The sequence below is a fragment of the Bufo gargarizans genome, chromosome 4 (genome assembly GCF_014858855.1).
Source record: "Bufo gargarizans isolate SCDJY-AF-19 chromosome 4, ASM1485885v1, whole genome shotgun sequence".
NCBI classification, from domain to species: Eukaryota; Metazoa; Chordata; class Amphibia; order Anura; family Bufonidae; genus Bufo; species Bufo gargarizans.
This window is the reverse complement of record NC_058083.1, coordinates 13765782-13837870: the sequence shown is the minus strand read 5'-3', so window position 1 is coordinate 13837870 and position 72089 is coordinate 13765782. Positions and strand designations below refer to the sequence as shown.

At 41.8% G+C, this 72089-nt stretch overlaps 1 protein-coding gene across 1 annotated transcript; it reads right to left on the bottom strand.

The window, feature by feature from the left end:
• Nucleotides 1-16196: 16196 nt before the first annotated feature.
• APOB (apolipoprotein B) lies at nt 16197-52198 on the bottom strand. The gene is made up of 29 exons (XM_044289336.1): nt 52062-52198; nt 49855-49893; nt 47655-47770; nt 47411-47556; nt 45748-45892; nt 45167-45313; nt 44938-45062; nt 43874-43956; nt 43281-43500; nt 42382-42609; nt 41411-41528; nt 40879-41025; nt 40499-40710; nt 39468-39708; nt 38006-38182; nt 37708-37899; nt 35476-35643; nt 34927-35138; nt 34316-34498; nt 33626-33747; nt 33162-33372; nt 30998-31173; nt 30659-30858; nt 29753-29892; nt 29182-29552; nt 20662-28086; nt 20431-20545; nt 19853-20036; nt 16197-18240 (listed from the first exon to the last, which is right to left on the bottom strand). The coding sequence occupies exons 1-29, from the start codon at nt 52117-52119 to the stop codon at nt 16435-16437; spliced, it is 13707 nt and encodes a 4568-aa protein (XP_044145271.1). The 5' UTR covers nt 52120-52198; the 3' UTR covers nt 16197-16434.
• Between the last annotated feature and the right edge of the window lie 19891 nt (nt 52199-72089).

Sequence of the window (72089 nt, the reverse complement as noted above, 5' to 3'; positions counted from 1 at the left end):
ATAAGCGATATCTTTTTCTTATACACTATTACCCGGATATCCATATGGGATAGTGTATAAAGGGCATTATAAGGATAGACAGCATAGGTACGTGGACGGAGTGTGCCTACCATCAAGACACATCTCCGGGCTGAGGAGGAGTTATAAAGGGATATTGTAGGGATTGAGATTGTCATGGCACGGGTTGCCCTGATGCGTTCCCCCCCTTTTTTCCTCTCATACTAATCTACCTGTCTGATTTTGCTCGTTCGTGTGTTTATTGTACTGTATGTGTTTTGTGCTTTGTGGTACTAGTTGTTCCTCTTTCAGGGAATTTTAATTGACCTAAATAAATGTTAAATTTTAGGTAGTCGTACTTCAGTGATATTGATTTAATAATTCTACGACTACCCTCTTTATCTACAATTAGAGCTTTACCATATAGTTGGTCCAACATATGGAGGGTGTAGTTCCAATTGGTGGAAACGTAACATATCAGCCTTTGCAGCTCAAGGAGGATGCGCTTTGCAGTGTAAGAGTGGCTGAAGTGCATGCACAGTTTCCTGGCAATTTTCAGGATGTCTTGCACATGAGTAGAAGACTTCAGGACCCTCTTTACAATCAGATTGAACAAGTGCGCCATGCAGGGCACATGGCTTAGACCTCCTTAATGCCATGCCGACACCATGTTCTTCCAATTGTCGGTGACCATGGTTGCATTTTTGAGTTGTCGAGGAGAAAGCCAGGATTCGATTTCTTGATGAAGAAAGTGGAGCAGTTCCTCCCCTGTGTGACTCAGTTCGCCCAGGCAAACTAGATGCAGAACAGCGTGAAACCGCCATGCCCTGCACATATTGTATGCTGGAGGAGCACTGTGAATTGTCCCTGCAGTGGAGGCTGAGGACACAATGGAGGATGATAAGGCAGAGGAGGACATTGTCGCAGGACTAACAGCATGAGAACGTGGAGGCGGCAGCACTTTTGCAGACACCGACAGGCTCAAGGACTGGCCCACTTTCTGTTCAACATAGGTGTGCAGGGCTGGTACTGCCTTTTTCACAAAGAAATTATGGCTTGGGACTCTCCACCTCGGCTCGGCACAAGCCATCAGTTCTCTTATAGTCCACCACTTGCAAAGGGAGGGACTGCAGCACCAGCAACTTGTCCAGGAGCAAGTTCAGCTTCTGTGCCATTGGATAAGTGCATGCGTACTGTTGTCTCTTGGCAATCGCTTTAGTGATCGATTGCTGATGAAATGAGTGACGAGCAGTAGGAGGACGAGGAGCAGGAGCATCAGGACCAGCAGATGATGGGAAGGATAGACAGCTCCCTTCGGCCGAGGTGGTGGAGCCTTGACTGCATGAAATTGGGTGCATGCCACTGGGTGATGCAGCGATTGCTGCGGCAGGCTGGTTCACCACATCGGAGCTACGGTTCCCTCAGGTCACTTTATGGTAACACTGCGTGTGTTGATGCAGGGCCGTGGTGCCAAAATTGGCACCCTGACCACGCTTCGCCTTTTGCCCACAGATTCGGCAAATGGCCATGTTTACCTCGTCCACGACTTGACAAAAACTGGTAGACCATCGAGTATGGCATTTCCCCCCCAACACTCCACACTGACTGCCTGCTATCGCTGCCTCTGTGAACCCCTGCACCTTTTCTTTCCAGACAGGTAGGCTTCTGCGAAGCAGGCGGTCTACCCCGGGCACATTTGGCTCCCGACCACCCACTGCTGCCACCCTGCTGACTCATGGACATGCTACCACCTTGCTGGCTCAGCCACTGCCTCACGTGGAAGCTGCCACCCTCTTCTCCTGATGATGATGATGATGATGATGAAGCCCCTTCTTCATCCAGCTCCCAAGTGCAATCAGCTACATCATCATCCACTACTGTCTGCACGTCACTGATGTCCCCCTCAACAGTCTCAGGGCCAGAGGCCTAACCACTCGCAACATCAACTCCCCCGCGACTCTCATCATCACTACTTGCCCGCCTACCAGAGGAAGCGGCAGATGTCTCCTCCAAATCTTGGCTGGGCAGTAGCTGCTGACTGTCCTCTAGTAGCTCGTCCTTGCTGAAAAGTGAAGCTGAGCCTACGGCATATAATACTTCTCATGTTGGGGGAACAGAAAATGAAAGAGGCGCATTGAGGACAGTTGAGGGCACAGGGCCTGCTCCCAGGCCACACCAACTAAGCGTTGTGTCAGAGGAACCCACCGACTCTTGGCTGGGGATGTCTGATGTCACTTGCGACGAAGTAGAAGACAGAGTCAATCTTTTAAGCACCGCTGGGTTGCTGGTCAAGACACGACCTCTAGATTACACTGGGAGCTCAGGCCTCTCACTGTGACTCCTGCTGCCACCACCCCTTCTTCTGCTGCTTTTTCCTACTAGTACACCCCGAAAATGGCTGCAGTACAATGTAACTTCACCGCAGAAAAGCTAATAAGACGTACTTTCTTTCCCTATTAATACACCCCAAAAAAGGCTTTAGAACAATGTAACGTCTCCACAGAATAGCTAATAAGACGTACTCCCCCCCCCCCCCCCATTAATACACCCCAGAAATGTCTGTAGTACAATGTAACTTCCCTGGAGAACAGCCAATAAGATGCACCTTTTTTTCCTATTAATACACCCCAAAATAAGACGTACTTTTCTTTTCCTATTAATACACCACAAAAATGGCTGTATAACAATGTACGTTCACCGCAGAATGTCTAATAAGACTTATATATATTTCCTATTAATATATGCTGTAAATGGCTGTATCACACAGCACTTGCACCCCAATAATAAGCAAGGTTTGCTGGAATTGCTGAGCTATAATATGGTACAAATGTAAATCTTGTAAATCTTTTTTTCCTCAAAATGAAGTCTTTCCTAACCCTCTCCCTAGTGCCTGTCATGTCTCTCCCTGCACTAAGTACACTGGAAAATGGCAGCAACCAAGATGGCTGAGGCTATTTATAGGGCTGTGACATCACAGGGCTGGCTGGCTGCTGATTGGCTGCATGCATGGCATTGTGGGTGATCCCTCGTCCCCACAGTTCTTATATCCATGTTCTGACATGTGCAGCAGCCATTTTAAAATGCAGTTTGTTACCACGAAGCGTGAGGAAATTCGACTTTGGTGCAAATCGAATTTTCCTGAAATTCGGATCGTATTCCACTTCATCAACTTCGATTCGCTCATCTCTTCTCACAATTATTGTTAGGACAGGCCAGGTGATACAAATTTCAAAGCTTTAGAAATACCCAGTCTCCGCTAACTTTGTCCCAAAAAACAGCAGCCATGGGTTCTTCTAAGCAGCTGCCTAACACTCTAAAAATGAAAATGGTTGAGACTCACAAAGCAGGGGAAGGCTATAAGTACATAGTAAAGCATTTTCAGGTTACCATTTCCTCAGTTTGAAATGTAATTAAGAAATGGCATTTATTAGGAATTGTGGAGGTCAAGATGGTCTGGAAGACCAAGAAAAATTTCTGAGACAGCTGCATATTGGATTGCTAGAAATGCAAATCAGAACCCCCATTTGACTGCAAAAGACTGCAGGAAGATTTAGCAAACTCTGGAATTGCGGTTCATTGGTCTACTGATCAGCTACACATGTACAAATATAGCCTTCATGGAAGTAGAGCAATGGAGCGGGGCGCAGTCGTAGCGTCTTGACTTAGAGAGAAGTTAGAAGGCAGGAAAGGGTTAAGGCTTGGAAGAAAGGAGAGGGAATTTGATTGGTAGAAGGGTGGAACAGTTAAGAGTTTGGCGGGCCGTATATAAACTAAGGAAGGGGTGTGGTTCATCAGTTGTGGGAGGTACCTAGTGTGAATGTTCCTGCCCACCCGCCCTGTTATAGGTTGTAAGATTATGTTGTCGTAGCAGGGGCAGGTAAAATGGGAGGATCTTGGGAGGCAAAACAATGGATGGTTAATAGGTGCGTGACACGTTGGAGGGTGCATCTTATGAGGTTTGGTAAGCTGAAAGCTGGGGCTCCTGTTTGGGCTAACAGACCTACAGGGGTATATATATTTGATGACTTGGTGCCCTTGAGTCGGCGAGTGCAGCCAAGGGTAAGGTTGCAATACAAGTGGAGGTGGTGAGCAAAGAATGTAACTTGCTTGGGTTGCCTTCTAGGATCCTTCCACAATATGGGAGGTTATAACGATGGGTAGGTTGGCTTATGTTAGACTGTAATGTTATAGCACTTTGTTATATATGTTTATGTTCCTATTATTAAGATGTTTTATTATTTATTTTATTAATAAATCGGCTGCTACGGCCTTACACTAAGAAGTATGTCTCTGAGTTTTCTGTTGGAGGGTGATTGAGGGAAGGTCGGGGCGCTGCCAGAACAATCTTCCATCCTTTTACAGTTGCGTTTTTCTTTTCCAGCATAGAGTTCCGACCTAGCAAGCTACGGTTTTATCTCTGGCCAAAAAACTAAAGACTTGCCTGAATGCCGGATCCGGCATTTTTTTCCATAGGAATGTATTAGTGCCGGATCCAGCATTCAAAATACCGAAATGCTGGATCCATCCTTCCGTTCTGCGCATGCGCAGACCAGTGAAACCGTGAAAAAAAATCTAAACTGATCCGTTTGTCCGTATGACAAACGGACAGATGGATCCGTCCTTGCAATGCATTTGTAAGACGGATCAGGATCCTGATCAGTCTTACAAATGCATTCAGTTGGCATACGTTTTGCCGGATTAGGCAGGCAGTTGGGTGACAGAACTGCCTGCCAGATTCCTCTGCCGCAAGCGTGAAAGTAGCCAGAGTCATCAGAATAAAATGTCGAACGATACCAGGGCTGCGCCTGCAGGGATATCAAGGTTATCAATCTTGGACAAAAAGTCACCTGTGTCTCTGATAAAAGATTTTGTGGAGATAGCAAATCGACGCAGCATTTTATCAAGGAAAATTGCCACATTACAAAAGAGGGACCCCCTCCCGGACACGATGGGTCGACCGGGGGGGGGGGGGGGGGCACCACTCACTTGTGGATTTTAGGCAAGGTGTACAAAATGGGCGTACACGGCTTATCACAGTAGAGATGAGAAAAAAGTTTGTCATCAATAATTTCAGCCTCACGGGCCTGATTTAAAATATCCCGCAGCTCCCTTAATAAGCCAAATTTTGGATCCTGTGTAACCCGTTTGTACACCTGTGAGTCATTGAGTTGACCATAGATCTCCCGGATGTACTCACTTTTCCTTGATAAAATGCTGCGTCGATTTGCTATCTCCACGAAATCTTTTATCAGAGACACAGGTGACTTTTTGTCTAAGATTGATAACCTTGATATCCCTGCAGGCGAAGCCCTGGTATCGTTCGACGTGTGTAGCTTATACACGTTGATCGACCATGAGCTGGGCCTGCAGGCGGTAGAAACATGCCTTAAAAATTCTGAATATACCGAAGTGTGCCAAACCTTCATGTTGTCATTGCTGAGATTTGTTTTAACCAAAAATTGCTTTCTATTCCAGGACGATTTCTATGTCCAGATGCGTGGGACGGCGATGGGGTCCAACGTGGCGCCCACTTATGCTAACATCTACATGGCCCACCTTGAGGAGTCGTCTATTTATGGCAGCCACCACTTCAGACAAGTTCTGGGGTGGTGGCGCTAAATTGACGATATCTTCTTGGTGTGGACGGGCGACATGTTGGGCCTCCTCGCGTTCCACGCATTTCTCAATTAAATCGATCCGACAGTGAAATTCACTGTGGTCCATTCCACTGATAGATTGCAGTTCCTCGACACGGAGGTCCAGATCGTGGGACGGGGTCTGAGTACTGATCTGTTTGTGAAGCCCACCGATAAAAACACTCTGTTGCGTTATGACAGCCATCACCCCCGCTCCATGATCCGGTCATTGCCCTTCAGCCAGTTCCTCCGTGTCCATAGGATTGTGAAGGATGGACAAACGAGACATATGAGATTAAATGAAATGGGTCAAAAATTTGCCACTCGGGGGTATCCCAAGAAATTGGTCAGAGAAACCATCTCGCGAGTGGACAATAATTCCACTATTAGCCCCAAGGCTGCCCCCAAAAAAACACGTATTCCCTTCATCTCCCAGTTTTCTACTGACAGCCCGCAAATAGCGGCTGTCATTCGGAAACACTGGAAGATGATAGGGAACAGTTTCCCTCAGGTTGAGGAATTTAATACACCTCCCTTATTCTCTTACCGTAGAGGGCGCAATTTGGGTGACAGACTAGTGAAATCTGATGTGGGTAGTGCCAAGACCAGCGTGAGAGCATTGTGTGGCTCCACTCGGACCGGCTGCTACCCTTGCTATCACTGTATAAATTGAAAGCTTATGATAAAAGGAGATACATTTCTCAATCCGGATACTAACAAAATGATTAAAATTACCCAATATTTGACATGTGACTCATCTTACGTGGTTTACCAGCTTACATGTCCCTGTGGGAGGGGGTGTGTTGGTGAGACCACGTGGGACGTGAAGACTCGGTTAAATCAACACCGCTACTCCATTAGGAAAGAGAAAATGGATTTGCCAGTGTCCAAACACTTCAAAGAGGCAGGACACACACAGAATGATTTGAAATTCCGCATATTGGAACAGATAGAAATGGGAAGGCTGGGGGGAGACAGACAAGCTCTCCTCAAAAAGCGTGAGCTATTCTGGATCTATACTTTGAAAACTTTGAGACCCAACGGGTTAAATGTTGATTTCAGGGTGGACTAGTGTTGTCTCACCCCAGGTACCGCTCGATCTGTATTCCCTACTGTAGGTTGAATGCACATGTATACACATTAATCAAGTGAATTAACCATTATCTCTGTATAAAAGGTTTTTCTTAAAACTTTTTTCTTTGTTTTTAGATTCACCAATCTGTCGGGGTCATGACTGAGGCGCTGTATGGTGTGAAGTACATCACTGATCCGGCTGGCTACCCATGGAGTGTAATCCATGCTGGTTCAGGAGCCTACCCATACAGTTTTTATATAGTAACATAGTAACATAGTACATAAGGCCGAAAAAAGACATTTGTCCATCCAGTTCGGCCTGTTATCCCGCAAGTTGATCCAGAGGAAGACCCCTCTCTAGTAGCTATAGCCTGTAATATTATTAAGCTCCAGAAATACGTCCATGGCCCTCTTGAATTCCTTTATTGTACTCACCATCACCACCTCCTCAGGCAGAGAGTTCTATAGTCTCACTGCTCTTACCGTAAAGAATCCTTTTCTATGTTTGTGTACAAACCTTCTTTCCTCCAGACGCAGAGGATGTCCCCTCGTCACAGTCCTGGGGATAAATAGCTGATGGGATAGATCGCTGTACTGACCCTTGATATATTTATACATATTAATTAGATCTCCCCTCAGTCGTCTTTTTTCTAAAGTGAATAACCCTAATTTTGATAATCTTTCAGGGTACTGTAGTTGCCCCATTCCAGTTATTACTTTAGTTGGCCTCCTCTGGACCTTCTCCAGCTCTGCTATGTCTGCCTTGTTCACTGGAGCCCAGAACTGTACACAGTACTCCATGTGTGGTCTGACTAGCGATTTGTAAAGTGGTAGGACTATGTTCTTATCACGGGAATCTATGCCCCTTCTGATGCAACCCATTATCTTGTTGGCCTTGGCAGCAGCTGCCTGACACTGGTTTTTGCAGCTTAGTTTGCTGTTTATTAAAATTCCTAGATCCTTTTCCATGTCAGTGTTACTGAGTGTTTTACCATTTAGTATGTACGGTTGACTTGCATTTTTCCTTCCCATGTGCATAACTTTACAATGTTAAACCCCATCTGCCACTTATCTGCCCAAGCCTCCAATCTATCCAGATCGCTCTGTAGTAGTATACTGTCCTCATCAGTGTAAATTACTTTACACAGTTTAGTGTCATCTGCGAAAATTTATACTTTACTATGCAAGCCTTCTACAAGATCATTAATAAATATATTGAAGAGAATAGGGCCCAATACTGACCCCTGAGGTACCCCACTAGTGACAGTGACCCAATCTGAGTGTGTACCGTTAATAACCACCCTCTGTTTTCTATCCCTCAGCCAGTTACTTACCCACATACAGATGTTTTCTCCCAGTCCGAGCATTCTCATTTTATATACTAACCTTTTATGTGGTACAGTGTCAAATGCTTTGGAGAAGTCCAGATATACGACATCTATTGATTCGCCGCTGTCAAGTCTAGAACTTACCTCCTCATAGAAACTGATTAAATTAGTCTGACATGACCGATCCCTCACGAAGCCATGCTGATATGGCGTTATTTGCTTATTTCTGTTGAGATGCTCTAACATAGCATCTCTCAGAAAACCTTCAAACAGTTTACCCACAACAGATGTTAAACTTACCGGCCTATAGTTTCCAGGGTCTGTTTTTGGCCCCTTTTTGAATATTGGCACCACATATGCCATGCGCCAATCCTGTGGGACATTCCCTGTCAGTATAGAGTCTGCAAATATCAGAAATAAGGGTCTGGCTATGACATTACTTAATTCCTTTAGGATACGGGGGTGTATGTCATCCGGTCCTGGCAATTTGTCTATTTTAATCTTTTCAAGTCGCTGATGTACTTCTTCCTGGGTCAGACAGGGCACTTTTAATGGGGAATTTATTTTTGCATTCTGCATGTCATCTGACAATTTATTTTCCTCAGTGAATACATTGGAGAAAAAAATATTTAACAGCTTTGCTTTCTCCTCATCGCTCTCTGCGACTTCCCCCTCATTACTCTTTAAAGGGCCGACACCTTCAGATTTATACTTTTTAACATTTATATAATTGAAGAACATTTTAGGGTTAGTTTTACTCTCTTTGGCAATTAATCTCTCGGTCTCTAGTTTGGCCGCTTTTATTTGTTTTTTACATGTTCTATTTTTTTCCTTATAGTTTTTCAGTGCTTCCGTGCTCCCCTCCTGTTTCAGTGAATGATATGCTTTCTTTTTGTCATTTATTGCTTTCGTTACAGTTCTATTATTTTTATTCCTTAACCTTTTATTCCCATACGGTATGTACCTCTCACAATGAGATTTTAGGATGTTTTTAAAGATATCCCATTTTGTGGCTGTATTTTTATTTTTGAGGACTTTGTCCCAGTTAGTTTGGCCTATGGCCTCTCTTAGATGGCTAAATTTTGCTTTTTTGAAGTTTGGTATTTTTGTTCCTCCCTGTAGAAACGCTCTTTTGAATGATAATTGGAAGGTTATTACTTTGTGGTCACTATTTCCCAGGTGTCCCCGACCTGCACGTCTGTTGTTCTGTCCGGCCTACTAGTCTCCCATATACAACCTTGGGAATTGCATATGTAAAGACTGCATCCAAAGTACACAGTATACACAAACTGCTGCAGTAAAGTACAGCAAAGTTGCTGCAACTCACCTGAACTAATCTTTTCTCTCTGCACTACTATTGCACTGAAAAATGTTGGTGCCAGGACCACCAGAACCCAGCCTTGCACCTCAAAACTACCACTATCAAGGGCACCTCAACTATCAGGAAGGAGGACTCCAAAACCAGAGTGTCCCCCGAAGGGAAGAAAAGGTGCACCCTTTCACTGTTCGCCAGCCTAGGTAGCTTCAGAACCATGAGCACAACTGCTACTATACCCATCTGGCCACCAATGCCCCTGCAGCCAGGTTGCTGCACGTTTCCCCTGTTGCTCTATCAAGACAGGGAAACGGGATCCCCATTGTTGAAATCGGTGAGAGTTCCAGTAGTTGGACCTCCACTGATCAGTTAGAACTTGGCAAACCCCTTTAAGAACGAGTTACACAACCACCTTTAGAACTAATTATGAAATCCGGATGTTTGAGGATGTATAAAAAACTGTCCCAAAGGTTAATACATTTCAGTGTAAGACAGCGGTGCGAAAATATCTAATCAGTGGAGGAATGCATCATGAATAAGAGTAAAGGGGTTATCCGGAACATTAATACTGACAGCCTTTATCTCTGTTCCCTGCTCTACTTTAGGCATAACACGCTTGCGTATTCATGTATTTATTGTAACTGGAGTGTAATAGAGCAATGTTTTTTTTTACTTGGTACTACTATATACAGAATACCACTGTCAAGGGAATGGTTCTGATAATGGGTACATACCAGGGAACAATTATTTAGGCAGTTCCCAAATATATTTGCTTACAATCACCAAAGGCTGACCATTACTGTAAGGTGTGCCCGTACGGAGTCAGTCACAAGCAATTTGTGTGAGGAAAAAAATAAATAAAAAAGACAATTTTCACCTTAGAATTTAATAGTAAACCCAGACTCCACTGAGCCAAATAAAACAAAATAATAAGTTTTGCAGCCCATTAAAAATTAATTTTTGAATGTCTGCAAAACCCATTTTGTAATATCCCATGGTTGTGAATCTACGCCTTGAGTCAGCTAATAAAAAATCTTCACATTTATAGTTTGTATACAGCTGTTTTTGCATTGCTTAGTAACCCCCAAAACATGTTTTATTTGTCTAGAAACATTACGGCAGGATGGAGTGCTGCCACATGTGCCACGGGTTCGAATAAATAACGGGACTTGTTCCTCGGGGTTAAAAAATCCTTCAGCTTTCTGAAGAATTCTATATTTCTTGACATCTGAAGACTGAGTGACCTTTGCTGTTTTTGCTGTCATGCTAGTGAGTAATATACTGAAATTACAGTAAAAAACTCTTCAAATTGACTTTCCAAGCACAGAATTATCTTTGCGTTAATCATATTTTCTCACTCTTCCAAATCACACACAAGGTCGATCATTAAAATGGACAATATCCTTATGAACACAATATCCTTATTGTTGAGATAACCTTCCTTGATTGAGGTGGTCTCATGTATTGTAAAAAGTGGCCTCAGCTTGGGATTAATCACAGGCCAGACTAAACAGCTGGGTGTTTTTTATTTTTTTATTAACAGGATTCATTGGTTTGCAAAATACTTTGATCTGAGGAATAACTGTATCTGTAAAATACATTTGATTCGGTCAGTTTAAGGATCTAGTCAGTGGATGTTGACAAGATGAGAGAGTTTGAAGCTTCACTTCGTGATACTGGTACGTTCTAACATGATTCAGATTTTGGGACAGAAAGGTGTACCATGACCAATGGGGCTCCCTTGTTAAAGGGGTTCTCTGGGAATTAAGAAAATGAAAATATTACTTTATTATAAATATAATCCCAAATACCTTTCATTAGTTATAATGGATTGCTTTGTCTGGGGAGCAATCATTAGGAGAAATAAAATGTCTGCCATCCTGCACACAAAACCTGTCCTAATCACACAGACGGACAAATTACTTCACAACTAGAGTTGAGCGTGAATATTCGAAAAGCAAATTTTAATTGCGAATATCAGCACTTCGAGAATTTGTGAATATTTAGAATATAGCGCTATATATTCGTAAAATCAAATATTCATTTTTTTTTTCCTTAACACAGTACACATCAGGTGGTCATCCCTTCCTTCTTCTAGCTTGTGGGCCAATGAGAAGGCTTTGTCATAGCTTGGCAACATCCCTAGCAACCAATAGAAAAGTTGCCTACCCCTTACTATTGCCGCAAATTTGCAAGCACAAATATATTGGAGTAATCTATCTGCATATAAAGCTATTCTAATGTTCTGCCGTGCCAACCATTTTCTCCAGTCTCAGGAAACCTATACCAGCTTGAAAAATGTAGCATAAATGACCCACGCAAATAATACATTGCCGATTTTCGCAATCAAGAATATAATCTCGAATTCTCGAATTTGCAAATATATGATGAATATTCTACAAAATATTCAAGAAATATCGCAAATTCAAATATTGCCCCTGCCGCTCATCACTATTCACAACACTGAGGTAAAATGCTGCCTCATCCTCCTCTCTGGTTGTCAGAGATTAAGATTCTGAATATAGTTTAATATGATCTACAGCTGAATCTCTGTAGGAATGGAGTTCACGAGGAGACATGAAGTACCGAGAGGATGGACAGGACAGACTGTGGTAATGTAAGGCTGTGGTAATGAAGACTGCATAAAAGAGCTGCTGCTCATGAGCCACACCTTACCTTCTTCTCTGTACTTCATGTCTCCTAATGAACGCTATTCCTACATAGATTCAACTGAAGATCTTACTAGCTGTATTCAGGATCATAATCCCTGACAAGCAGAGCAGAGAGGAGGATGAGGCAGCTCTTTATTTTAGTCTTGTGAAGTAACTTGTCCTGCTATGTGATTAGGACAGGTTTGTGTGTACTAATAGGAAGGCTGCCATTTTATTTCTCCTAATGATTGCTCCCCAGACAAAAGTAGCCATTATAACCAATGAAAGGTATTTGGGAAGTAATATTTAAGTATTTTAATTTTCTTAAATTCTGGAGAGCTCCTTTAATGTAGGGGGTGGCTGAGCAAAGTTGGGAACAGGTTGAAAAGCCTTTGATAGTGGACCACTCTGTTCAAGAGCCCTCTTAAAGCTTCTTTTTCTCATGGCTGGTTTCATTGCTTGTAGTTTATCATTATTTGACCTGAACTTAAGATTTGACATACACCAGAATAAGAGCAGTCCATCTGAAGAGCATAAACCATAGTATAAAGCATAGGGAAGGGACAGATCAGCAGCCAGAACATCTAATATGGCAAGAAGTGGATTTAATGCTACACAAGATGTAATATGGCTTGATACATATAGAGAGTAGCGTGCTGTAGATGGAATTCTGCACTATTTGTGTTGCGCACCGTTCTAATACAATAGTGGGCCCTGGCGTGATACTTAAATAGAGAAGCAAGCTGTCCATACAGATGGTGCTGCTACATCCATACCTTGGACTTCCACTAGGCAACCTTGGTTAGGTTGAGACTTAGGGGGTCATTTACTAACTGATATATGACAGTTTTTTGGCGAATATATGTCGCAGATTGCGGCGTAAAAGTTATTTTTGCCGCAATCTGTGACTTTTCCCTGCCCACGTTCTAAAAAAGGGGGCGTGGCATGGGTGGGGAAGGGGGAGAACCCGCAGGCAAGGAAGCTGGCGTAGATTTAGACTCGCGGTGGATGCACAGAAGTTATGTAGATAACTTCGGTGGATCCACTGCCAGCGTAGGAGTCATTAAGATCAGAATTTAAAATGCCGGTCTTAATAAATGAACCCCTTAGTGTAGAAAGATCTACCATGGTAAAAAATGCCCTGCTTTCACATAGAACAGAAGTAAACTAAAAGAATATTCACACTTTTGTTGGAGAAATTTCTGCAAATCAGTTCTATACATTTGCAATGGTTTGCAGTAGATGCATGGATTTCTTCAAGCCTTAATAAGATGATTGGAACTGCTGTATACATTTGTACAACAAATGTGCCACGTGTTTTAAAACTCACTAATGATATAAGCCTCTTTTCCAGTGCATTGAACTGACTTGACTGTACTCAACTCCAAGACGGGCAAGCTGGTGACATGAAGGTCACATGTTCACACTGCTGGTTAGTGTGCGGTCTGAGAAGGGGGGTACATTGAGGGGGTACCATATCCACAAGAGAAAACGCACTACCTGGTACCAAAACTGGGTAGAGGCAAGTAGAGTAGAAGGGTTAGAGCTGGTACCATGCAGTGGAAAAGTGGCTTCAGAGAAGGAGTCCAACTAAATCTCTAGTGTAGCTTAAGACATTGTGAGCTTCTCAAGACCTGTCAGAGATCTTTCAGTAGATTCAGAGCTGTTGGTTGCCTACCAAAGTGTATGACAATATAGCTAAGATAAAGTTGCCAATCTTCCTGGTAATTTATGGCATATAGTGTAGCAATTGCTGTTGCTCCCCAGAGACTATAATAAAAAAAAACACAGCACACATGCATGGCCAACATGCCCCATCATTTAGGAAAGACAGGACTTGCTCTCCCAATTCATGGGGTCCCATATCCCACAGAGATAGATATGCAAAAAAAAAGGAAAACACAACGGCTATATGGACCTATATTTTGTATTCAGTATTGTTTGGAGATGCTGGTCTAACCTTTTGCATTGTATATTTAAAGGAGTGATTATTTCTCCAAGGCTTTACATTAGAGCACATCATAACAGGATCCTACCTGTCCTAAGATCATTTTGTAGGCCCAAGCCCAGGTTGTCTGGTGGGTTCTTATCTGAAGAGTTCACCTTAACATCAGCATATGAGCTCACTGAATTTGATGAAAATGTGTGCTAACAATGTTTTTGTTCAAGTACAAGTATAGTATAGCAGTGATGTAATTTAAAATAATTCATATGTTCAATGTTTGCATATGTCTTAGCATGCAACTATCAAAGTGATAGTGGTGTAACTATCACATTTCTAAATCACTTCATTTAAAAAATATCATCCACCTGAAAAAAGCTGTAATGGCATGTCAGCGCTAGCTGAGATCTGGAGCCTGACAAAACAATTTCTTCTACACTGCTTCTAAACTGCACTGGACCATCTTGCTTTTATGTGTGATTTATCCATCCTTATCAGTTTCCTGAGCTTCCTAGAAGAAAGCATAGACAGAAGTAAGGGAAGTCAGGTCTTGCAAACAGTAACATAGTAACATAGTACATAAGGCCGAAAAAAGACATTTGTCCATCCAGTTCGGCCTGTTATCCCGCAAGTTGATCCAGAGGAAGACCCCTCTCTAGTAGCTATAGCCTGTAATATTATTAAGCTCCAGAAATACGTCCAGGGCCCTCTTGAATTCCTTTATTGTACTCACCATCACCACCTCCTCAGGCAGAGAGCTCCATAGTCTCACTGCTCTTACCGTAAAGAATCCTCTTCTATGTTTGTGTACAAACCTTCTTTCCTCCAGACGCAGAGGATGTCCCCTCGTCACAGTCACAGTCATGGGGATAAAAAGCTGATGGGATAGATCTCTGTACTGACCCCTGATATATTTATACATATTAATTAGATCTCCCCTCAGTCGTCTTTTTTCTAAAGTGAATAACCCTAATTTTGATAATCTTTCAGGGTACTGTAGTTGCCCCATTCCAGTTATTACTTTAGATGCCCTCCTCTGGACCTTCTCTAGCTCTGCTATGTCTGCCTTGTTTACAGGAGCCCAGAACTGTACACAGTACTCCATGTGTGGTCTGACTAGTGATTTGTAAAGTGGTAGGACTATGTTCTTATCACGGGAATCTATGCCCCTTCTGATGCAACCCATTATCTTGTTGGCCTTGGCAGCAGATGCCTGACACTGGTTTTTGCAGCTTAGTTTGCTGTTTATTAAAATTCCTAGATCCTTTTCCATGTCAGTGTTACCGAGTGTTTTACCATTTAGTATGTACGGTTGACTTGCATTTTTCCTTCCCATGTGCATAACTTTACATTTATCAGTGTTAAACCCCATCTGCCACTTATCTGCCCAAGCCTCCAGTCTATCCAGATCCCTCTGTAGTAGTATACTGTCCTCATCAGTGTAAATTACTTTACACAGTTTAGTGTCATCTGCGAAAATTGATACTTTACTATGCAAGCCTTCTACAAGATCATTAATAAATATATTGAAGTTTGGCACATTCAAGAGAAGAGAGACACCCAAGGCTTGTGAGAGAAATGCATCTAGCTGTGCAGCTGAAACATTTTTTTGAAAACTCAGGTACGCTTTAAGTCTAAACTATAGGTGCTAAAGCACCATAGAAACACTGTGGAGGTACTGCTGCCAGAAATGCTATGGGATACTGGTTTACTATTGACCAGGGTATCATGAGCATGGAGTTTATATGTTCTCCTTGTGTCACATTTCCCATGGTTCAGTTGAGCAATGGTAGCTCCAGTCATAAGAAAGTAGCCTTAGGCTTCATGCACACAACCGTATGTGTTTTGCGGTCCGCAAATTGCGGATCTGCCCAAAAACGTATGCCATCCGTTTTTTTTGCGGATCCATTGTAACAATGCCTAAAACGGACAAGAATAGGACATGTTATATATTTTTTTGAGGGGCTACGGAACGGACATATGGATGCGGATAGCACACGGTGTGCTGTCCGCATTTTTTGCGGACCCATTGAAATTAATGGTTCTGCATCCTATCCGCAAAAAAAACGGAACGGACACGGAAACAAAATACGTTTGTGTGCATGAGGTCTAAGTATGTGTCATTGCCTTCTACCACTAGTGAGGCCCAGGGTTCACACAGAGTAGCTGAGGCCTCTGTTGGAAACGTTTGAGAACCTAGGCATTATCCTATTGCTAATGTATTGTTTTATGGTTAAAGAATAGTCATTGAAGTCAAATATGATGATTTAATTTAATGTTGTATTTAGCAATGAAGATAAATTGCGTAAAATAATGCCAGCTTATAACAAACAATCTTTATTAAACTTAACTTTATAGAAATAAGGACAATTTCATGTTTCTTCATTTACTAGAAACAACAATAGCTTTAAAACATAATGAACACTGATTGTTGTTACTTTTCACCTGAGTAAAATCCTATATTTTGGGTGCTACAGTACATAATGTCCGTTCAATTTTTTCTCCAGTTTTTGATGTTTTCAATAATTTGCTGTGCAGTTAGTTTTCCATCTTCAACTTGTTTCTCAATGAGTTGCTGTACTTCTTCCCATTGTTTAGAGCCTTTTTCTATACCTTCAAGAATCATGGAACGTGCAATTTCTATCCGCTTAGCTATGATATCCTTTCGTACTTGGGGAATTTCATCGAAAGATTTCCAATCAAAGGGATGTGGGATTTCTACTTTAAGCTCACCTTTACGTGTTGACATGTATGTTTTTACCTGTTCACTAGCAGAATTCTGTACATTTTGTAACATTTGAGTGAGGAATTCTATGAAGGCATTATATTTTTGGATGACCAGATCAATTAAACTGTTTGCATCAGCTAGAAACTTCTCATAGGAGCTCTGGAGTTGAGCATAAGCTTCATTGAGTTTTACATTTAGATTTTGAGAATGTTCAATTGCAGCTTGTTTGGCACTTCTTGACCAATCACTGACTTTTTCTTCGAATTTCATGGAAAGTTCTCTCACCTGCTTACGTCCCTTGTCTTCGGCATTGGTCAGTAGAACCACAGTTTGCTCATAATATTCTCTCAACAGTTCTTTGATTTGGTTAGTAATCTCTGAGATATTGATGCCATATTGTGAAGGCAGTTCTTTCAATGAATCAATGATGACTTTAAAGAGCTGAAGAATTTTCTCTTCAATTTCGTAATATTTCACAGACCATCCCACGATATTTGGGTCTAGGTATTCTTCTCTCAAGGCCTTGGCATAAACAAGTAACTGTTTTAATTTATCTATAAGCTCTTCATAGATCTTCTGGTAAACTTTAAGCAGCTGGTCCATGCTCTTTTTGATTTCTTTGACAAGATTGTTAAGGTATTGCACATACTGTGAATTCATGGCATCATTATACATTTGTTGGGTTTGACGTTGTATGTCTTGATAATTTTTGGATTTCAAGGCTTCAATAAGTTTTTCTGATTTTTGTGAAATCTCCTGAACCAATCCTTTAAGTTGCTGTAAGTTTCTTTCAATGTTTAAGGACTGGAGATCATTAAATATCTTCTTTGCAATCTCTTGTAGCTCTTTCACAAAGTCTTTAACCGCAAGGATGACTTGTCTGGTTTCAATTTTAAAGTTTGTTCCAGGGATATTAAAACTGACATCACTAATTAACTGGATGATGCTGTCAAGAATTTTTTGGATCTTCAGAATACATTGTTCCATAGTTTGTACTGCCCACTTCATACCCATGGCAAATTGTTCTTCACCGGTATATTTCTTGTTCTGGCCTGGTAGCTGAAATTTTGTACTCTTTAAAAATGTAATAGCTGCATCAATTACCTCTTTCATTGTACTTTGATAATTTCTGATTGCAGTTACAGATTGTTCATACAACTGTCCCCCATCATTTAGAAGGAAAGACATATCTGATGGGTCTTGGTACCATTGTTGAGCTTTGGAGACAACATTTGCATAATTTCCACTGGCACCCCTTGCAGCTGATTTAAGACGATATTCTAGGTAATCAACATGATAAGATGCACGTTTGTAAGCTGAAGACACTTCTGTCTGTAGACGTTCTTTCATCTGTAGGCCTGCATCTTTCATGTCCATGCCTAAGTGTTCCTTGTGGTATTTGTTGACACTGTTGTAGATGGCATCGGACATCTTGGGCAATCTTTCCTTGAAGCCGTTAAGTAAATCCTGAACAGCCTCCTCACGCCAGTTCAGTTTGTTTTGAATCTTGTCTGAGTTTTTTAGTGATATCTCATTTTTCAGTAAAAGTACTTCTTTTTCAGGTGAAGCCTATGGAAAGGGGAGAAAATTTGACAATCAGTATAGAATGTAACATCTGACTACATCTCATAACTTCAGCTACTTTATTAATTTTGCTTAAAGGTCCACCTTTTGCTAAGGGTAAAGGGTCAGCTCTTAAAGAGGCTTACCAAGATATTTATATCAATTATCTATCCTCAGGATAGGTCATCAATATCAGAAGGGCGGGGGTCCGATTCCTGACACCCCCATGATTAGCTGTTTGAAGAGACAAGTGGCGCTTATGTGAGTGCTGTGGCCTCTTCTTAGGCCAGTGACGTCACACTCATCGGTGGCATGGCCTAGGCGCAGCTCATTCCCTTCCAAGTGAAGGTGCTGTGTTTGGTAATCTGCAAGGAGGCAGCTCCAGTAAGCGCCACAGCCTCCTCGAACAGCTGATCGGCAGAGAGGGAACGTATTCTGAGGATAGGTCATCAAAATCTTGAAAAACCCATTTAAGACAACTTTTTGTACTGTGTCCTATTAGGGAATGTTAAGTAATAGAGGATCTCAGTTCAGCATCCAATAAAGCCAAAGAACGGCTGCTGAATGTAAGGGTACTTTCACACTAGCATTATTCTTTTCCGGCATTGAGTTCCGTCCTAGGGGCTCAATATCGCAAAAGAACTGATCAGTTTTATCCTAATTCATTCTGAATAGAGAGAAATCTGTTCAAGATGCATCAAGATGTCTTCAGTTCAGTCTTTTTGACTTTTCAGGATGGAGATAATACTGCAGCATGCTGCGGTTTTATTTCCGTCCAAAATCCCGGAACACTTGCCGGAATGCCGGATCCAGCATTTTTTCCCATTGAAATGCATTAATGCTGGATCCAGCCCAAAGTGTTTTGGCAAAACGGATCTGGCATTGCGGTCTGCGCATGCTCAGACCACAAAAAATGTGAAAAAGAAATTGCCGGATCCGTTTTTCCGGATGACACCAGAGAGACGCTTCCGGCATTTTAATGCATCTGTCATACGGATCAGGATCCTGACCCGTCTGACAAATGCCATTAGTTTGCATACGTTTTGACGGATCCGGCAGGCAGTTCAGTCACCGGAACTGCCTGCCGGAAACCTCTGCCGCAAGTGTGAAAGTACCCTAATTGTGCAACATAAAATGTTACATTCCCTGTGTTGTCACACATAAATTAAGAGGTAAGACATAGGCTCCACTAAACAGCACTGTCTTCAATAGTTATACTATTAATAAATATTATTAACAAATTGGCTAGCACTAGGCCATCAGAGTACCAGAGGATACTTTTGTGGGCCCACGGTTGAACACAATAGCTGGCCCCAAAGATCCAGTAGAAGACTATTGTATTTTGAGCTAACTTTAAGCTCATCACTTGCCACTATTTATTATGAAATAATTTACAAATTACCAGTTAGATGATATGTCATGTGTGTAAAATGATAACAGCAAGGTTCTCTGTTCAATTCAAATTGTATGTGTACATGCTCTTTATAGATAGATGGTGCTCCTGGAATCATCTCTTCTAGATGGGCCTCAGGAATTGCTATCTGACAGTGAATGTAAACAGAATATTCTACTAGAAATCTTACTTATACATTATAGTTTACTAAGATAAGATACTCACTGCAGGGCGACTGTACACTTTTAGTCTGATCGTCCTGGAATCTTTATCAAGGAGAAGACCCAAAGTACCAGTGGATGGAGTTGAGACAGATGAGGAGATACCATTTTCATCATGCTGGCAACGTATCTGGGCATTTGAGAATGTAGGGCTGGTAATGTCCACTTGGATGTTGTGATATGGCAACCTGACAATGAAATGTTACATAGTGAAGGCTTATATATGAAATTGGTGTGTTATTATGTTTTTAAAACATCATCTATTAGATACTGATATAGTATCTTCTTTCAACATTTGTACCAAGTCTATCAAGTTCAACCTTTGTCAATCATACAGCATTCATTGTTAGATTAATTATAACCCGCAATGACCATTTGCTATTAGATAAGCATCTAGACCTGTTTAAAATACTGAACCTCCCATTACTACCTCTTGTGATAGGGCATTCCACAGTGTGACTACTCAAACTGTAAAGAACCCTTTCCTATAGTCATGTCTAAACATCCATTCCTCTACATGTTATGACTGTCCCCTGGTCCATTGTAAACTCATTGGAAAGAACAAATCACAAATATGTTTACCTTAGACCATTAAATGAAACTTCATCCTTCCAGGTTGCACTTAAATCCACGTGTGCCAGACTTCCTTGTTCAATAAGATTCAGGCTTCTACCATTTAGTGAACCTGCTAATGAAACTGTAAAGAAAAAAATAACAATCTTAATTCAATTTCTGAACAAAGTATACAATATTACCAAAACATAATATAATGTCCGAGAACAAGAAAATGCATAATAAAAATAGAAAACTCACCATCAAGATCAAACTCCAGAAACTGTAGTGTTGAACTGCTGGTGGCGTCAATGGTGCTAACTAAAGAATCTGGTTTGTTTTCCAGCTTGTTTGTCCATGTGAGATTGTAAACAGGGGAAGCAAACTGAATGGAGCCAGATATGGAACCAAAGGCTGGGAAGTAAATTCCTGCAGGCATTCTCAAGTTAATTGGTGGGATCACAATGTTCTGTTCTGGGATCTCAATAGTTGGTAGGTCAATGTCTGCTAACTTGTTGAAGAGACTGTTGAAGTCCAAGTTGTAGAACTTTTTAGGAAGAGTGTATTTTGATAGCGTTATTTGATATTGTGGTGCAGAGAGTTCAACAAGGGGAATATTGGAGCCTTCTGCTGATGTGTACAATATGTTGATGTCAGCTGCAGGGAACTGAATTTGTGGGAAATATGAAGAAAATGGGTAAATGTCTTTGGGCAGTGTCAGTCCAGGGAAGGTTATGGTGGAACCATCTCCAATTCTTTCAGATGGAATAGGGTAGAAGAATCCATTGTTACTTTTTGTGTAAATCAGAACTGTTGATGCATTCAGGTATTGTTTTCTGTCAACATTAGTTGTAACATCAAGTTTCAAGACATCCCACAGGCTTCTGTCATACACTGGTAGTATAATTGACTTTAGAAAAGCCACATGGCCTTGTAATGATCCTCCAGCTTCAAGTCTTGCATCTGTCTGATCATTGGATAGCTTTACGTTGTGAGCCAGAATGAGAGACTCCAGAGTACCTTGTCCGTTTACAGTAAATTCTTGCTTATCAGTGTTAACATTTAATGTAATGCCTTGGTTTAATGATGCTGCTTCAATAAATGAATTGGGTTGGCTGATCTTTATTTGAAGGTCTGCTAGTAGACTCCAAAGGGCCAGTTCTAACGTGGCTTTGCTACTCTGCTGCCCCTTTGATGTAAAGAGTGGAGTGATTCTTAAATAATTTTCTTCTTTATGTTCCCAAATTGCATAGATTCTTGTGGTTGAGGCTTCAACAGCAAGATTTTCTGTAAAGTCCATGTTTCCTATGCCATCAGCTCTGGAGCTGCCTATGAGCCTCATGGTAGATCTAAGGTTGTTTGCATTCATGTAGGTGTTTGCATCATTGGTCAATGTCCCATAAAACGTTTGGTGAGTTAGAATGGTTCCGGTTATATCTCCAATTATTCTTGACTCAATTGAAAAGTAAGTGGTAAGTCCTTCAAGATTTAATGTATGATCAACTTTACCCTTTGCTGTGTTTCCAAACAATACATCATTATAATCATAAGTGAGTGTGATCTTGGATGACACAGTAGACTTTGTCTTTGTGTTACCTGTCAGTTCTTGTCTTAATGTACTCTTTAACAGTGGGGTATCCAATTTTGCATTTGTTATCACAGATGCTTCCACGTTTCGTTTTCCAAATGATATAGAGCTTTCATGTTTTCCTTCAGCAAATACAGATTTCAATGCTAATGCTGTGGCTAATTTTAGACCTCTCTTCCTTGTAAGCCCTGTTGTTGCATCTATGTTGAACTGAAGAGCTTCGATAACTGATGTGGAGGCTACACTTACTCTTGCGGAGACATCAGCCTGATTGTATATTCCAGCACTGGTGGTAAGTGAAATAACATTTGACTTAAAGAAGAACTCATAAGTGATATTTCCCAGTGCTTGAATTACTATACCATTCTGTCCACTTGGAAGTTTAACCTTAGGAAGAGAAAGTCTACGTAAAGAGTTGGGCACATGCAATACAGGCATTTCCAAGGAAGGTATCACTAACTTGTAAGATGGGATAGAGAACCCAACCATTGGCACAACAAAGCTTGGTGTGCTTATTTCTTTCGGAGCAACGTAACCAAAGGCAGGGAGTTCAGCTGAGAAGGGAGAAATTTCAATGTTCACCAGCGGTATGGTATAACCAGGGATTCTAAATGTTCTTGGTGCTTTATTAACTTGATTGTCCAATTTGTGCTTCTCAAACTTCACTTTGGCTTGATTGTAGGAGTCTACCAGGAGGTTCAATGCTTTATCTCTTCCATACTCAAAGTTTTTGTTAAGGGTCTTCATATTTGTATTGATTGTATCAAAAACTTTATCTAGCGGCAATGGTATCACATATGTATCTTTACTTTTCTGATACTGAAGTTTTACATTCAGATCAAAATTCTGACGAGTGGTTGTCAGCAAATTCTTCAGGCCACTTTTTTCCCACACAGAATATTCGAGAACCTCAGGTGTCTTCAATGATGTGTATGGGACTTGAATTCCAGGGATAGAGACTGGGATTGTCAAGAAATCAAGGTTAGCTTCTCCGTTCATTGTGAATGCAGCCTCAATATTCTCTTCATTATTACCCAGCAAAACTGTATGAGCCACTTTGTACTGGTTGAATCTTCCATTTGCTTGCCATGACAATTGTTGAATGGTTGGGCTGAGGGTAAAGTCATAGTTGTTTAGGAAATCAATCCTACCTGTCAGTTTTAGAGGGAAGCTTACTTTTAGATTTCCATTGTTTGCAGTGGACAGTTTTATTTCAAAGGCTCTAGTCAAGAAGGCAAACTTGTTGCTTATTATTCCAGTTGCCCGGCCCGATAGTTCTGCATTGTGAGTTGCTTCTAGTTCTACCTTCATCTCACTAATCTGAGCCTTTCCTTTCAGTGTAGCAATGCTGTTTCCAACATTAGGAGCATCAGCCTTAGACATGACATCAATATTTACGTAGTTCAGGAGCATGGAATCATACTTGAGGCTTTGATCCAGTTTCAGATATTTGTCATTTATTTTGTTAGTGCCCAAAAGTTCAATGTTGCCACCTTTCAGATTGAACTTGACATCAGCCTGGTGGTTACCTTCATCAGTGAACAGAGGGCAGGCCCATCTCCAGTTTCCTTTACCAGATGATATTAAGGAAATGCGTCCAATGTCCACTGTTGTGTCGACATCATTTTGCAGGTCAAGCTGACTTGAAAAGTCAAACTGTGGAATATTCAATCTATGAGAGTATTTTGTTGACACATCTGCTGTAATTTTCTTCTGCAATCTGACTATAACAGAGTTTTGAAGCTCAGCTGTATTCTTCTCAGTCCTCAAGTGAGCCTTTGTTTGGATCTGTGTCTGAATTTGACTTGCTGCAAAGATAACTTCACTTAAATGATCAAGTTTTACATGTCTGTTGGATAGTGACACAGTTTCTTTCAGAACCAGCTGTTCCATCAAAGGAGCTGAAATGCGTGCATCAGCTCCAAAGGTGAAAGCCAAAGCGTCAATCATTGAGGTTGCCTCGGTAGTTAGAGAAGCGACCATTTCTGGTGAATTCTCAGAGACTGTGGAATTTTTGACCTCAGCTAAAGTAGACATAGTGAAAAAAGGAGAAGCTACTTTGAATGAACCTGACAGCTTGCCAAATGTTGGAACAGAAACAGAGTGAGGAATCTTTGGAAGCTGGTATTCAGGAATCTTTATATCAGGGAACTGGAAATTTTCCAAGTTTAGTTTAGGGATTTTATACTCAGGTAGCTGCATGTCGGGGATGTAAATTTTAGAAATGGAAAATTCAGGTAGTCCCATGTCACTCATCGTTATATCTCTAAATAGAATGTCTGGGGATGGCAAGGTATAGTCACTTGAAATAATTTGATCAATTATTCTTACAACCTTGAGCCTTATTTCATTTAGATCAATTACGTAGGATCGTACTTTATAGCTGTTGAAAATTGTAAACTCAGGTGTAACAAATCTTGTTGGAATTTCAATGCCTCTTAGATTTCTGAAATTGATTTCCACAGACTGGATCTGTAAATCTGTGAATGGTACAATGAAGTATGGTGTCCTGAATGTTGCTTCTCTTAGTGCCCGCAGGCTAACTTCAAAGGCAGGAAACCTGATGAATCCTAAGTTGACTTCTGGAACAACAAACCCCTCTTCTACAAAAACTTTCAACCTATCAGCCCAATCCTGGATACCATTCTCTTGAGCAAAGTCATTAATCTTGGCAGCCACGGTGTTCCACTGCTCTGTTATGAAAAAAACTAAACGTCGGTAAGCCTGGCTCACCTGTTGTAGATATCGCTGGCATTCTTCTTTTATGTTCATAGCATATATTCTGTCTCTGGTGTCCTCAAGGTGTTCAATTACTCTGGTCTTCCATTCATTTAATACTGTTGAGGTCATGATGTCTTCGTACCACTTAGCAACAGCAGCAAACCTGGTCTCTCTTACTTGTTGAAGATATTCTGTGACCATTGCCCTCACATCATTCAAATATTGTCTTAAAGCTTCAGCTTTTTGTGGCAGCTCCAGAGCCCTCAATTTATTGTTTATTGCCTCTGTCAGTTCTTTGATCTTATTATTGAAGTCATCCACAAACTTGTCGTAATTAAAGGACCTCATCTTCTGAACTAAGATGTCTAAGTAATAGTTGATGTCATCAATCAGCTTCTTAAAGTCGTAGTCTTTGACTTGCTTGACTGCTTCATCGATAAATGCAATCACCTTCTTACAGTGTTGTCTGACATCAATGTTATTTAGCATGTCTGTTGCCTTCTTGATGGTTTCTTTAACTCTTTGTTGGTTAAGGAACTCAATAAACTTTTCTATGAGCACTTCCAACTTTTTGTCAATGTCATACTTGGCCACAAAGTCTTGAAATTTGTCAACGACTGCATTGATTTTTTCACTGATTTGAAATTCCTCTAATTGAGTGACAATAATGTTTTTAATTTGCTCTATAACAAATCTCATATTTTCAATCAGCACAGAGGTTTTGATCTGCTCAACATACTCAGAAATGTCAATGGACTGCAGGAGATGCTTCATCTTTTGAGCCATCTTATCAACATCAATTTCCTGTATGTAATACTGGATTTGGTATAGAAATCTCTGGATGCTAGCTTTGATTTGGTATTGTTTATCAAGATTTTGAATCCAAGCAGCTAAGCTTTGGTCCAAGTCATTAAACTGAACTACAAATTTCTCAATCATCTCAATGGTCTTTTCCCGTATTTTGTATTCATTGTCAAAGGCTTTCAGTTTCTCTACACATCTTTGAATCAGCAACTCAATGGATTTTTTGAGCTTCTCAAGGTCATAATTTTCTTTGATATATCTTTCCAGTTCAGTCAAAGATTTCTGTAAACGGAATTGTACTCGACGTAAGTAATCTTCAACTGCAGATTGAAGTTCCTCAGCTGTGATCTTAAAGCCCTTGGCCAATGATATAATCTTTTCTTTTGCAAGACTAGCTTTGCTTTCTATATCTAAACCGTTAACATATTCACTCATCCTTTGGCCAGCTGTATCCAATGCCCTTCTATATCTCTGGACATATTGGTCAATGTCAATGTCTTTCAGTGAATTCTGCAGGGCTTGTAGAGTGGTCAGTAGTGCACCTCTTACTCTCTCAAAATATAAAGACATGTTCTCAATGAACGGCAAGTGGATGATATGCATGTCTTTATTCTTGTCATATGTTATATGGCCAGAAATGCTAAATTCTTGAGGTGTACTGATGCTGTCTCTTAAGTTTAGAGAGTCGATTGGATTAAACTTGACAAAGGGCAGATGAACTTCTTTATCCAGTACAGAGAGGTCTGCTAGAGTTTGCCCACTAAGTTGAACTCCAATACTGTCAGCATTATTGAATGCACTGATATCTTGGTTGTACGTATTCTGGTCCAGACGACTCTTAAGTTTCCATGAGCTCAACTGTTCAGAAGGTGTGAACAACAGGTTTATACTGTAGTCTAGGAGAGTTTCATGGGTGTTGCCTGTTCCTAGCATATGTGTTGTTGATCCCCTGTAATCATGAACTAAATTAAAGGAAAGGGGTTCTGCTTTTAATATGAATTTGCTGTAAAGCTGTCCTGTCTGTTGCCCAAAAATCATCAGTCTTCCATCTCCATTAGTTTGAGAGTCAACGGTAATGGTGAATGGCTGCATAACAGAGCGAATCCTGTTAGTAAACCGCATAACTTTTGAATCACAATTTGTGCTGCTGGTAAGTGAGACAGAGAGGCCGGCAACATCCAGTGCAAATCTATGAGTATGGGCAGTTCCTTGAATATTTGCAATAGTGTCTGTGGTAACACTGGCTGCCATATTACCAGCTGAAAAGCCATATGAGTGCCTTATTTCATCTTTGTTGTAAGCACCTCTTACATTGCCATTGACATTCACCTTGAAGGCTTCCAGCTGCACCTGTCCTTTGTTGGTAATCTCTAGAGCGCCATATTGCAGTTCATTATTCAGCAGAGCTGTCATGGTATAGGGTTGCATTTGGAAGTCCAATTTGTGCTTGTGGAATTTGTCAGAGCTTAGCAAGTTTTCAAATTTGGAGGTAAACTGCAGAACATATCCTGCAATACTTAGGTCACTGCTGCTCTCCAGTTTTAGTTCATCATAGGAGCCCATTAAATTGGTAGAAAACTTCAGACCTTCTTTGCTTAACCTAAAGTTCAACAGATGTTTGCTGTCCACTCCAAGAAGTGTAGCTTGATACACACTACCAAGAGACAGTTCATTCAAGGCCCCTTTTCCATCAACAGTAACCTTGGCACTGTGTTGTCGATATCTTCCACTTGCCATGACCTTCATCACTGCTCCTGCTGATCCAATGCCGGCATTCAACTCGCTCTCCAACAATAATGGACTAAAGTTGACACTGGTGGTAGCACTAGTGGAAAGGCCATCTTGGTTGAGTCTCAAAGTCGCCTTGTGAACACCTCTACTTGCCTGGTTATTAAGAGTGACATCAGCATTTATTTCAAGACCAAGAGAGTTAAGAGAGCCAGACATAAGGGTATAGAATCGGTTGCGCTTATAGTCAGCCTGATATTCTGATCGGATGGCAGCCATCTGTTTCGACAATGTGAGTTCAAATTTGTTCAGCCCAACTAGGTTGAAGTAGTTTCCATTTGTATTTGACTTCAGGGTCAACTGCTTGTTTCTGTAATCAACAGTCATGGTGTTAACAAGAGCTCCATCTTGCAAATCCGTGGTTGAACTCAAAGTTACTACTTCGGACAGGAACATTCCTGACAATTTGTTTGTTGCCTTCAAGAAAGATGAATCAAACTTATAGTTGGATTCTATTTTTGTCTGGAAGCTTTCTGTGTTGAAGGTGGACACAAACATTAATTCACTGTTTGCAAAAAGGGAAGCTACACTCAGTCTAGTGTTGATATCAGACTGTGTCACTAGCATCTGGTTGTTGAGTGTTGATCTAGATGAGGAAACTGCAGAAGCTTCCAATCCCAATACACTTCTGGCCTGGTAAGAATAGGATCCTTTAAACAACTGGCTACTCCTTGGGTTAAATATTTCACTGAGCCTTATGCCTGCATCAAGAAGAGTGTGGCGTAATGATGCTTCATAGGACAAGGTCACAATGTCTCTTGGGTCATAGGATGCCTTGGCAGAACCTGGAGGAGTAAAAGTAAATTGATTAATAAAAAAAAACAACAACAATACTTATATATACCTACAAAGGATGGAAAATCTAGAAACAGTGAGCATGGATATTTTGTGTTTCACATTTAAAGAGGTTTTCCAGGACTCACTGAGGACCTATCCTTAGGGTCTGACTCCTGGTAACCCTGCTGCTCAACTGGTTTTTACTAGTTGAGGGACTGGAACAAGAAACCAAAGCTACATAGCTTCATACCCAGTGAAGTTGCAATTTACTTGAACCTTACATGGCCACTACAAATTGTACAGAACTATATAGTTCCAGTGCATGGTTCTGCCACTGCAACTGATGAAAACAGCTGGAGGTGGGGTGCCAGGAGTCAGACCCCTGCCGATCTGATATTAATGGCTTAGTCCTGAAACTAAGTCCTAAAAAGTCAGCAATGAGGCTCAAAACGTTAGAAATCTGAGGTGACTGGTGCATATATAATTGAGTAGGTCAGGAAGGGTACAGATGTAGCCGAGCTAAAGTAGATGGTTAATGTGTTAAGTAAACAAAGGCAAGTAAATGTTAATTGACTTTTTCAATCAATTTCAATGGCTTTTGTCAACATAACACTGTGACAAGTTATATCAGAGTCAATTTTAGCTCAGCTACTTCTGTAGATTGACATAAAAAAAGGATGGGCCCCTAGCCTGGGATTCCTCTATGAACTAGAACAGAGAGCTGCTCTGTGTGAATGGCTCCTATTTTGATGGACTTGAGCCATCCTTGTATTACAAGGATGACCATTCATCTGAATGGCACTCAATTAATACCACATTCTCCTGCCATGGCTTCCAAGAGCTTGAATAGGGACCTGTGATGATCCAGGAGCCACATTCTAAAAGGGGATGTCTCTGACCACACAAATCCTTTAAGGATATTAGAAATCATTGCAAAGTTTCATGACTTGTATCAAGGCACTCGACCTGTAGGCTTGGCCTTTTCTCTAGCCAAGGGAATCTTGCTTTCATAGTCATGCCCCCATGAGACTGATTCCTTTGGCAGTTTCCACTGATTTCAATGGCATTCACAGGCAAGAAATTATGCTAAAAAGAGGACTCACCATCAATGCTGTATGAGCAAATGTCCACGATGGAGTCTGCTTTCATTTGGTAGCTTAATGCAAAGCTCTGGATATCGCTAGTAGTGTTCCCACCACTGTACGATGCGGACCAGTTGTAGTAGTTGCTGATGATGTTAGACGATAGATCCAATACTCCGAGCAGTGGGACCTTTAGCTGGTAATACTCAGGAATGGAGAAGGCCGGAACTCTGAACTCACGCGCTGGCATGTATAAGCCCACTGACTGCATTTCAAGTGATGGAACCCTCACTGATTTCGCAACCAGCTGGTGAGATGACTTTCCTGCGAAGGGTAGTGGGATATTGATGGTAGTGCTTTCCTTGTTAAATTTGTATGTGATCTTTCCATCACTGCAAAAAAAATGAACAGTGTAATTATAAATGGACTGATATAAATGTTTGGAACGTACAACCATATATAGATGTAGCAAAGCTGAATTTGTCATCTAACTGCAACTTAAGATAATGCAGTCATATGACGAACCAGATATTGCTTTGAGATGGGTAGAATTAAAAACTTAGCTCTGCTACATGAGTGTAGCATCAATTACCTATTTAAGAACAGGTCATCAGGGAAAGCTGGGACACCCAGTTCCTGCCAGTCCAGATCTCTTAAGGCATACAACTTGTTGCTGAGAGTTTGAGCATAGGGACTGCTTCTTGAAGCCGCCTGCAACCAGTTGTTGGTTGCCTGAAATGAAGAGAGGTTTTATTTAGCTATAACATGATGAACTTCTCAAATATAAACAGTTCCACCAATACATTTGCCGCAAACTGAACACTGAGGTATCCTACAAGCCTCAGACAGGTCCACCAGAGGATCTTCAAGTGGGCCTAGTCTCTAATACCATAGTGGGCCTAAAAAAAAACCATTTGGAGTAGCCTTTGGAGCTAATCACTATGATATGAAATCTATTCAGCTTTACTGATGATATGGGGGTTAAGCCCCATAAATAATTTCCTCATGTGGATTCAAGGAACCCCAGTCTGACACTGCAAAAACAAAAGCAACTTTGCAAACACCTTTTAATACTTTTCTTGAGTTAAATAAATCTTATGCACCACTGTTCCCCGAGCAGAATTTTGAATTCTGCTAACGTTTTCATTCTGACCTCATTTTTCTCAGTGTTTTCTGCTGGATCAGTGTCTGCACAGAGCATGCTCACTAGGTTGGTGCTGCAGCCTAAGACATGTAGTATTTGTAGGCACTGTATAAAAGAGTCTTCCTCCAACCCCTGAGGCCAGGAACCCACAGGGAGAATATATTTAACCTTTTCTGTTTTCTGGACCAGGGATTTTAAGTGAAAATCTGTCTAGAAATGATGAGCCAGGGCCCCATGTTCTAGTCATGGTATGGAAAACTGGAAAATATTCAAAATCTCTGGGAAGAGCAGAAGATGCAACCATTAACGTGACCTTTATGCAGAGCACTTACTGGTATATCATTAAGAACTTACCACTATGGACTGCGAAGCAATATGACGGACGGTCATGTCGGTCTGAGCCACCTTATGATCTAGGACTTTGTTGGCATAGGTCTTTAGAGATTCGGGATAGCTGGCAAGGTCTGAGAATCTGATGTCTGGCAGGTTGGAGATGATCTTCTTCACGTTGCTGTTGGAGGTGGTGCTCCAGTCTAACTCAACCTTTTCATTGTCTGAAAACAAGAATATGTGCAGGTTTATCTCAACAGAATGAAGATTCGATAAATATCTAGAGAATCGTGCGTAATAGCCAGTAAACTTGTGATGCGCCTGTAGACCACGAGTCTACAAGTTTTGATAAAATGAACCTACCATAGGTGAATGCAAGGTTTTGTGAACCAGACAGGGCACAGATAGTGGCAGAAGACTTGAGCTGGAGGTTGAAATCGCTCAGTACTTTCTTGAGGATAGCATCTGCTTTGGCCTCCATATTTAGCTTTGGAATCAAAAGCTCTCCACTAAGGGAACCTTGAGTACGACCATCATAGCTGTGAATTAAAAAATAAATAAATATAAGGAAGGTTCAGTGGTGGCCAGTGCTGTAGAGGATGTGCTCGACTGTATGAAGAAACATCACCGGAGGGATTATTACGAGCACCACACTTCACTTCACATTCGTTACCTTCTGAGAAAGCCTAATTAATCAAAGTTCCTAATTAATCAAATTGAAGGCCCTGGATGGGACCCTCGGGATAATTTCAACAAAATCCCAAACGGTCGACTGACCAAAAATAAAGCCATTTAGGGGTCCCAACCCAATATATGTACAAATTAAAACTACATCTTTATTTTGTCATCCTTAAAACCTTATAAATGTGAAAAAAAGGAAAACCATGTGTAAATAAAACTATCAGAGGACAGTGGAACAGGGTCACCAATGGTTATTGTTAATAGTTTGTGTGGTGTTGTTATTATGAGTAGATATTCACCGTCACACCTCTTAGACTATATAGTGCTTTCTTTATACACTATCTGCTACTACCCAGCAGATATTATATTGGGTGGGGGTGCAAATACACCAGTTGTATTTGGTCTGAGATGTGTGATACCAACGCTATTCTATAATTCTATAACCATGATAATTCTATTAAATGCAATCTCTTGTCAATTGCTTGCATATCAGGGGCTAGGGGAAGCGGCTGCTTTGGGGCCCTGACCCATCCAGGAGCAGGAGGACTAAAAGATTGTCAGGGCCCCCTCAACAGTATTACACAATGAAATTATATACAGTGACAGTATAGACAGCATATAAAACGGAAGGAACAGCTGCCGGGCCTGGTCTGAGAGAGCGATCTTTACTAGCCACAGGAATGGGGGCAGCATGAAAGGAAGGGGTCGCTAAAAAATTACTGTGGGATGGAGGCCCATTCAAAAATTTGCTGTGGGGCCCAGTCATTTCTAGCTATGCCACTGATGCATATTATAAACGTACACTGCTGAATACATATTCACACAAGCCTGCATTGCTCAGTCCGATACAATGTGGCTACCAGATCAAGCACACTGATACAGAGTATCTTCTATACACAGGCAATTCCACAATTCCGGCACTAGGTGGCTACGTCACACACATACACCTCCTATTGCACATTATGCCGTCTCACGGTTCCTGTATTGATTGATTCCCCCCCCCCCCCCTCCAGTTATTAACAATAACCATTGGTGACCCTGTTCCACTGTCCTCTGAAAGTTTTATTTACACGTGATATTTCCTTTCTTTCAACACAATAAAGATGTAGATTTAATTTGTACATATATTGGGTTGGGACCACTAAAGGAATCTCTTTTTGGTCAGTTGGGATTCCACTGAGTTCCTGGCACAAAGGAAAGAGCTGACCAGATCTGGATATTTTTCCAGTTCCAAATACCTCATAAGGCCTGAATCACACCTACTCAGTTCTTGAGGCCAGTGTGATTCCTTCTTGAGGAAGAACTTCTACTTCTCCTTCCTGCTAGATCCCCTTCTGACGTTGGCTCTGCATCATGAACAGAATGTGTGTGTCCACCCAAAAGCTGGACACACACATTTGGATCAGGCATGTTTGTCGTCGACATTCCCTATTCTTTTGTTCTCGGGGAGATAAGCTGTCCCCAGAGGTCTCTGGCAGCCAATTCCTCCCCTCTTCCTAGTGAGAACCCAAGCCTACTCGGTGTGCTTTCCGCCTCCGCAAAAGATAGAACGTGTCTTTACCTTTTTGGCAAAATTCAGACTGCCGACCCATGTAACCCAACAAAACGCTTACCGTCATGTACATGGGGCCCTCACCGATCCCATGTACCCCAGTTTGAATGGAGCAGTAGTCACGCATGCATGTTTCTGCCCCTCCATTCAGCTCCATAGAGTTATCTCCAGTAGTTCCAGAGAGTTGAATGGGGAGCAAGTTAATATTCTGGTGCCTCCTAAATATCCCCAGTGTGTCTGTTTGTATAGGACTGCAGGTTTTGTTATGTCCATAAGTGATCCCTGGTGACCTACCTGACCTTTCCAGTGAAGGTGACTTCTGAGACCTGTTGGTTGTTGACTTCAGCAACCAGAGTGAAGGTTCTCTTGTCATTATTGTATTCATCAGTGAGTCTCACACTGCCACCAAGGTTGATGTTGGCTTTTGGGATTTCGAAGCTACTAGCCAGAGTAACCCGGTCGATGTTCTGAGTGGCGGTCAGCCTTGTCTCTGCTACCTTCAAGTCTGTAAAACAACATTTGTCAACCAATGGTGGTAATGAGATTACCAGGAACAGCGCCCCTTTTTTGCCAGTGGCCTGGAATTGCAGTTCAGCTCTATTCACTTAAAATAGGATACGCTGCAATACCAGACACAGCCAAAAGACAAGGGTGGCGCTGTTTCTGGAAAAAAATGAAATTTTTTATTTTATTATGCACAGCTCATTTAGAAATCTATATATACAGTATATAAAAAAAATATTCAGAAATGTAATTACCATCTGCTTGGAGGGCGATTTGAACAGTGTTGGTCACGTCATCTCCTTCCCTGTTGTTGCTGTAACTGGCAGTCAGGGAATATTCTTTCACTTCTCCCGTTGGCTGAATCTCCAGTTCATACCTTGCAAAAATAAGCAAAACATTTTTTATTTTTTTAATCTTTTTCCTAAAATTATAATACCTCCCTTCCACAAAAGAAAAAAAATACAGGTACTAGTGGTATACCCCATACAGAAGCCACCCACACCACTGCTATTGTGGGCAGACAGCGACTCGAACCGTGACCTGCGCTTCCCTTTAGGATAACATTCTGCTTACCTGCAGATGCCACTAGGGGGAGCGCACTATACAGATTTATACAGCTCCCAATAACTTCAATACCAGCTGTATACATCCATATCCAGTGAGCTCCCCCTAGTGGTGGCTTCAGGTGCTCATGAAGAAACTACATGGTTGTGTGAAGTAAATCAGAGGATTTGGAGCTCTGTCTAGGAAACACAGAGCTTCAGACCCTATACATTTTTTTTGCTTTTCACACTTTCAAATTCATGAAAACTGAACTAATAGCATCGCTGGGGACATAGACCGACGTGACTGTGCTGTCAGCGCTGATTATTATGCTGATGCTATACATAAAATGCATAAATCACATCTGATTATGTGCAAATTTAAGTGAAAATATCAATCACCTGGCCTCTCCAGTGAGGGGGAAGTATGGAGCACTGTCTATAGAGCTGGCATTAGAATATCCAATGTTTATGCAGTAGTTAGCCCCGGTGAAAAGAGGCCTGCAAGTCATCTGCTCCTCTCTGTTCTCAACGATGGAAGGCATGACCTCAGTCTTGGATGCAAAGACCAAATTGACTTTGTGGCTAAGTAAGGACGAAGAACAAATTGTTATTTACAGCATTGTAATAAGATCTGTCTATTATCTACTATATCTATCTATCTATCTCATATATATCTCATATCTATCTGCCTGTCTATAACTCTCTATCTATCTATCTATCTATCTATCTATCTATCTAACTATCTCACATCTATCTATCTAACTCTCTTATCTATCTCATATATATCTCATATGTATCTAATATCTATCTATCTATCTACTGTCTATCTATCTATGTAATATCTATCTATCTCATATCTATCTATCTATCTATCTACCTCTCATATCTATCTATCTATCTATCTATCTCACATCTATCTATCTATCTATCTATCTATCTATCTAGCTAATATCTATCTATCTATCCATCCACTTATCTACATAATATCTATTTATCTATCTGGTACTTACTTGATGCTGAAGAGTTTTGTTGGTGTAGTGGGTGCAGGCATTGAGAACTTGAACTGTCCGTCTTTCAGAGAGATCCGTGCCTGGACCCCGCATTCGTGGTAGATGTTGGTGTTCATCTGAACTGCGTGCTTGGAAAACTCAGGAATCTGAATTCCCATTTGAGTAACAAACTCTACTGCAACTGCAGGTTTCAGGGAAAATTCGGCCTTTGCCTGTGGAGAAAATACAAGCCAAATATAATATAGGGTACGTCTGATTTAGAAAATTCATCTTCAACTATGAACTCTGATCTAATTGAAGAAAGCAGCTACAAAGAGTGTCTCCGGCTCTGGAGGACCCAAATTGTCCATGTATTACATCATTAGCATAGAAATGTGTAATGCTTCATTTCTCCTGTGTTGACGCTGCAGGAAATTGGAACATTGTTGGATCTCCAACAGATTACAGCTGATCACTGCAGGTCCCAGAAGCAGGAAAACCGTTTACCGGCCTATCGTCCTAGGTCCTTTCTACTGTCCAAAGTGGACAACCCAAAAAATCAGTACTTACGTTCCTGTTTCCAAATTTCATTCCAGCCTTTGTACCCGGAGCAATTATTCCAGACAAAGAGACTTGGAGCTGAAGACCTGATCCAGTTGGAAGGGAGAATTTATTGTCCATGAAGATGTAGTGGATGAAGAGGTCACTGTCAGCCCCGCTGGAGAACATCTGTGCCATCTGAAATAATACATATCAGGGATTAATACGGATGATGAACGAGCACTCTGGTCCGTACATTATTCTTATTATATCTCTCCATGGTCACAGATACATATGGATATTTTTCATTGACATGATCATAAAACTAAATGCATGATGCCCATCCTGCCTTTGAATAGTCTACAATGCACAGTGATAAGACCGCGGTTCCGTATCTGCCATCTGCTGGTCATAATATAGCACCGCAAGCATCATTTTCAATAACTGCATTTACTATATTTACATTTGCACCAATATCTGGTACATTTTACTCCAAAATATCGTCATTTCTGCCAGGATCTAGAACCAGTTGTGGACAGGATTTAGACACCTTTATGAAGTGTAGCTAAAATAATGCCTGTTTTCACTTGAAATTACATCTAGACCTAGAGATTAGACTAGCCTTTACAGACTGTTATATTGTCTACAGCTGCATTAACCATTCTGCTGGCTTCAGAGCTGAAATCTCTTATGTGATTTTTCTTTGTCAACGATTTTAAAGAGCTTTTTCTAATGTGAAAAACTAAATGTTCCAATGCATTGCTGGAGGTGCTCAAATGAAAGTAGCCTAAGCTGTTAGGCCCCTTTCACACGGGCGAGTTTTCCGTGCGGGTGCGATCCGTGCGGCGAACGTATGGCACCCGCACTAAATCCTGACCCATTCATTTCTATGGGGCTGTGCACATGAGCGATGTTTTTAACGCATCACTTGTGCGTTCAGTTGAAATCGCAGCATGCTCTATATTGTCCGATTTCAACGTGACGCAGGCCCCATAGAAATGAATGGGGTGTGTGAAAATCGGATGGCATCCGCAAGCAAGTACGGATGCCGTGCGATTTGCACGCATGGTTGCTAGGAGACCATCGGGATGGAGACCCGATCATTATTATTTTCCCTTATAACATGGTTATAAGGGAAAATAATAGCATTCTGAATACAGAATGCATAGTAAACCAGCGCTAGAGGGGTTAAAAAAAATAAAAAATAAATTTAACTCACCTTAGTCCACTTGCTCGCGAAGCCGGCATCTCCTTGTGTCTCCGCTGCTGATGAACAGGACCTGGGGTGAGCTACTCCATTAAATAGAGCTTAAGGACCTTCGATGACGTCACTCCGGTCATCACATGATCTTTTACCATGGTGAATCACCATGGTAAAAGATCATGTGACGTACCATGTGATGACCGGAGTGACGTCATCGAAGGTCCTTAACCTGTATTTAATGGAGCAGCTCACCCCAGGTCCTGTTCATCAGCAGCGGAGACACAAGGAGATGCCAGCTTCGCGAGCAAGTGGACTAAGGTGAGTTAAATTTTTTTTTTTTTAACCCCTCTAGCGCTGGTTTACTATGCATTCTGTATTCAGAATGCTATTATTTTCCCTTATAACCATGTTATAAGGGAAAATAATACAATCTTCAGAACATCAATCCCAAGCCCGAACTTCTATGAAGAAGTTCGGGTTTGGGTACCAAACATGCGCGATTTTTCTCACGCGAGTGCAACGCATGACAATGTTTTGCACTTGCGCAGAAAAAATCGCGCATTTTCCCGCAACGCACCCGGCTCTTATCCGGGCAAAAAAAATGACGCCCGTGTGAAAGGGGCCTTAGAGGATTTTCTGTCAACAAGCTTGCTGACTGTTTCCACTGAAGACCGAAATTGTGGATACCTGTCCTTAAAGTGGTGTTCATAGTAACATAGTACATAAGGCCGAAAAAAGACATTTGTCCATCCAGTTCGGCCTGTCATCCTGCAAGTTGATCCAGAGGAAGGCAAAAAAACCCTGTGAGGTAGAAGCCAATTTTCCTCACTTTAGGGGAATAAAAATTCCTTCCCGACTCCAATCAGGCAATCAGAATAAATCCCTGGATCAACGATCTCTCTCTCTAGTAGCTATAGCCTGTAATATTATTACGCTCCAGAAATACATCCAGGCGGATACATGTTCAGGTGGATATATCCTGTAAGGTGTGCTTCTAATTTTAAGAAGGACCCCCTTAGATATGGACAGGAGATCACATCTTCTTGTTAGATGCCTACCTTTGCAGGGAGATTCTGTGTAGATTGGAAGCTCTTCAGCAAAACATTTCCCAGAGTCTTTAAGTCGCCAAACTTAAAGTAACCCAGTTCTTTCCCGAGGATGGCCAGGTAAGCCTTAGCCTCTGGAGCATCACTAGATCTCACTTCCTTTATCAGCTTTTCCATGCTGTAGAGGAAGGCCTTCTTCAGATCCTGTAGAACATGGAGACACATAAGGGTCCGTGTTGGAAGATATACATTGTGCATCTCTCTACGGTCAACCATCACATCATGTTGTGTCCTACAACCACATATTTACCTGGTTCTGCTGGTCCTGTCTGGAGACACCAAACCACTTGTACAAAACTTCGGTGACCTTGTCAGGAACTTTTCCATCCATCCAATACAAGGCCTTGGTGGTGCAGTCTGGGAAAAATCCATCCTTACCGAACAGGGCATCAAGCGTTGGTTCAAAACCTTTACCTTCTACCCCGATCTGTGGAAAACAAGAAAATCTGTATTATCAGAGAGCAGATACCGTGAGCGGACCTACGTCTTGAAGGTTTCTAGATGGTCACCTCTTGGGTCAGATGCCCCTTACCTGTTGGATCTACTGATACAATCTGAATATTGTCATCTGAAAATGATTTCCAGAGTTGAGTTTGTCACTTAAAGGGATTATCTCACAAGGGCAATTGCTGTCCAAACATCTATTAGAGCATGTGGATGTTTTAGAAGATCAACTCTAAAGTTGCTTCCCAACATTTACGTCCTTGTTGGAGACATTTTTTACCTGGAGAACACCCATAAGCCCCAAATTGCCCATGTTCATGCACCTTTACATAAGCCCCACCCATTTTGCCCCTGTTGGGATGTATGCGGATTGGGGCCATCTATGCATCGTAATGGGAATGATCAGGGGAGGAATCCTCCCTCTGCCAAAACAATTTTCTGGGGGTCTCATGAGCTGGATACGTGCACATTTCTGCTCCCATGTATTAAAAGGGCTGTATGTGATGAGACAACCCCTTTAACACAACCTACTGTGTTGTGACATCACAACATGTTATCGCCAATTCCATGACAAATTTAGCTCTGCTACATCTGAATCTCTTCATCAGCTATCAGCTTGTATCACATGGCCTCTTTCACACAACCGTATGTCTTTTTCTGTGGTTTCTGCGGTCTGTTTTTCACGGATCCGTTTTTCCGCTTTTTGTTTCCGTTGTATTTCCGTTTCTGTTCCGTTTTTTCCGGTCCGTTTTTCCGTATGCCATATACAGTATACAGTAATTACATAGAAAAAATTGGGCTGGGCATAACATTTTCAATAGATGGTTCAGCAAAAACGGAACCGATATGGAAGGCATACGGATGCATTTCCGTATGTGTACCGTTTTTCTTGCGAACCCATTGACTTGAATGGAGCCACGGAACGTGATTTGCGGGCAATAATAGGACATGTTCTATCTTTCAACGGAACGGAAAAATGGAAATACAGAAATGAAAGGCATACGGAGTACATTCAGTTTTTTTTTGCGGAGCCATTGAAATAAATGCAAAAATGGCCCATAATAGAAAAAAAAACGGTCGTGTGAAAGAGGCCTTAGGCTCCTTCTTTCAGCACTGCTGCATCTTATCATGATATAAATTATAATGAGTTGTGTTAAATGACAAAATTGTCTCAACTATATCTACACCGATGGTTGGTGTAACAGATGGGATTCCAGAGGTTGCATTACCTTCCAGCTCTGCTACATACATACAGCGAGTCTCCTTACCTCAAACATATCCACAGACTGTCCGAACACGTTCAGGGTCGTCTCCAGCATGACTTCTCTGGGCATGTAGCCGGTAAAATCGTAAATGATGCTTCCTTCCACTTTAGCCCCTAAATTCTCCCCTGACCCGGGAATGTCCACAGTTTTGGAGATTTGGTAATTCTTGGACACTTTGGTGAAGTCGTTGACGATTGCGGGGACACCGCTTGACTTGAGGGCTTCGTCTAGTTTGCCTTTCAGCCTACGAATCAAAGTGCTCGGTGAATCGGGACCCTAGGACACCAGCAGAAGACCTGGGATCCTGGTACAGAGCTCCAAACTCCCAGCTTCCCTTCACACAGAGTTAAAGGGGTATTCCTGCAATTCATATTTATTTCCTATCCACTGGAAATGTCATGAATGTCTGATTGCTGGGGCCCTTGCTGATCGCTAGGATGGGGCTCTCCAGCCCTACATTCCCTATATACAGTCTGTTGGGGGAGGAGTTTGAGAGGATCGGTGGATGAGCATGCTCCCTGCCGCTGCATTCAATGTACATGAGACTGATGAGAAAAGCTGAGCGCTATATTCCACCAGTCCAGTAGAGTCTGAATGGAGCGGTAGCAGGCATGCTCGACCAATGCTCTAGTCAGACTTGGAAGGGGGTCTCTAGTGATTGGTGGGGGTGGCAGTCAGACACTTATTACCTACCCTGTGAATCCATGATAGCTATCAATTGTGGGAGTATCTCTTTAAATGAGAAAATTCTGGATTCCTGCGATCACCACTAGGGGGAGCTCCCTGCATAGGGATTTATACAGATATTGAACTCAATGGAAGCTATATGCACTGGTTTTTACTAAGCTCCCCCTAGTGGTGACGCAGGCAGCCACAATTTTATAATTCTAGGACCATGAGAAGGAAAAGCATGGGATTTGGAGCTCTGTATAATGAAATGTTATGTAATAATCAGCACAGAAGATTCATTTTAAACATGTTATGAGATAGATTAGGTAAATGACGTGTCTCGCTGCTCTCTCTGCTGTACTTACTCCTGCATTTCCGGTGCTTGGGAGTTCTGAATGTTCACAAGGTGAGAGGCAACAAAGTTCTTCACTTGCTCGTTGTCATCCTTATTGAGGGAGCGAACGACCCTGCGAAGGTCGGACTGTGAAGGGTTCTTCATCAGGATGAGGTAGGCTGCCAGCCTCTTTTGGACTGGAGAGTTTCCATCTTGGAAGACTTGGACAAGCGCGCTCCGAGCCTGTGTTAGAAACGATGAAAAATACGACTCAGCAGGGGGCGACGACGAGCACAGAGAATGCTCCTCAGGCTAGTGAGAACCTGTACACAGGGGAAATCCTCCCCACGTCTAGCTCAGTGGGAATTAACCCTCGGGACTATGGGTAGAACATTGACGGAAGTAACTCACCTCGTCTGTGATGGACATTTTGCGTAGAGCCTGAATAGCTGCCTTCTGCACATCGTATGACGGCGCCTGGCTCCTGACACATTTCAAAATGGATGACTTGATCTGTGGATTGGCCGCTTCCAAAACATTGCCCATAATTCCAATTGCCTGAGGATTAAAAAAAAAAAAAAAAAAACACAGTATGAGATATGTACAATGGCCATTAAAGGATAGGTCATAAATATCAGATCGGTAGGTACCCCAGGAAGCTGCGGCCTCTTCCTCGGCCTTCACCTCCATTGGTCACACGGCTTTTCTGCATATCAGTTCCATTCAAGTGAATGGGACTGAGCTGCAATACCACGCACGGCCACTATACAATGTGCGGCGCTGTGATTGGTAATGTGTAAAGAGACGGTGGCACTCAGAGGAGCTTCAAACAGCCGATCAGTGAGGGCGCTGGGAGTCGGGCCCCCACCCATCAGATATTGACGGCCTCTCCTAATTCCCAGAAAACCCCTTTAAGACTTCCCAATGTTATTACAGCCCGTACCTTAAGAGTCAGGAAGGTTTTGTCTTGGTCTCCGGTACATTCATTGTCAATGAGGGAGGACATGAAGTCGGCCGTATCCCGTAACTCCGGAGTGATGGTGCTTCTGTCTTCATAGAAGCTGGTGACATTAGACATGGGGAGGGTTAGAGGCCAATTCCTGGTGTATATTATCTCATATCTCATTTTATATTCGGCGCTAATGGAGTTTGCTTCCATGTTAAAGTTCAATGAAGCTAAAGGGGCATTACAAATACAATTATCACATAGCCACAGGATGTGTTTCCCTCATATGGGCGGACAAGGGCTCCTAAGATCCCTATGTTGGAAGCAAAATGGCTTGTGGTGCCATATTCAGGAGGAAACCTATTGGAGAGATTGAATTCTATGACATTTTATTCTAATATTAGCAATAAACTTCGTTTTACTACATGGCTTTTATTTTTATATTACAGTGATGTGCAATATCTATTGTCACCACAAGATGTCACTGTTGCACTTCTTCTCTGTAGCACTTCCTTATACTGGCTAGTAACTTTTATATGCGCTGATACATTGTAGCAAAGTGTCAGGACAAGAGAGAATTATGTCTGCACTTCAGGCAACTGTTGCAAACCCTTAGCTGTTAGAAGCCACAAAATGTGTATTTTTTTATTTTTTAGTTTTATTGGCTAAAATAAAGGGGCAGTCTTATCACAGAAAACACCTTTAACATGTTCTCCACTACGCTGGTTCCTTAGACCCCTGGCAAACAGCTATTTTTTGCCAGGGGATGGTTTCACCTCTCTGTCTTATAGAGTTGGGGACCCTTCCTCTATAAGGTCCATATGATACACACGGACAGGGGTCATCCTCAAGGAACGGCCCCTTGAATAGTATATACGGCAGGTATTATGAAGCCGGTCTACACTATACGATAAGGATTTATGTTCCCATTTATATCACTGACGTCTATTTTCCGCTTTGCTCCTTACTTGTTGACAGCGTGGCTCAAGGCATAGAACGAAGCTCTGCTTTGCATGTACTGGGCCATGTTCAGAAGCTCGCGAAGACGCTTGGTGCACGGCGACGGCAAAAGTCCAAGTGCGTAGGTGACGGTGTCGCTCAGTACAGGTGACACACCTCCGGAGCGCAGCACCTGAAGGATAGCTCCAAAACATTCAGGAGTCCCACACTGGGTCAGGGCTTGCAGTGCGATAGGGCTGGAAAAATTAAAATATAATGAATATAAGAATTACGTAAAGAATACAAATCCATTATAATGATGATAACCTTCTGATACACGATCTTCTATCCTTCAGTGTTATTCTATAGGAATGTAGTGCAATGCTGACATCTAGTGGCCATAAGTGGAACTTCCATACTGACTGGCTGCAATTTTCCGGATTAGGCCACTAGAGAGGGTGATTTGGACTATGTAGAAAACAATAGAGAGCAGACAGGACTCCTCCGCAGAGTTGTCTTCTCTGAAATTAGTAGGAAGCAATGCATATAAGCAACCTTCCTTGGGTTGTGCTATATGGAATAAACCCCCCTGTGTAGGAAACCCAAAATATTTGTAGCTCATGTGACATCACAGTCCCTTTTGGTAAGAAGGGTCAAGAAAAATAAGCTGATCAGAGGGTATGGCCTTCCTAGCAATCAGCTGTAATCTGTGGCAAAATCTGGCAGCAGGTGTTCAGTTTCCCTACAGCGCTCCTACAGGCCATGTGAAGCATTACACTTTTTTTGATTAAATGAACTGAATGGAGATGCTGGGTTCTCCAGAAAGAGATTGACACTCTCGTCAGTAGTTCTCTGATGGATGGACGCAGGACTCCACCATACGACATGAGAATTTCTTATTTCTAATCCAAACAATCCCTCAAAGTACCTTGACAGCTGCATCAGTCTTGGGACGAGGGGGCCAAGGGTCTCGTTGTTCAGGGTCTGCAGTGCGCTGACAAGTTTGCGGAACGTGTTTGCTCTCTGCTGGTTCAGCTCGGAGGATGATGATGCTTTTTGAAGCTCCATAAGGTTTTCCAAGACAGCATCTTCACTGGAAGAAGAAGACTCTGCAGCCTCCAGGGCCAGGCCTTTTACAAACTTGGAATCTACGAAGAATACGGGGACATGTGATAAATATGGATGTATAAGGGCTCATGCACACAAACTTATTTTTTGTCCCTGTCCGTTCTGGGGTTTTTTGTAGCCCGTATGCGGAACCATTCATTTTAATGCGGAAAAAAAAAACGGAAATGACTTGATGTATTACGGGTGTCACACGGATGTCATCCATTGTTTTTGCGGAATCGTACAGTTACATACGGACGTGTGCATGAGCCTTAACTATGTACCTGATTACTGATATTCTATCACCAGTATACAATTAGATAAAATCTCCAGACAGTGATTATGTGGTTCGCCACCTGCTGGACGATTTAGGAATTACAAGTTTAGCAATAATGCATAAAAACTGGTTCTTACCAGCAAACTCTCTGTTGTTGGTCTTTGAGGAGTCTTCCAGCTTCAAGGTCTGGGTCACTTTTGCCATCATGCCATACTGATTCCTACAATAAGTGGAAAACAATATATGGAGAGAATTATAAATGTGCTAATAGTCATCTGTACTCCTATTAGTTAGTGCAGGGACAAGGTGGCCGTGTGTGACAAAGGGATTCATAGAGCGCCCAAGAGAGAATCCCTGTTCTGTGCTGTCCCTAGCCTCATGCACTGGCCCCACGGGCCCTGAACTAGGCACAGTGGCTCCGATAGACTAAACCTGTAGATGGCGTAAGCTTAGACCAGTTGTCTAGACCTGCACCCGATCTATCACAGGGGCTCAGGCTGGATGATGAATGTGGTACGGGGAGAGGCACTTTACTCTATACCGGCTATTGTTGGCTTACTTTTAGACAGGTGTGCAATGAAGGTCCAGATGGGTGTTACTGCTGCCAGTATCAGAAAAGTGCAGGGACCCACAACTGGTAACACCCAGCTGTACCCTTACTGCCCCCTGATAGTAATTCATCCATAACTTCAAGCAGGAATAATAGAAGAATGGCACAACACAGAGCCATAAGAATAGAGGCTCCAGAATTGTTATTACACGAGGAATGCAAGTAGTTACTAAAACAGACATGTCAGGAGAGGTGACAGGTCCTCAAAGTCATCTTCACCTCACCAAACCCCTGCTGCTCCCATTCTGATGCTTCATGGTTTCTTATAGATTCCTTTACTATTTCACACCATGCCAAGCCTTCCTAACACCCTTATTTATAGGTTCTGTGGAAAGGGGCTTCCTGCAGCATAGGCTCTAACTATCCATAAGGGATGCAGTGAATCTGGCCTGAGGCCCCTCTATACAGGAGCCCTATAGCAGCGACAAGGGCTGCATCTATGCTATGTATACCCCATTCCTGGGTGGATGGTAGGTGGCTCATTCAGATTTTAGGTGCAGCTTCACAGAAAAAAGTTACGGTACGGTGTTATGTATAGAGTCATTTAGGGTTAACCCTTTGCAAAACTTTCTTTGCATTCATTGCACTTACTTATGTGAGAAGGGAAGGAAGAGATGAGTTTCCGTGCAGGATGCTTCCGTCACATGTCTTCTTTTTGTTTCGAGGTTGTACTGACAAGACTGGCTGCTGCTGACCAGCGTGGACAATGGGATATTCTGGGAGAAGAACATATGAAGTCATATAAACAGTAAAGCAACGAGCTTCAGGTATCTACATCTGTCAGACAAAGGCTGACCCTCCTCTACTAAACTGTACACACCAGTCCTTTAAAGATTGCGACAGGGCTGACGTAGTCTCTGTTTGGTGTGAACTGGTCGCATGTCTTCAGGTTTGTGCTGACGGTAACTTCGGAGCCTCCTTTCTTTCCTACGCTGATTTCGCTTTTACATTTTCCATACACAGTATCCTATAATAAAAGCGAGAGAAAGAAGAAAGAAATAACATAGGAAGGTGTGGAAATTATATTTAAGTGAAAGGAGCTGAGGTGCAATACGGGAAACAGACCATGGGTTTAGGTGGCGCTGTTTTTGGAAAAAGAGACAGTTTATTTTCTAATCTCAGACTAATTTCATAGTGAGTAAAGAACTGTCAGCAGAATAGCGCTGGAAGCCTGTACTTGGTAGAGATCCTCAGCCTGGGTCTGCTGACAGGTCTCAAACTTAAGTAGACGAGCCATTTAATATAATATATGAGCGCAGCTACATTTAACAGTGGTGGTCTTCAACTTGTGGATCTCCAGCTGTTTCCAAACTACAACTCCCAGCATCCCTTGACAGCCTTAACACCCAAAGTGCCACAGGTTGCGGTCTTCTGTTCTAAAGTCATGCCAGGTGTTCTTACCATGCCACCGGTCTCCTGTGTGTCATCTGGTACCAGAAGAGCTGAGATGATGCCTCTCTTAATATTCAGGGTATTTACAGGTTCCTCCTCTTTAGGATACAAAATGACCTGTTTCCCGTCCTGAACGCTGAAGTTGACGTCATACCTGGAGGGGAGGACATGTGGTGACATCATAAACATACAGTAAAATACAGTGCTATCAACAGTAGAAAAGATGAGGCTTTGTCCTGATGCCTAAGGTGTCTCATCAGCCCCTTGATGAAAGCTGTTCAATTATGAAGACTACCAGATGGAAAATATGATGATCTATGGCCACAGCCATTCAGATCTGATGCTTCTGTCTACAGTTCCCGTATTTACCCTCGTTAAAGGGGTTAGGCTACTTTCACACTAGCGTTGTTTTAATCCGGCGTTCAATTCCGACACTGGAACTGCCCGCCGGATCCGGAAAAACGTGTGAAAACGGATTACATTTGAATCCTGATCAGGCTTTCGATCACAATGGAAAAATGCATTGGAAAAAACGGATCCGCCATTTATGGACTTGAACTTTTTTTTCACATTTTTCGGGTTTAACATGCAAAAGCCGGATCCGTTTTGACTGAACACACAGGGCTGGATCCGGCGTTAATGCAAGTCAATGGGAAAAAAGCCTGATCAGGCGTTCAGTCAAAGTGTTCAGGCTTTTTGGCCGGAGGTAAAAATACTGCATGCTACGTTTTTCTGAAAAGCCTGATCAGTCAAAAAGACTGAACTGAAGACATCCTGATGCATCCTGAAGGACTGACTCTCCATTCAGAATGCATGGGGATAAAACTGATCAGTTCTTTTCCGGATTTGAGCCCCTAGGACGGAACTCAGCGCCGGAAAAGAAAAACGCTAGTGTGAAAGTAGCCTTACAGCACCTTTTATAATATTGGCTTTCAATATTGCGGATGATGTTGAAGGACCTATATCACTGATGTGTGGCCTGCTATGGAGTATCATTTCTCAGGGCTATCTCATCAAACTTACTTCTGCGACTTGCAGTACCACTTTTAACCACTAGTGACGAAAACGGTTTCCCATAGAAACCAGTGCAACAGCGCCCCCTTTTATATTCAAAGGCACCTGTTATAATATTGGCCTTTTATGTATAAATTTTAAGGCCGGACCCTTATCGCTGATGTGTGGCCTGCCATTTTCTACCATTTGTCAGGGATCTCTTCTTCACATTGTACCACTTTTAATCACTACTGACAAAAATTGCTTTCACCAGTGCTCCCATTTATATTCAAAGGCATCTGTTATAATATTGGCCTTCTTTATATGTATAAATCTTGCGGCAGGACTCTTATCACTGACATGCTGGGTCGCCATAGTCTACCATTTCTCAGGAATCTCTCCTTTACATTTTTCATCTGGCACTTGCAGTACCACTTTTGACCACTACAGACAAAAACAGTTTTCCATAGAAACCAATGCAACAGCACCCCCATTTACAGTAAATTCAAGCTGCCATCCTACGCCATAAAAATATTGATCTTCAAGGCACAATAATTTCGGACAGGAGATTATTTTATAAGTGGAAGCTCCTTCATTTTAACAAGTCCCAGTAGCTCTATACCAGTCTTAGTTTCTAATAATAGTAGCAATTGTCCCTTAAAAGCTCCTTCTCACTTACTTGGACATAGCAGTGGAGAAGTCTTCAGAGTTCTTCGCCTTCTTGTAGAGGGCTTTGCCTTCGGAGCTTACTCCGTACACCTCTCGCAGGGTGCACTGCTTTATCCTCAGGATGAAGTTACATGGTTGCGGCACTTCTAGCTCTACCTATGATACAAGATGTGAGGATATTTAGAAAAAAAGAATAAAGCTTCATGAATGGACCAATACCCTTATCTATGTGTAGTCCACTCCTGTCCGCTTACCTTGCAGTTAAACTTGGTCCCACTCTGTGAATCGGCCGTACCGCTCACCCCACTGGATGTGGTAGTCTCATAATTATATGTATATTTCCTAAGATGTCTGAATTTGATTGCATCTCCTGAAAAAAATATAAAATCAAACCTAGAGGGTAAATATGGAGACTCAAATTATATGACCTTCACATTAAAGCGGTATTGCCATCTCATAAAGGGATGGCATATCAGTAGGAACTGGTATCATTTTATGATTAGTAGAGGTTTGACCTCTAGGGCCTCTTACGATCCTGAAAATGAAGGAGCTGTGGCCCCTCTACACTCCTTCCCTGCACAGTGGACCCTAGTCCTCTGAGGTGCAGGACAGCTTCTTCCAAGTGAATGGGGCTGGTTGAAGGTCCTTGCGCAGCCAGATGACCTTGCGCCATTGTGCAAGGAGAAGGTGTAATGGGGCACAATGCTGCATCACTGCTGTGGTCCCTTACTTTTTAGGACCGGTGTAGGTCTCTGGTGGCTAACCTTCGGCACTCCAGCCATGGTAAGACTACAACTACCAAGATGCACACTTGCTTGGCTGTTCTCAGAACTCCACAGAAATGAATGGAGCATGCTGGGAGTTATAGTTTCACCACAGCTGGAGTGCCGGAGGTTAGCCATCACTGGTGTAGGTCTTGGAGGAAGTACTTCCACTTTATGAGATAGGAATATCCCTTTTAAATGTCTCTAAAACTGTTTTGAACTAACTCTTGACCTCTGCCAAACCATAACCCAACCCCATATCTACTTTTACCCAGAGCCAAATAGTTACATCAATAAATTCACAATGAGAGACGCATATATGAGTAAGCAGGGTGAGGCCATTTCATGTTTGCCACCCTATGCCCGGGCCTACTGATTTGCCTGACCTGACCTGATTTGCCTATCCAGTTTCTGGAAAGATGGGTGACAAACCAACAAGACTGAGATTAAAGACCCCCCTGGGTTTGCGCTCAACATTCTTAGGTACCGAAATGGAAAAATCTGCCTAGTCGTATATTGAAGGCTTCCTACTTCCATCTTACTGCATAACTAAGTGGATTTGCTTTCAGGAGCCGGGGAAAGCTGAGTGACCACTGTGATGGGGCCTGTGATGATGGCAATATTGTTTGTCACCTGCTTTTCCATACAGTGAACAAGGCTGTATAGATCAGGGTACCCCACTGGGGTCTTTGATGATGGCCATATTGGTTGTCACCAGCCGTACCAAAGAGAATGACTTAAAGATGCTGTCTGCTTTTTTTTAGACAGGTCCCTTGGCAATAAGCTGATCATAGAGATTATATCCCGATGCTGGGTCCCTTCAGTGAACAGCTGTAATTTGTGGGGAGTCTGACAGTAAGTGTTCAATTTCCCTGCAGCGCCTCTACAGGGGAAATTAAGTATTACACATCTCTCATTGAAATATTTGGGCTGTCTGTATAATGCATAGTCGCACTAAAGAGAGAGATGCTCCTTACAGCCACTCTCTGCTCTGGCTGATATTCATTTATCATTCTCGAAGAGGACATTTCAGGCCAACTCCTTATCAAGTATGAAATAAATACTCTATAAATTTACACATCGAAAAACAAGTTTGAGAAGCCATAAAGAGGATGTCAAATATCTATACGGCACAGAGATCCGATCAATCTTCTCTTGCCAACTGTGACCAGAAGATGAACCACGATTGGGAAATCATATGTGAATCTTTCCTTGTAATATGTCTGGTGAACACTAGAGGGCACTATTTGCTCACAATCCGCTGATGCAGCAGCGGTCATTTCCTAATGAACAGCAGTTTATCTCACACTTTGTCCTATATAGAACAACAGGTATCTCTTCCAGGGAGTCGCAATGGCCTCCAGCCTTCAATACAAAGGTTAAACACACAGTACAGGTCTCATGAATCCTGGGAAGATTATCTGCAATAAATAATTATCCACACTGATAGGGCAGGTATGAAGTCACCGCTGCCTGCTGTTTACCAGGCTGACTAGGACTTAGGTACCAGAGTCCATTCCAAAAGCAGATGGAAATTTTGTCACAAGACTGCAAATCAACTCGCCTGCTTTAACCCTTATGACTCCTGTAGTAAAACCTGCTGACTTTTAGTATTTATTTGCCCAAGTGCAGAATTTTTGCTTTAATTGATTGTATTACAATATATACAATAAAGAAAACATAATCTTACTCGAACAGCTAGGATTCTGGCTTTCCGTCCCATCTTCCTCTGCAAAATGTAAAGAAAAAATTCTTAGCTTTTTTTTTTTAAAATAACATATCAAAAGTGCTGCCTAGAGAGTTTAGTCGGTCTATGCTCAGCTGATCGCTGTGTTCTAAGAAGCTACAAACATACGAATGAGTCTATATAAACCCAGCATCAACTGAACGGTAAAAAAAGTAAACTGGAATGCCTTTACAGCAGCCTTCAGACACATTCTGCAGTTTTCTATATAGAAATGTCTATAAAGCCAAAGAAAAAAGCAGCACTGTGTGAACGGGCAGGAGCAAGCCTCCAGACCTCAGCCATGAGTCCACGCCATTAAAAAAAAGCAAAAATCAGCAGCACTGTAAAGGGATAATGTCAAGCTGGCTGAATAAAGTTTCCATCTCTTCTTCAGTTTATCCAATCACAGGGCTGTTGATTTTGTTTTTCTATTATATCTCAAAAAATATATATGTATAGGTATATAACTATCTCTAGAGATCTAGATAATGTGTTCAGCTTATTATCATTAATGTCAATACTATTAATAATAATAATAGCAATAAGAAAAAATAAAGAAAATGGTAAACAATTGTACACACAGGCTTTCTATAGTCAAGTTCCAACATCAATCTCACATCAATCACATCTAATAATGATTATTTATATATAGCGCCACCATATTCCGCAGCGCTTTACAATTTACAAGAGGGTTCATGTACAAAACACAAGATATCACAGCTAATATACAACTGAAAAACTAGGAGAGAGGGCCCCGCTCACAAGGGCTTACACATCAACCCATATACATACAAATCTATCTATCTATCCCAAAGAATTTAATATTACATTATAATATTATTCTTCATTTCATAGATTGTAAGCTCTTGTGAGCAGGCCCTCACTCCTAGTGTTTCAATTGTATATTACCCTGTCATTGCAATGCAATGTCTATGTTGATTTGTACATGAACCCTCTGAATTGTAAAGTGCTGTGGAATATGCTGGCGCTATATAAATAACTATTATCATTATTATTATTATTATTATTATTATTATTGTTTTTGCAAGTTAAAATATTTCCTTTTGAAGTACATTATAAAAACACGTGAAAAATGGTAATTATTATAACTAATAACTTTAATATTAGTGCTAATATTTATTATCACTAATATCATTATTAGAAATAATAATTACTGTCATTACCGTTACTTTACATTATTTCACACAGGTTTTTAGAGTCTACTTCCAGCACTTATTTCTATTAACATAATTAGAAAAACAAAAAAAAATATCTTAACTTTCTTTAACTTACCAAAAACAACTATATATATATATATATATATATATATATATATACACACATTATAAAGTATTATTGTTTTTAATAATAGGTTTAACCTAGCTTTTTTTTTTTTCTTTTAATACATACATCAATTATTATATGATGTAGATACAGGGAATACATTTAATAGGAGCGTATGATCCATGATTACATTTTTCATGCAATATTTTATACCATATTATTTCAATTTATGTATTTATTTTTAGCTATTACAAATACATCAATATAGTTAATATAAAAATAATAATAAAAAAAACATGGTTTAATAGTGTAATTTGCATGTTTTTAACTATTAAAACAATACACATGACTATACACTGTATAGGAAGCTGAAACAAGTGTCGGGGTCTCTTGGGTCAGTATTGTGTATATGTTATGAATCATGGTTTTTTATCTATGTGGGTGAGCCGCATGGTTTGATTTTGTATTTATTTATACTTGTTTTTCCATCCCACCTTCTCCATTACTTGCAGTGCTATAACTTGATGTCCCGACGTATTGTGTGCACTCTCCATGTGGTTGTGTCTGTCTTTGCCAATTTATGCATCTATTAATTTGATTATTGGATATACATTTTTGTATTATATCTGTGTATATGCTGAGTGTCTGGGTTTGTCCCATCTAGGAGCCACTGTATATACTGATGTTTGCTGCCTGTTTTATTTCCATTATTTTGTACTGAAGACTCTTTTATGTAATACTTCACCAGCTTCAGTGTCTCGGGAAGCAGCGCTCCTCAATCATCCTTGTTATAGCATACGCCTTTCCAATTAGTCTCAGATCTTACAAATGGACATCTATAGAGTTGCCTTAAAATGAATACTTCCTCAAGTAGGTCCATTACTTACGGGCTAAGATGCAACTGCTGGCGAACAGCACAAGGAGCAAGAGCGTCCTACTGTCCATGATGAGCTATTACAGCTCTCAGGAGCTCTTCTTATCTGCCTCGTATGCCAATCCTGGCTTCTTGTCTTGTGTCCCAGGGAGAGAATGAGCTTATTGCCTTGGGCATGAATTTATATAGGCAGGAAAACCAGCTGAGTTATTGTGTTTGGGAGTTCAGAGTAAATTGCAAAAGGTCCAAAGGGTAAAGTTTTGCCTGGGAGATTAGTGTGATGACCTGGGCCTAGAGCTGGGAAAACAGCAGTAAGAGTGATCATGACAGGAGCACCAGAGAGACTATATATACTATATGCACTATATGTATTACATATACATAGTGCTTTATACACTCCTATCAGCCAGTAGATTACATATGAATGAATAACACTGATTGTTTCCCTACAATGACACCTGTCACGACGAGGGATATATTAGGAAGCAAGTGAACAGTCCGTTCTTGAAGTTGGTGTGCTAGAAAAGTGGGCAAGTGTAAGGATCTAAGTGACTATGACAAGGGCCAAATTGTGATGTGTGGATGACTTGGTCAGAGTATCTCCACAATGGGTGTTCCTGGTATGAAATGGTTAGTACCTACCAAAAGTGGTCCAAGGAAGGACAACCAGTGAACGGCGTCATGGATGCAAAAGGCTCATTGTTGAACATGGGGAACATAGACTAGCCCGTCTGGTCCAATCCGCCAGAGAGCTACTGTAGCACAAATTGATGGAAAAGTTAAAGGGATTGTGCAGCGATTTATATTGATGACCTATACTCAGGATAGGTCATCAATATCTGATCAGCGGGGGTCCAACACCTGGCACCCCCGACAATTGAAGAGAAGGCGGTGCTCCATGCAAGTGCTTGTAATTCTACCACACCGCCGATCCACAGGAGACGATGCATAGTCTAATGACCAGGAAGCGGCACTTGCATGTAGCGCTGCCTCCTTGTCAAACAGCTGATCGGAGGGGGTGCCAGGTGTCGGACTCCCGCCGATCAGATATCGATGACTTATCCTGAGGATAGATCAATATAAATTGCTGCAAAACCCCTTTAATGCTGGCAGAAAGGTGTCAGCTGTATAACTGTAGACTTAAAGTGTGATCACGCTGACCCCTGTCCACTGCAGAAAACACTTAGAATGGGCACGAGAGTATAAAATGGAAGAATGCGACCTGGTCTGATTAATCACGGTTTCCTGATGGGGGGGCATGTGCGTCACATTACTGGGGAAGAGCTAGAACCAGGATGTACTATTTGAAGAAGACAAGACAACGTAAGTAGTGTTATACTCTGGGCAATGTTTGGCTGGGAAAATTTGAGTTCTGGCATTCATGTGGATGTGACCAATACCACCTACTTAGACAATGTTCAAACAAGTACCCCCTTTATATCAACCATGCCCCCTAATTTCAGTGGCCTCTACAAGCAGGATAATGTCCCAGCCACACTGCAAACATTGCTCAGGACTGGAGTGAGGAACATGATAAAGAGTTCAAGGTGATGACTTCCAAATTCCCCAGATCTTGATCTGATAGAGAATCTGTGAGATGTACTGAAAAAATACTGATCCATGAAGGCCCCAAATTGTAACTTAAAGGACTTGGTGGCAGATACCAACAGACACCTTCACATATCTTGTGGAGTCCATGCCAAGATGGGTCACAGCTGTTTTTTCGACACAGGGGAACCTACACAATATTTTAAATGGTTAAATGTTATGGGTAAATTGATTAAGGGTTGGATTACAGTTGGTGGAGGATTCTGGGGGAAAAAAATCTGTGGAAAACAAGAGTAACATATAAAGTATGCTATTCCTGAGATTTCTAAAGTGTTTATTTCAGGGCAAAATGAGGAGATTACAGAAGGAAGTGCTATATTTAGTGTTCCTTTAAATATTGAGAGCCCATCCTATGTTTGATTGTGGGTGGGTGACCCCTACCGATCAGCAGAATGAAGGGGCCTATGGCCTGATACACTGAGGAGAGCTGTACAATATACCGATATGTAGGTCCAGGCAAAGGGGAGCAGACATGAAATGATATCACTCTGAGAACTTAAAGGGAAGCAGTCACCATGATTTTGGACTATTATCTTACGTAATACATGAGTAGATAAGGAGTCCAAGTCTTAGTTTTTTTTTATTTTCCTACTACACCCCATTAATCATCAAAGCTGTGCTAAAATAAACTGTCTGGAATGCTGTACCATGCCAATGTAATGGACAGGACTCATTTGCCATGTATTACAGTGGAGCTCTAAACTGTACAGCAGATAATGTCCAAGATCTTGCTGAGAGATTCCCTTTAAAGGAATGTTCTGGGCCTATCTTTAGCATAGGGCATTAATGCTTGAATGGAGAGGTTTCCACCCTTGGGACTCCCACCAATCAGCCTGTTGACAGGGCCGTGGCGGGCTAGCAAGTGCAGTAGCCCCATTATTGTTTACACGGTGGCGTGTCCATAAGGGTCACTGTGACTGGTACAGCAGCTCGGTGAAGATATCCTAAAGAGGTTGTCCAATTAATACAATCTCTATCTATGTGGCCTACATGGTTGTCCAAATTGCTCAGTTAGTCGCCTCATCATCAATAGTGTATAAGCAAATACTGTTATTTCCCTTTTCAGTGCTGTCCTACTGGAATCTGCAGCACCTTTTCTCAGCCCAGGGGAGGATCAGCATGCTAGTTTGCTTGTATCTAACCCTAGGGAACCCAGCACAAAGTCCATGTTCTCCACCCATATGGGGTTCCATATCTGTTAATGTTCTATAGAAATGAATATGAGATAATTGAGCAACCAATGGCACTTACTCAGATGTAATTTCAACAGTAGATTAACCACACATATGCGACTGGCTGTCCACTAAGAACTGAAACCATTCACCCATCCTTCTTGGCACTGTTGAGGATATCGATGGTTCGCACCCCACTGATCACAGTTTTATGCCTTATTCAGCTGATAACAAGACTATGCTTCAGTAACACAACTACATGGGTTAGAACATCAGAAATGTTTGTTACGCTGGATCAATAGTTCATATAAATATTGAACTCCTGGACATCACGTTCTACTATTTATGGTAGCGGAATCTTTTTGAGATTTTTAGACTGTGTGGTGTGCCTCCACATTTGTTCTTAGTAATGGATATCAGTGTTTGAAGAGTATTGTGGATTTTGTTGCTTGTGGACTATATGGTCCCTATTTAATCACTCAAGCCAATTAAAGAGTTTTTTTTTAGTGTAATATATTGATGACCATCAATAGGATAGGTCATCAATATCTGAACGGTGAGGGTCCAACTCCAGGCACCCCTGCCAATTAGCTGTTTGAAGAGGTTTTGGCAGTGATGAGGCTGCAACAGTTCATTGCTCACATGGCTTTGAAGCAACTCATTCCCATTCAAGTGAATGGGCCTGGGCTGAAATACCAAGCACAGCCACTATGCATTGAATGGCGCTGTGAGAATGTTGAGGCAATCCTCCTCAAACAGCTGATTGGTGGTGGTGTCAGATTTTGGACCCCCCACGGTCATCAATATCTTACGCCCGGAAAACCTTTTAATAACATACACGTCACTATACAATCCTATAATGGAAAACAAAATGTCCAAATAATTGAAAATATGCATTTGATAATTCAGATAATTCTTTGAAAGCAAAAGTAATTTTCATATCTCTTATAGATATCAAGTGCGTTTGAATAGTCTGTCTAATTATTTGCAAGTGCTGCAAACATCAGAGGGTTGAACTCAGCAACAGTGAGGGGTGCCTTGCCAAAGAAGTCATCTCAGGACAGGATACAAAACTCATATGATTAGAGAACATTTAATCCTAAGCACCCTCTATGACAAGCTCCATCCCTCCATTGCAGTCTTCTGCTTACTAAAAGTGAACCTGTTCACTTTCACAAATGCAATCCACTCTGCAATCTACAGTAACCTGTGCACATAAATATGGCCAGACAGCCTCCTTTGGACCCCAGGCTTTCTGCTCAAAGTATGGGCCACAAACGTGTCACAGCTAGGTGCAATCAAAGGGACTTCCCTGCAATCTTCTCCTTTGCCGGGATCAGCATCATTGATCATGGCATTCAAAGGGTTATCAGCAGAGATCAGCCTTGACTGTTTCATTGGGACTGTACCCGTGTACACGTATGCTCATCATGATGCTCCAACTGTCTTCTCATAATGCCTCATCAAAGTGTTCGTAGCCAGGACTGGAGCTATCTTCTTCGTTGGACACCATGTAGACAAATGATCTACTGCGCTATTTCATAAAGCTCATTTAACCATCTGTGCAGGTCAAGTAAAGACACAAGCTAATAAGCTTTGATATATGGTACTGTTAACTGGGCTAAATATGCCAACAAACATCTCAAAAATAGGAAGGAAATAAACACAAAGGGCAGATTTAACAATGATTTTAAGCTATAGTAGTGGCGTAGAATAAAGTAAAAAATTATGGCACACACCATATTTGCAAGGCAAAGAAAAGGCAAGAAAAAGAAAAGGAACTTAGCAGGAGGTTGCATGGCCTCCCAACACCCATCAGACTTACGATACATTACACCAGAAACCCTGGCAAAAGTTAAACTCTGCATCAGCTGCTGTAGATTTAGTTTTCTGGTCCACGAACTGGTCGAAGACACGCCAAATTTATTAAGAGGCTTGTGTTCCTTTATACGTTTTGAGTAGAGATGAGCAAAATTCTTAAAAATTTGATTCGGCTGCTTTGCCGAATTTTACAAAAAAATTGCCACCCACCCCATCATTGAACCCCTCAGATGCCGCGTTTATCAAAGATCAAGGCATTTGAGATGTATATGAAGGCCTTTGAGGGAGTAATCATTTAAAAAAATTCAAACTAAAACTAAATTAAATTGTACTTACCTCATCCATTTGAGTGTGATGAGGCCCCCATGGCCATCTTGCTTGAACATCCAGCACGAAATGTTGCGCGGTACATGATGTCATACATGACTGTGCACAAGATTTCGCGTGGGATCTTCAAGCAAGATAGCCGAGGTGGCCTCTTCGCGCTCAAATGGATGAGGTATGATTTTTTATTTTTTTCCCCCAATACTTCAGGGAAAATTAATTTTGTTATCATAAAATTGGGTTTCGCAGTGAATAAAATTTTTCCTGAAATTCAGATCAAAGCCCACTTTGGATACTTCAATTCATTTGAGCATTTTATAATTTTCAATTTTTATCTGCGTAAAATATCTGAAACTATGTCAGGACGAAGCCTTGACCCTAAAGGAGTTGTTGGGATTAATACTCATACAAAAAGCCGTTAAGCACCGCTATCCACATCTAAACGCATCTATGGGGGGTACAGCATTATAAAGTACCAGCTAGTACGAACAAACAACCATAAATGACCTATCAATACTGTGCAACATTACCCCTACTGTAACTAATGATCATAAACAATATATCAATCATACTAATTAAGGAACAATTGCTAAAACGTCTCAATGGCACTAGACTCGTCAATACAACATTATATTCATGATGACTTATTACTCCTCTATCTGTATATAATTAGAGGTATATTCCAACGCGGTTCAGACTCCTGACAATATGACCGTTAATAGAGCTGAGGATACAATTGGATCATGATTGTGGTAATGAATAAAAATTCCATAAATAGTCTAGAACCTTGATTATAGATAATATAAATTATAGGTAGAGTTTATTGAACAATATAAAGCTGCGAGTGGTGCCCGTAGAGAATCCCTGGCCAGCAGTGAAACCACGTTGCTACCACCAGTCCTCTGAACAGTGACGTCATTGGGTTCCATATGGTTGCTGGTGATCTTCCAATGCGTATTGGAAACTCTTTTTTTTTTCCCTAGATATATGGCAACTTCCCAGTACTCGTACTTAAATAGTCTTCTGAGGGGCAAGGCGATAGCTGACTGCGCCACTTTAGTCAAGTGCTTACTCCACCACATTGTATGAAAAATAAGTCTTGCGTTTTTACTATAAAAAGTACAAAAATACAATGTCCACTGTATAATATATTGCTTATTCCTGGACTTTTCATGTTTCAGGTGCTGGATTCTGCATCCTTATTCACAGCATAGTCTGCCATAGGTTGATTAAAGGAGCTCTCTGGAAATTAATTAAAGTGGTCGCGAGCAATCTGTCCTAGAATGTGAGCAGGATTGTTTGCTTCCAATTGCAGAGCTGCCTAGGGGGGTGAGGGGGCTGGGCCTTACTACACACTACACACTTGCATATACTACACATTGGTTAGCGTTCCTGTAAGGCTGCTCAGTCATGATGGCATATCATAGGCAGAATCACATCATTACCATCTATTGTAGAGAAGTGTAGTTAGGCGCTGCTTCCTCACCCTCCTAGATAGCTCTGCAAGTGGAGGCAACCAGTCCATACTTACAAGCTAGGACAGGTTGCTGGAAGCCATTTTAAATCACTCCTGGAGAACCCCTCTAATCTTGGCAACAGGAGATGCAGCATCCTTATACACTCACCTAAAGAATTATTAGGAACACCATACTAATACGGTGTTGGACACCCTTTTGCCTTCAGAACTGCCTTAATTCTACGTGGCATTGATTCAACAGGGTGCTGATAGCATTCTTTAGAAATGTTGGCCCATATTGATAGGATAGCATCTTGCAGTTGATGGAGATTTGAGGGACGCACATCCAGGGCACGAAGCTCTCGTTCCACCACATCCCAAAGATGCTTTATTGGGTTGAGATCTGGTGACTGTGGGGGCCATTTTAGTAAAGTGAACTCATTGTCATGTTCAAGAAACCATTTTTCCAGTCTTCAACAGTCCAATTTTGGTGAGCTCGTGCAAATTGTAGCCTCTTTTTCCTATTTGTAGTGGAGATGAGTGGTACCCAGTGGGGTCTTCTGCTGTTGTAGCCCATCCGCCTCAAGGTTGTGCGTGTTGTGGCTTCACAAATGCTTTGCTGCATACCTCGGTTGTAACGAGTGGTTATTTCAGTTAACGTTGCTCTTCTATCAGCTTGAATCAGTCGGCCCATTCTCCTCTGACCTCTAGCATCAACAAGGCATTTTTGCCCACAGGACTGACGCATACTGGATGTTTTTCCCTTTTCACACCATTCTTTGTAAACCCTAGAAATGGTTGTGCGTGAAAATCCCAGTAACTGAGCAGATTGTGAAATACTCAGACCGGCCCGTCTGGCACCAACGACCATGCCACGCTCAAAATTGCTTAAATCACCTTTCTTTCCAATTCTGACATTCAGTTTGGAGTTCAGGAGATTGCCTTGACCAGGACCACTACCCTACATGCATTGAAGCAACTGCCATGTGATTGGTTGACTAGATAATCGCATTAAGATTGAGAAATAGAACAGGTGTTCCTAATAATTCTTTAGGTGAGTGTATATAGTAAGTGAAAAGAACAAAAGATTTGAAATGGTGAAATACTTTTTGACACAGAATAGAGAGTATTGTGAAGAACAGGAATATTTTATCAATTTTATTCTACTTTATTTATCAGGGAGTACAATATACAGCAGTGGGGTACAGCAATGGGGACCAGATTCACCCCAGTGTTTGCCAATTTTTAGAGGGGGGTGTACACCTTCCTGGGGGTGTACCTGGGGCTAATCTGGTCCTGTAAAAAAGATTTATGAACAATGTTGTGTTTATTTAGAAAGGGAGTGAGGAATCTTTATCTTCGTTTGTGGAGGACCTGAATAAAAACTCTCCTTTTCCCCTACTAAAAGCTATAATTTTTTTTTCTTTTACTTGAATAGCTTTATCCATATGACAGATTGCCATCTGCCTATCTGGCTTATTAATATCCCTAAATGACAGTTTACGAGGGCTCGATGAAATTGTACTCTGGTGAAAGAATACATATGTGAAGTGAAAAGACTGCAGAAGGAGTTCTATAATAGAGGATAAGAAAAACTAGACGTAATGCAAGTATCTAGGAAGGAACTATTGCAAAAGTAAAGGATGAAGGAAGTATAGGGAGGGGATAAGATACAAGAGCAGTCAGGGATAATAATAAAAAAAATGAAAATCCCCATTACTCTCGGAGATTTATACAAATGGTATCAAAATTATTGGCCTCTCCTCAAACAGGATTTAAAAAGAGCTTTTTTAACATACAAGTCAAAACTATAGGAAATCTAGTGGCCCTGACAGTAATTAAAAGTATAATTCAGAATAGTAAGTGTAGTACAGAAAACTTCTATTGTTTTTTTATTTTTTTATCCAGGAGATCAGGTAAAGTACACAATTCAGGACGTTATTACCTATAAAACACGAGGGGTTATCTGTGCTATTAGATGCCCTTGTAATATGGTTTATATACTCAGGATAGGTCATCAGTATCAGATCAGCATAGGTCTGACTCCCAACAACCCCATCGATCAGCTGTTCAAAGAGTGATGATACGAAAGTCAATAGACTGGGCTCTGATGGGTGCAAATAGGTCTGGAAGAAACAAGAGAAAATGGAGCTAATGGATCGAGAAATTGAAGGAACTGGCAAGTTCAGTGGAGGAAGCCTGATGATATGAGGTTGTTTCACAGCCAAAGGCGTTGGATACTTGACCAGGATCGATGGTGATCCCAAAGCTGAGCTATATATGAGTATCCTACAAGACGAGTTACTTCGTACACTCAAGTACTATGGGTATGAAAAGGATGACATATAGTGTTCCAGCAGGACAACGACCCAAAGCATACATCGAGATTGGCGAAGAAATGGTTCAATGACAATGAAGTAGAGGTGCTGGATTGGCCCCCACAGTCCCCAGACCTCAGCCAAATCAAACAATTGTGGGTAGAGTTGAAGAATAAGCTGTACTCATACCCAAGTGAGTAGACCAGTATGCACCAACATTAGGAACGTGTAAAAGAGACCTGGGAACAGATTTCAGTCAAGACATGATTAAATCTGATCAATAGCATGGCCACAGGATTCAGGCAGTGTTGAAAGCCAAAGGTGGATTTGCAAAATACTAACAAAATAATAAAAATTAAAATGTGGAATTACGTCGATCACAGATATTTAACCTCTGAGATGCCATGGTAAAATGTGACCACAGCATCTGGGAAGTCAAAAACCGGTAGCACGTGTTCCCAGCTGTGCACCAGCTCCCCTAGCAGGGATTGGGGTAGTCGGAGTGTGTGTGTGGCAGCCTTTGTATTCCTGAGTGACGCAAGGCTGTTGCACATTAGTTCCTATGTAGCCCCTGCAGGGGAGGGCTGGCAGCCTTAGTCCTGGGGGGCCAATCCAGTCAAGTGGCCCATTTTTAGCCCTGCCCATTATTAAAAGCCCCTCCTACATATAATAGGCCACTCCCAAAAAACACTGTACAGCTGAAATTCTATAGTTGCGGCCTGTCTCTACACATCATACGGAGAGGGGGGCCTGTCCTGGCTGCACTGCCTGCTTCACATTATACAATAAACAGCAGGCTACAGCCAGGAAGTTCCTCCGCTCTTCTACATCCCTAGATCCTGCTCAAGACTTGTAATTCCCCCCACCATCTGCCACCCGCCCATGGCCTGCTGCCCCCTTTGGCCGTCCTCACCCAGCTCTGAATCCTCCTTCTGCAAATGGCAGGGGAAGGAGCCGGAGCATCTCCTCTCTTACATAGCACCTCATACCTCTTACATCCAGTGATGTCACCTTTGTTGTAGACGCTCTCTTTCTTTATCTTCTCCATTCAGACCAGACCGCCATGATGATTTTTCAGGTATCTCCCGTCTCTGCAGAGATTGACAAACAGACATTAGTTTCCCACATTTTCATCATCTTCACATCTTCTGAACACCCTTTCCTGCCACCCCCAATACTATACTGCAGAAACAGTCCCCCTGGAAATACTACTACCACACAGATAGTGCCCCCTTCAACAATTATTGGCACACAGTGCTCTAAAAAATAACTGTGGCCAGACAATAATAGTATAAAGATAAGCTAATACTGTGCCAGGGTGCCCCCCAAAATAACAGTCCTCCCCAAAATCCCACCAATAGAAATAATTCTCTGCCAGAGCACACTTAGTAGTAATAATGCCCCTATAGTGCCCATACTAGTAATCATGTTCCTCATAGCCCCCCAGTAGTAGTAAAGCTCTGCATAATACCCCCTAGTTATAATAATTCTCCTTATAATATGACAGTACATGAAATACACCCCCTTAGTGCCCGCAGTTGAGCTAATGGCCCCATAATGTATGCCAGTATAAAATACCCCCATATAGTGCCCCAGTAAATGCTAGTGCTCCTCTCCCCCTTCCCCATAGTGTCCCCCATAATATGCCAGTAAAAAAATGCCCCTTCTTAGTGCCCCCAACAGATGCCCCTAAAGTGCTCCTCTCCACCATAATGTACCAGTAAAAAATGCTTTCTTACTGCCACCATATGCCCCAATAGTGCTCCAGTCCCCCATAATGCCGCTCTCCCCCATAGTGCCTCCCATAATGTACCAGTAAAAAATGCCCCCTTAGTGCCACCAGATGCCATATTGCCCCCCATAATGTGCCCAAAAAAAGACCCTTTAGAGCCCCCACTTCCCCATAGTGCACCTAAATACTGCCCCTATAGTGACACCAGATGCCCCATAGTGCCGCTCTCCCCTATAGTTCCCCCATAATGTGCCAATAATTAAGAAAAAAAACCTTTAGAGCCCCCAGATACCCCCATAGTGCTCCTCTCCCCCATGGTGCCCCCCCATAATGTGCCAGTAAGAAATGCCCCCACAGTGCCCCCCCAAAATGGGCAAGAAATAAATGCCCCCAGAATGCCACCCCATAGTGCCAGTTCCCCCCATAGTGCCAGCCCCCCCATAGTCCAGTCCCCCCCACAAAGAAAACAAAACACTAATACTTACCTCCATCAGCAGTGATGCAGGCCTCCTCCGGCCTGTGTCCCGCGCTGTGTGCTGCCCGGCTCAGGCGGCGCAATGATAATGACTTCATCGCGCCGCCTGAGCCGGCCTCTAAAAGGGCGGCAGGCATTAGTGCCTGTGGCCTATCAGAAGAACAGGGGAGGGACACACCTCTCCCTCCCCTGCCCCACAGCACAGGCGTTTGTATCGCTGTTCTGAGGATGGCGATACAGAAGAATATGGAGATGAGCGCTTCCACAATGGAAACGCTCATCTCCTACTGCCCACTGCCACCACCGCCGCAGTTACATCCAGAGCCGCGACACCTGTGGTGATCGGTGGTGCGGCCCTGAGGAATTAAAAAATAAAAAAATAAAAAATATTTGTTAAAGACGGCCCAGCGGAAGTTTTTTTAGGGCGGCCTGGGGGGCATTTGCCTACCTGCCCCTCGTCCCAGCCCACCCCTGAGCCCCTGCCTAGGGGAACTATTAAAAAAAAGTTTGAAAAAAAAAGAAGTTTGAAAAAATATAACAAAATAAAAAATCCAATCACCCCCCTTTCCCCAATATTAAAATAAAAATACATAACTTAAAAAAAAATACACATCACGGGCATAACAGAATGGGAAAAATATAAAAATATTTTTCCCATACGGCGAATGGTGAAATGGAAAAAAAAATCTAAATGGATGATTCGCTTTACATCCCAGAATTTTTTTTTATAAAAAGTGATCAAAAAGTCATACACACCTCAAAATGATGAATCAATGAAAAATACAGCTCATCGCACAAAAATGATTCCCCACACAGCTCTATAGACTGAAGTAAACCTTGCGCTATATATATAGTACATTAGGGAATATGGCAATAATTTATGTGGTTCATGAATATTGTTCCCTAATTGTTGGTAAAAACACGGCGCTCTAGAAACAAGCCCAGTCATGACCGCCATAGAAACACTCATTAAGGGGTTAAACATCTAACTTAAAAAAGAAAATAAATCCCGAACAAGCTCAAGTTTTGTCCAACCTTTCGTGAAACTTTGAAAACTCAAACAAAAGGCTGAATTAATCAAAGCGCAATTCAGCAATCTCAGCAAATAAGAACCAACGATAAAGCTCAGAATATGATGATGAGTGCAAGGAGGATAATTTCCTATCTGCCCGATTTATCGGAGTCATTAAGCTGACTGTCTACTGTACTTAGTGTATTTGCACAAACGCATGTAATTGCTTTGACCCATGCTATATCATTTTGCTAAAGGTGTTTTGTGTTCAAGCAAAGAGTCAACAAAAAATGTTACTTGAGGAATGAATCACGGCATCAGAATCCAGAAATCCAGAATCCAGAATCAAGTCAGAAATCGGGGTCTAAAACTTACGAAACAACTAAAATAGACCAGTTCTTGAGATCTCCAAGGATTAATACGAGGGGCGGACAAAAAGAACTTGCCACAAAAAAAAATGATGATGATTCTGAGGTGATTGTAACAGAATTACAAAAAGCTTCTAGATACCCCGAAGAGGAAGACGGCATAATGGGGGAAGTCATCCCCAATGATAACTCCTCCCCGCTAGAAGAAATACTGCTAGCGGTAAAACAGAATGGGGATTTAATACAAGCTGTAACAACCCAGCTTGGGTTTATTCAAGTCGACGTCGGATTAATAAAAGATGATGTCTCCAAAATGCGAGATAGAGTTAAACTCCTTGAGAGTTCCGTCACCCTTATACAGAAGGATTCCAAAAAAACAAATATGGAACTATCTACATTTAAATCAGAATATAATCTCTTGAAGAAAAAGTTAGTGGACCTTGAGGATAGGTCACGAAGATATAATGTGAGAATAATTGGGATTCCAGAGGGTGTGGAGGAGAAAAACCCAACCGAATTTATACAGAAGTTAATCCTTGAGAATTTCGGGAAGGAGTCATTTTCTTCCTTTTTTATGATTGAACGAGCCCATCGGGTCCCAGGGGGAAAACCAATTCCAGGGAGACAACCTCGGACATTCCTCGTCAAGCTACTGACTTCAGGGGACAGAGATATCCTCCTGAGAAGGGCAAGGGAATCCCCACCGGTTATATATAACGGGACTAGATTGGCTTTTTTTCCCGACTTCTCGAAAGATGTACAAGAAAAGAGACGCACATTTATGATCGTTAAAAAGAGGCTAAGAGAAAGGGATATTAAATATTCTCTCATATTCCCAGCCAAATTGCGGATTGTTTTTAATGATAAAATCTTTTTTTTTGACACCCCAGAAGAAGCTGCGGACTGGCTTGATCGAAAGAATTGATAACTCAATTGGGTTATGTTTTGGTGGGAATAATTAGTACTATAAGGGGCTTATACCCCCAAAATGTACTTTTCCTTTGCTTCTTAATGAGGATGGCTGAGTGGGGGGGAAGGTGGAGGGATGGTCATAGGAAAGAAATCTACTACAAATGTGGTGGATTGCTTGTAGGTGGGGGGTGGGGGGAGGGGGAGGTGGGGTTGGGCTGTGGTGCGTCAAAGTAGGTGTGGTTTCCCTTTTTTTGGTTTTTTGTTCTTTTTTCTTCTTTCTTCTATTTCTCCATTTTGACCTTTCATGATGACGCTGATTAGAATTTTTGCGTGGAATATACGTGGCTTGGGGGATAGAGGCAAGAGACAAGCGATTTTTGACTTGACACAGGCCCACTTACCAGCAATAGTATGCCTGCTAGAGACCCACCTTACTGAGGAGACCACTAGAGTGCTCGACAGGGGATGGGCTGTGCACACGTTCCATTCTACCCTCTCCAACTATTCGAGAGGTGTCACGGTGTTGATACACAGACTTATTGATTTCGTCTGTGAGGCATCCTCTGTCGACCAACAGGGGAGATTTATTTTCTTATACTGTAAGATAGGAGGGAAGATATGTATTTTGGCCTTTGTCTATATTCCACCGCCATTTTCTTTCTCGGTTCTTAATTCTCTTTTATTATTTATGGATAAATGGCCAGAATGCCCAACATTGATTATCGGCGACTTTAACTGTGTTATCGACCCTCTTCGCGATAGGATTTCTACGAGTGCTAGGAGTGACAGTACGGTCCAGGGGTCCCCCCTGGCACGGTTCTGCCTGGAGGCTGGATTTGAGGACGCTTGGGAACATCTGGGACAGGGGAAAAGGGCTTTCTCATGCTTTAGTAAAGCAGGTAAATCGCTGTCCAGAATAGATCTTGTATTGATAAATAGTAAATATGTGAATCAGATAAAGCGAATGAAATACGAAACAAGGTCAGTATCTGATCACTCTCCGATACTACTTGAATTATGTCTATCTCAGGAAAGATATATACCAAAATCTCCTTTTAGATTAAATCCCTACTGGTTATCAGTTATAAAGACACATGAAACAATTCAAAACGAAATAGGTCGATTCTGGGAAATTAACTACGGTTCAGCGAAAACTCAAGTAGTATGGGATACTTTCAAGGCGTATATGAGGGGATTGATGGTTAGTAACATTGCGAACCTTAGACAGGAATATGGAAAGAAACAGAAAAATCTAAAAGAACACGCAGTGTTAGCAACAGAATCCTTCTATAGGAATAAGACGGAGAAGAATAGGCAAAATATGCAAAGAGCCACACAAATATATGCTAATTTTTTATTGGATAAGGCCCAACAGAACCTTTTTTTTAAAGGGCAAAAATACTTTACAGAATCAGGCCGACCTGGTAAACTCCTTTCCAGGGTAATCTCCAATCAACAACCCAAAAAACATATAGATAAACTTCGTTTGAGTGATGGTAGGATAGTCACTACACAGGGCCCGGTGGAGAAGGCCTTTCTTGATTATTTTACTGATTTGTATAAAGCTGATTCTAACATCACAGATGATAAGATAGATCTCTATTTAGATAGGATCAAGTTTCCAACTATTACTGAGTTGGAAAAGAAAGCACTAGAAATGGAGGTCTCAATACAGGAACTTGAGGGAGCTATTAAACTATGTTCGGCTAACTCCACCCCTGGTTCAGATGGGCTTCCATATGAATTTTATAGTAAATATGGGGACTGCATTCTTCCCAGACTGTTGGAGGTCCTTGCTGAATCAGTGGAGGATGGGATGTTGCCAGATTCAATGATGGAGGCCATAATAATACTAATACCGAAAAAAAACAAGGACCCCTTAGAATTAGAATCATTTAGACCAATTTCACTGCTTAATGCAGATGTAAAGCTCCTTGCAAGGGTCCTGGCAACAAGGCTTTCCAGGGTCATCTCCTCCATTGTCCATCCGGATCAGTGCGGCTTTATCCAAAATAAGGGTACACATCATAATCTACACCGGCTCTTCTCCAATATTCAGGCCCCGGGGGGGACTGCCCGCTCCATCCTGTCATTGGACGCCTCCAAGGCCTTTGACAGGGTGGAGTGGCGTTTCCTCTGGAAGGTTCTTGCAAGGATGGGCTTTGGAGAAAGATTTATACGCACTCTTAAGCTACTGTATAGATCTCCAAGGGCAAAACTGAGTCTTAATGGAATCCTGAGCGGCAGTATTGATTTAAAGAGAGGCACCCGCCAGGGCTGTCCATTATCCCCCCTGCTATTCGATATTTATATCGAACCCCTTGCGATGGCCATCAGGCAAGATGATCAGGTTAAAGGATTCGGTACGTTAGGAACACAAGACCGCATCTCATTATATGCAGATGATGTTCTGTTTTTTATAGATCATACGGAAACTACTCTTCCGAGGATCATTCATATGGTTAAATTATTTGGTGAGGTGTCTGGTCTTTGTATAAATTGGGCTAAGACCAGTTTACTCCCAATAGACCCTCTGTCACAGAAGGAGGTTCCTGGTATACAGTTGGATATTGTTGATACTTTCCAATATTTGGGTCTGACTATATCGCCTCGGGTTGAAAATTTTCTACAACTTAATTTGATTCCTATAATAGTAAAGACCAGAGCTAAAATAGGAATCTGGCTGAAACTTCCCCTATCCAGAGCTGATCGAATCTCATTAGTTAAAATGGTGATATTACCACAATTTCTCTATGTGCTCAGGAATACACCTATTTGGATACAAGACAAACACTTTAAACTTATTGAAAGAATAATTAATGATTTAATATGGGGAAGAAAGCGAGTTCGAATTAAGTTGGAATATTTGTATAAATCCGTGGAGTCCGGGGGTTTAAATCTCCCCTACTTTAAAGGGTACTTTATTGCAGCTCACCTATTGAGGTGTTATGAATCAGAGAACAGCGCACTCTTGAGGAAGCTGGTAACTAGCCATGCTCATAATAATATTTTTACTTTGTTGGAATCCGGTTTATTGAAGAGTTATGAGCACGGCTATAGAGAAACTATTAATCTACTTCTGAAAATGTGGAATACAACTAGGACATGGTTGAAGGTTAAGGGTTCATTCACATTTACGCCTCTTTGGCATAATTTCTATTTACAAAGCTTAGATGATATTGCAGCTGACATATTTTGGCAGAAGAATAAAATTTTATATATTTCACAGGTAGTTAAAGATAGAGAAATTAAATCCTTTATAGAAATGACACATAATATAAGAAATCTTTCATGGTTTAGGTACTTTCAACTGCGATCTGTATTATCCAGTTTGGATGATAAGCGATTGTTGGATATAGATAATTTATCTTTTTTGAATGAGTGGGTAGGGGGTGCACTTGTTAAAATAAAGATTTCAAATATATATAAGTTATTACTTAAGGCACGGTTTAGTGATACACAGTCACCAGGACAAAAAGCCTGGGAGGCGGATTGTACGAACTTACAAGTAGAAGGTTGGGAGAATATTTTTGGGAATTTGGTTTCAGTATCCCAGAACTTCAACCATGTTTTAATACAATTCTATATTTGTCACAGATTATATATTACTCCCGTATGGATGAAGAAATGTGGGTTAAGAGATATGTCCAACTGCCCCAAATGTGACATTGTAGGAGCGGACTTCCTCCATATGATATGGACTTGTCCAGAACTTATAAACTACTGGAATAACATCAATAACTGTATTATCTACAAATTAAAAATTCGAATTCCTTTTGAACCACAAATATTCGTGCTTAATGATCTCTCCAAATTAAAAAATCATAAGTATCAAAAGATTTTCCTGAGTAGAATATTGATGCTGGCTAGAGTACTGATCAGCCGGACCTGGTTTGCCCGTTCCATTCCAGACATCAACACATGGATAAACCTAACCGATAAGGTTAAAAACTACGAGAAAATTTTATATAAACGGAGGGAGGTTGAGGAACAGTGGAACAAGATATGGGATGGCTGGAAGATTGATTGATTAGTCGAGGTCAAGTTGGTTTATTTACGGGGGGCCTGCTTTGACGCACCACAGATTAGGGATTAGGGATTAGGGGGGAGGGAGGGGAGGGTTTTCTAAATAAATGAAAGAAAAGATGAATTGAATATATTATAATTATACATAATTAGTTGGGACACTAAGAATTGAGAGATTGTAAAAATGTCTGTAAAAAAAAAAAAAAAAAAAAAAAAAAAAAAAAAAAAAAAAAAGAGTTTCCCAGGATTGTATCCACCCGATTTATTTTTGTCAATAAGGGTATGTGTAAAAACATTAAATTGTAAAAGATAAGAAAAAAAAAAAAAAAAAAAAAAAAAAGAATCCAGAAAACAATGTGTCATTACAGACAAGGAAACCGTCACTGAAAATATGCTCAGATAATGACATATCCGATGGCCCACACCGACCCCATTCTCTGCTGCTCTGATGTCCGGGTGACCTTCAGCTACCCAGCAGGGAGAACCGCAGTGTAATGAATGGCTACCAGGCGTTTTCAGTGAATGCTACAGCATTATTTAAAGCTATAGCACTCAATTTTTTAATAATGTACATCATAAATATAAATGGAACCTGTCAGCGGCAAAAGCCATCCCTAACCGCCAGCAGTACCTTCAAGTAGCCGGCAGTGAGTTTCTAATGCTAATTTTATTGCTGCATTCAGATGAGGCAGAAGTATGAAAAATTTCTTATCAGGCCCAAATTGAATCTGATGACAGATCCATTCAAATCGAAACAAATTTAATGAAATCCCCTCATCTCTAGCTAAATTACAGTCTACACAAATTCTCACTGTAGCGCTGTTAAAAATCAAACAGGCTTTACAGTTTTATAATGTAATACAACATAGGTGAAATGAAATGTAATGATGGATCTGAATATACATTAAAAAGCTGTGGGTCTGCTTGTCCCTCTGACGCAGGCTGTGGCCTGCTTGCCAGCAAGGCCTCTTTACCTCTTCTGTAATCTTTACCAGCCAATGGGTGGCAATCCTAGGGTACTTATGGCTCCTGCTCCTATGGGAAATTGCTCGAGCAATAGGTGTTCTAGCATTCTAGTATCCTGCTATGGTTTCTGAACTGTAGTCTGCCTATGTACTGACTTTCTGCCTGTTTACTGTATCCTGACCCTCCACTGCCTGACTTGTCCTTTGTCTAACCTCTGTGTTGACCCTTTCGTAGCTGCCCTGACCTCAGACCGTTTACCGTGTATCATGTACTCTGCCTGCCCTGACCTTGGCCTTTCCCTGACTCTGACACTATGACTATGACTCTACCTGACCAGTCAGTGCCCTACACTGGTTCCTCTGAACCCCATAGGTCAGCTGTCAATCACACAGAGACTTCAGGAGTAGAGACCTGGTGGTTCCCCTGCAGTGAAGTCCACATCCTTGAGTAATAGAGCAGAGTTTGTCATTAATTTGTTATGTGCACAGTAACAGCAGTCATTTAACCACTTTTAACATACACTAGTGGACAATAAAAAAATAACACCTGCAAAACTTAATGCGATTAAGCTGAGATGACAAAGTAGAAACTGCTAGTGATGTTTGGTCAATGATCACACAACCAAGGTGGTGCACCCTTTACTTTGGGTTCTAAAGCAGTGTATATGTTGAGGCAGGATCACATTAATACCCCTTGCTGTGATACAGGCTGCCACTCTGGCTTGGTAACGGTCATATAGTTGCTGGATATCCTCCTGTGGTCATTCCAAGCTCTTTCAACTTGGACCTGTATTTCAGCCAAGATGGTTGTTGTCTCCTGTGCATGGAAGAATCGTCACCCCATTCAGTCCCAGACATTCTTCAAGGGGGAAATCTGGCGATGGAGATGGCCAGGGGAGCTTCTAGAGACCCTGAAGAGCACGTTGTATAGTGTGGACAGTGTGTGGGTGGTCATTATCTTGTTGAAACCCCCCATCTGGTAACTAACAAAGGCTGGTGAATTTTCCCTATACGAATACCAGATGAGAATGCTCATGGTAGCTAATGGCGCCCCACACCATGCTTTAGTCCTGTGTGTCTCCGTACTATGCATGATGGCAGTAGGTGCTCTCCAGCCCTCCTGAAAACTCTGATATTGGCATCATTAATAAAAAAAAAAAGAAGAGCTTGCCTTTATTACTGAACACTGCTGTTAACCATTCATGCCTCCAATGGGCTCTCTCATGGCACCGGGGTAGGAACTCTAGGCAATGATGAGATGCCCGTGGTAAACAAGCTAGTGGAGTGAATCAATGCAGTCCTGCTTCAAGTTTCTTATGGTCTGGGCGGTATTACAATGGCGGTTCATTTCCACCGCAGTCCGGTTCGGACGAGTGTCAGCTTTCCGTGTGTAAATTAGGGCCACTGTTCGCTGTATCTCACCTCAGTTTCAGTGCTGTACGGGTTAAGCTTCTTTTGACCTGTGCTTGCTATCCTGGTCTGTTTGTCTGCTTGTGTTCCTCTTCTGTCTACTGCCTGGATCCTGACCCTGTGCTGACTGCCCTGGTCCTGTTTCTCAGATTTGCATGTACTCAGCCTGGTTCTAACTATGTGTATTGCCTGATCCCTTGGGGTTTTGCACCAGTGTCTCTAACCCCCACCTAGTGGCATCTACACCAGGACTATTCTAAGAGGTAGCAGCTTGGTGGCTCCCCTACAGCTTAGACCAGACCCTGTTGAGGGGTTAAAGGTTAAAAACTAGGTGACTGCCAGGACAAGAGCCTCAGGAATAGCCCAATGTCAAACCGGTTAGTGGACACAGTTGGTCCACAACCATAGTCTGTAACAGGCAGTCACTGCAGGGGCTTCTGCA

Excerpts from the sequence above, each read along its gene's own strand:
- APOB (XM_044289336.1), bottom strand. The coding sequence starts at position 52,119 with ATGGACAGTAGGACGCTCTTGCTCCTTGTGCTGTTCGCCAGCAGTTGC. Across the intron at positions 40,711-40,878 it reads AAATGTCCATCACAGACGAG|GCTCGGAGCGCGCTTGTCCA; the intron begins GTGAGTTACTTC and ends TTTCTAACACAG. Across the intron at positions 29,553-29,752 it reads GATGACCTGTTCTTAAATAG|TGATGGAAAGATCACATACA; the intron begins GTAATTGATGCT and ends TTTTTTTTGCAG.